The sequence below is a fragment of the Balaenoptera acutorostrata genome, chromosome 11 (assembly GCF_949987535.1).
Source record: "Balaenoptera acutorostrata chromosome 11, mBalAcu1.1, whole genome shotgun sequence".
NCBI lineage: Eukaryota > Metazoa > Chordata > Mammalia > Artiodactyla > Balaenopteridae > Balaenoptera > Balaenoptera acutorostrata.
In genome coordinates this window covers 35,026,151-35,098,239 of record NC_080074.1, presented here as the reverse complement: position 1 = coordinate 35,098,239, position 72,089 = coordinate 35,026,151, and the positions used below count along the sequence as shown (strand labels likewise).

Here is a 72,089-nt window from a genome sequence, read left to right as displayed (position 1 = left end):
AAGCTGTCTTGTAATATCACACAATATGTTTTTTAAATTATAATTATTTGCTGAAGGAATTACACTAAACAATGAAAAATATACAAGCTGCCTTTTAAATATAGGGTTCCACTGTGGATGAGTACAAAAAGCCTTGAAGATTCATCAGCAGCTTCAAAATAACAAAGACAACAGAACAGTATTAGGGAAAAAAATGTGCCATTCGGTAAATTTGTAGTCAATAGTAAAATTCTTTAGAATGCAGAAACACTGTTGCGAATGAGGATTTGGTCTACAGAAAAGTTATGTTGTAATGCAATTCACTTTAATTTTGAAATGATTTTAGAAGTATATGAAATTATCTTTAAATATTTCAATGCTTTGTACAGAAAGTGCCACCTTTCTTACATATTATTTGCCGTCTTTGATAAAAAGTTTATATTAAGAATAAAGGCATTAAATAATACATCTATCTACTATTAAGATACTTCCGTCAAAAATATTAACCAATAATGGAGCTATGTTATTGAATTATATTTTAAAATATATACTTATTTCTACTTATTACCTTGAATAATGCTTGCAAGGAACTTGATTTAGCTTTCGCTATTGGAACAAAACATTTGTGTCAGCCATTTGTGGAAATTCGCTTACTCTTTAATTAATCTCTAGTTTTTTATCTTCAATAAATATACCTGAATTTTAAATATGTCCCAATAGCTCTTCATTTCTCAATGCTCTCTGCCGCCCCGCCCATCAAGCCCCAGCATTCTCCCTTGATAATGTGCTCTCATAAATAGGTACTTGTTATCCAGGAAATAGTTTATTCATCAAAGAATTTTTACTTGCTAGGGCAAGGTGAGGGTTTGCTGTTACTGTTGTTTTTGTTAAAATAGACCAAAGTAGACATTCCATTCTGTTATTTGTTTTAAAAAATGTATATATATTTCCAATATGGAGCTAGCAAATAGAGGACAAGCTTTGAGGATGCTTTCTTAGTTTTTTAGGCCACTATTTTATCATTAGGAAGTTCTTGCTTTTATGTAGCAGTAGCATTCCTGTTGCTTGAAAGAGTTTTGCAGTTCTTGCAGTTTCAAAGAGGATACTGACTGACTTACTGGGGGTAGTTTAACACAGGCTAGATCTGGCTGGCACATAGAAGCCAACCTCACTTGGTATCTCTCTTGTTTGTCTCTCTGCTGAGATTGTCTTCATGAGGGCCAGCTGTGAAGTTCTCTAAACTGCACTCTCTTCTATCTCTTAATTCCATCACAGACTTCTGCCTATAGTCATAGGCATCAGCCTTTCTGTGCCTGGATTACCATTTCCTAAAACAATAGCTTTTAATTTTTTTTCCTGCCTTTTGTAACATTTTCTGTATGGACTGAAAGTAAAATATGCTCCCTTTATAGAGGCTCATTAACTCCTTTGAATTTGTTTTCCTAATCATAGTTTTAAGATTAAAAATCAAAAAAGCAATACTCTGTTTTAAAAAAGCTTTTAAATATAAGATGGACTTTTACAATCAATTTTCACCATCATGTTGCATTAAATTTGAAATTACAGACCAATTTCCACAAACGGTCTAATGTTTTCAAACCTTTCTATTTGGACATATATTTTAAAAATATTTTAAAATTTAGTTGGAGAAGCATTAATCCAGAAAAGAATTTTTTGATATATTTCCCTCTAAACTTATTTAAAGCACAAAAGCATCACAACGAAGAAGAGTCACGTGGTTTGAACCTTTGCCTCGAACCAGGACTGAGGGAGCTCTGGAATGCTTCACTTTGCTGCTTCTCAAATCGTTTCCCCACTGATACAGCCCTGTGCACTTGCTTAATCCTCAGGAGATTTGAAGCAGATGATCATAATTCTTTAATAGTATTCTTGATACGGCATCTTGGGGTCTTGCCGAGTAAAACATTCCTAATCTGCTATCCCATTCTTACAACTACTATGTGCTTTTAACCCTCTAACAATTTTTGTACTTTTTTCTGGATAAATTCTAACTTGTTGAATGTAAGTAATTATTTCTTCCATCTTATAGCACCTGCTTACAAAGCATTCTCCCAGGTCTAACCACCACTGCAATATAATCAGAAAGTTAATCTTCACAACAACCCTGTAATGCATGATCATTTCCCTCATTTATAAAACTAAGGCTCAGAAAGGCTGTGACCTGTCCAGTCACAAAGCTGTGTTTTATGCAGCCAGACTAGAAACCATGAATATCTTTAGATTCTGCATCTAATATTCTTTCCATATTGCCAAGGTTTTTTTTTTTTTTTCTGAAAAAGTTCTTAATTCAATAGGACTATTTCTAAAACTAATTTTAACATATTCACTGTTTATGAAATATAAACAATTATAAAAATTTAAACTATGAAAACATAAATGTAAATATCTAGAAACTAAGACATATCATTTCATAGTCTTGAAATTCCAGGGACATTTGGATTGTAGATAGAAGGAAATTGTTATATCTATTTAATTTTTTTAAGTCCGTTTCTTTCATTTAACCTAAATACAATTTATCCTAAACTTTGATTATATTATTTTGCAAACAAAAAGGAAACTCAATATACTTTTTTTAAACTGAAAGATCATACAGTTCTAAAATGCATGTGATTGACAAATATATTTCTTTTAAATATAATTTTACTTGGATCAAGTTAAGTGAAAGTGAACATTTAATGTCACTATCTAGGTTGTTCAATTAAGGGAATACTTGCATCACTGATAACAAATACAAGACCTTCTAAGAAAGAACGTATATCATTCCGTGACAATCCTGTACAACTCAGTGGTGGATGGGGAAGTGGCAAAAAGAAGGTGAAAACTTCAAACTAATCCTTCAAGCTTCAGCATTCAAAGCATGTGGCACATGGTTTCTTTTCAAGAGATCTGTGGATAAACTGGTCATATTACCAATCGGATACAAGGTTTTACGTGTATTTAATTTGTATTATTATCCATATTTCACGATTCTGTTTTCTGATGGATTTCCCTTATTTCCCATCTGTAAAATACAGTTTTGCTGTTGTTCCTGTGTTCATGTGGAATGGCTTCCAGAAATTAATTCTTGAAATATTGTAATGGAATTTGCATATCCAATTTCTTTTTTTATTTAAAATGTTTATTACACATGTACTAGAGATGGTTTTTGTAACCAATAATAAATTGTAATACCATAAATATTATCATAAGAGAATATAACTGTATTTTATGGGACCATTTATAGTACTAATGGATCATTAATATATTAATAAATTTTATTTGACTATATTATTATAGTTGGATATTTCAAAGATAAATTGACATGTAAATTAATTCAGAATAGAAAATGAAAATAGCCTTTTTCTTTTACTTTGTCATCTTAAATAGATTAGAGTTATGTTAAGAAAATATACATCCCATTTAAATTTCAGTGACATAAATTTAAATATTTATCAATTTAATGATTGGATATTTTATTTGTAATGTTTCATTCTTATCATTTATAAAGGGTAGATGCTCATTCTGGTTCACTAATATTATTCTTCTGACTCAAAAATACTCTATAATTTTAATTTTTAATGTGCCTTAAAATAATTATCATTAAAAAATCTTTTCAACTTTTCAAACCCCAGTCTTATAATTTTGTAATGTTAATATATTTTCTAAAATTACAGATGAGTTTTATTAAATTCTTACTATTGTGTAGTCAGTATTCTGTGATAGCTTAGTAAATATAATGTGCAAAATGCTGCATTTACCTTTCATGCTCCTTAGGATCTTTAACTCTCCTGAGTCTGGGGCTTTTTTCACAAAGCTAAGTTCTCCAGTGACTTTCCAGTTTGTTGCTGTGTAATAGGATCCAGTGAACTTCAATTTTGTTTTGTTTTGCTTTTCCTACTCTTTATTGAAATATTTCATTTTAAAATGATTAGCAGATTTAGAGATGCATTTATTTAGTTTGTGTCCCCCATCTACTTTTGGAGCTCTGTAGCATCTCAAACCTGTAAATCTCTTTTAACTTGATTGAGATGGAAATGTTAATGAGCCTTGAGCTGTCAATCAATAAAGAAAACATGGATTCATATGTTGTGGCCTAGAAATTGAGGCTTTGGAAAGTAAGGTCCATGTGTAGTTGCTTTATGAACATGCTATTATGTCATCTTTTTACTAATGGCATCCACAAACCAGCATAATGTAATGAGGGAAAATATTTTATCTCAGTTTATTGTGAACCCTGCAAGAGAAAACCACATTAAAGCTGATATTGATGGGGTTTTATGGTTCATATGTGCAAATCAATGAAGTGGAAAGGCTGGTATGAGAAGTGAGATGCTTATGATTAAACTGTTTTAGAGCCTAAAATAATTTAATCTCTAGTTTCCTTATTCTGTGATCTGTGTAATTGTTTCATAATATTAATTTTGAGGAAGATGATGGGTGTTGATGCTCCTTAAATTTGTAGGTTATGATTGATTTATATGTCAATAAAATAGTTTCCTAATTATGGAGTTATATTGGAAGTTCTTTGTAGTGTTGTTTATCGTGTCCAGCCCTAAAATGGTCATTTGAAAAATCTTTCAAAGTTCAAACTTATCATTTTTGATGCTAGTTTATTTATGTTTATGAAAATAGAAAAGGGAAATTTTAAAACTGAATAAATTTTAAATTTTAATTAAAATTTTTTTAATTTTAAAAATTGAATAAAACCTGAAAAGAAATCAAAACAAGAGATACTCTTTCTCCTGTTTCCTTGATGAGACATTAAGGCAAATATTTGTCTTTAAGATTTGTGAAGGTAGAAATATGAGCTTACATTGTCACTTGGTTGAATTTTGGATTGGCAGTGATGGACCTAGGCAATGCTACTATTCAAATGCACATCTCAACATGGCATTTTGCTCTTTCCTACACCCTATGTTCTATGACCAGACCCTTCCCAACTCAATTCTCACCTTCCTACCTGGCCACCTCCCCCAGTGCTATCACAAACAATCATCACCAATCACTTCTTATAAGAATGGCAGAGTGAATCACTGATCACAAAAAGGCCAATACGATGTTTGGTGATTCCAGAATGTCTTGATAGGAGAGTTAACTATATTGGTTTATGGAGCTATCACCCTCCCAAGGTCCAGTCTGCCCAACATCTTTGTGCACATAGTGCATTATAGGAGATCTTACTAGGTGCTGTGGGAAGCATTCCAAATCCTAATTTCTTATTGTGCTCATAACAGTAGTTAGTGCTACAGCCCTCACATATTTCCTACCAAATGCAGTTTCCATCATCTTTAGAGGCCAGAAAATTAGTCACCATCAGGATTTATGATTTTCATGACTGTACTGGGGTCAAGTGAATTATCTACTGAATATGCTTTAATTTAGGGGAAGAAAACCCCTAAGCTTTCTATAGCATATTGGTTGTCAAAGCTAATTTCTAACTAATCTCTAATAGGAGATGTAATTTTACTGTCTATTTCAGTGTAGGATGCAATCCATTATCTACCATGATATTTTTACCTACCTAGATAGAGCTGTTTTTTTGTCATTAATGTTTGTGACATTCAGAGAAAGCCTCTTTCCAGCACATAAACAACTATAATCCAGATCTGTGCTCTCCAAAATATTAGCCATTAAGCCACACGTAACTACAGAGTACTTCTGATATGGTTAGTCTGAATTGAGACCTAAGTATAAAATGCACAGCAGATTTCAGACATTTAGTATGAAAAAAGAATGCACAGTTGCCCAATAATTTTGTATTGACTATGTTTAAGCAATAGTATTTTGGCTTAAATAAAGTAATATCATCTGTTTTAAAAAATGTTTTAATATGAGTACTAGAAAATGTTAAGTTACATATATATCTAACATTGTATTTCTATTAGGTAGTGCTGACCTGGAGGCTATTCTGTGAGATAACTTAAGTAGGGTGTATTGATGCAGAAAATAATTGATAAAATAATAGATAAAAGATAGTGCCTACAAAACAGGCACAAGAAAATCCTAGTTTATAAGAAAAGGATCTTTGATTCTGCTAAACATAGTGAATATTATTAAATAAAAAGGAAAAATAACCCTCCACTGTGGTTGCAGACTTTAGGATGGCATAAGTGCATTTAACTCTGCATAAATTTAACTCTCATGTAGTGTGTGTGTGTGTCTATTTTTATTTGATTTTAATAAGAGACCATCTTATAAAGTCAGGTTGAAGTCTTTTATGTAACTGGTGATAAGAAATAGAATTCACGGGGCTTCCCTGGTGGCGCAGTGGTTAAGAATCCGCCTGCCAATGCAGGGGACACGGGTTCGAGCCCTGGTCTGGGAAGATCCCACATGCCGCGGAGCAACTAGGCCCGTGAGCCACAACTACTGAGCCTGCGCGTCTGGAGCCTGTGCTCCGCAACGGGAGAGGCCGCGACAGTGAGGGGCCCGCGCTCGCCACAACTGGAGAAAGCCCTCGCACAGAAACGAAGACCCAGCACAGCCAAAAATAAATAAATAAATAAATAAATAAATAAAAAAAAGAAAGAAATAGAATTCACACCCACCTTGTAGTCTATGTTGTATCAGGCTTTCCATATATATAGCTGTTAATTTTTCAAATGGCAGGATTTGAACTGTGACATAGATGGGATCTCTTAATGGGAGCCATATTATATTTGGCATTCTGTTGTATAATAAATCCAGTTTTAATCCAAGATCTAAAACATAAAGGCCAATAACAGTTGTATAAAGGAATATAATGCATTTGAAAGTAACAAATGTAGTGTGTTTATAACATATGCTTCATTTAATACAGCCTGACCACCAATCTTCCTTACCTCCAAATATCATGCAGTTGATGTCCTGTTTCTAGGATCCAGAATTTTACCCAAGTCAAAAATTGAAGTGAAAGGTTTCATGGGACTTTTCATTTATAACTTATCTCCCTGCCAGCACTGAAGGGCAAGAGCCCTCTGTAGTAGATCTGGAATGGCCACCAGTAGGAAGGACTGGTGAGGACTCTAAAGGACTCTTTAGAGCTCAGTGAGGAAGGATGCAGGAAGTAGCAGGAAGGAGTGCCACAGTTGGCAATGTCTGCTTTAGCACTGGGAGGTTAGAGTGAGGGCTTCTCTGGTGTTGCTTTTGCACAATAGCTAACCAAGGTGCTACAGAAAGACAAATCCTTTCTATGAAGCTTTAGAGAAAAGTGAACCAACTGAATTAACATTACAAAGGTTTGTCTTTACTATGAGTGTAACCTTCGTAGCATCCCTACATTTTAGGAGGTCTTGTTATAACCACTTTTACAACACAAGAGCAAAGGTGAGAAACCACTGCAAGTCCATGCTTTGCTTATAAAGGCCTGACTGCATCTACCAGTGGTTACCAGGTGAGTAAATGTAAAACTTTTTTTAAAAATAAATATATCATTGGAATTTCTAAAAAGTTATTTTCTCCTGCAAAAGCTTTAAGAGAAACTTTCAAACTTGTTTTATAATTTTCATAGAATTGGTCTAGATCAGCATTGTACAATACAGATATAATGTGAGCCACATATGTAATTTTAATGTTTCTAGTGGCCACATTACAAATGTAAAAAGAAATTGATAAAATTAATATATTTTATTCAACCCATATCCAATACCTTTTTTTAATCAAATGGAATTATAAGAACATTATGTTACAGGAGAAAACTTCAACTTTACCAGCCTCTAAAATTACCTATCTTGGAGAAAAAATAAAAATGTATAAAAATAAGATGATTTCTGATTAGATATCTATTAATGTATTACAATTAGTAATATTCAGCTATACACATTCCAAGTCAAATATATGCTAACTTTACTGTTTTGCTCTTTAATATGGATTTGAGGTTTCCTCCCACAGTTATTCAAGATTTCTCTCTCAAAGTTCATGTAGCAACAGAAAATTACAAGAAGACACAGTAAGGGTGGGTCTGTTTTTCATCTCTCTCTGGATCATTCAGATTTGGTCTAACCATGGACTTTCTATTAACTTCAAAATGAAACCAATGCTTAGAATAACTCAATATAATACAAAGAGCAAAGTAGGAAATCAGCACATCAGTTTTGTTCTGCTCAGCACATATTTTGATATGACACATATGGAAGAAAGTGAAAAGAACATGATTTTTTTGTAATCTAACTGTCCTGTGTTCTAATCCTCTGATATGTTACCTTGGACAAGCAGCAAACTCTGAGTCTGTTTGTTTACCAGTAAATTAAAAATACGACTCATAGGGTGCAGTGAGATCAAGTGACAAAGTAGATGAGAAGCCCCTGGCTCCGTCCCTGGGGTATCGTAAGCACTCAATAAATGGTGACTTGACACAGAAAATCTTTCCAGACCAATCTTCCAAAGTTAAACCAAAAATTGGATCAATTCCGCATACTTTATTTTAGGAAGTATTTCCATGAAATGATGAAAAAATATTTAAAATATATCTTGAAAACTGACTTCTTGAGATTTGCCTTGAAATGGAAGTAGAATTCAGTGCTTCAAATACATACATATTGAGCCTCCTCCATATGTATGAGTGCAGAATACTTTGGAAATGTAAAAGTCATACACTTCTAATAGCATGTTAACTTATTTTTTCACATGGACAAGTAAAAACATATATTTCTATAAAACGGGCTGAAATGTCAGCACCGCAGCTCTGTAGACAATGCTCTATACCCCAAAATAGACTCATAAAATGTTTCCACTTCCAGGTCCCAAAGGGGATGCCAAGTAATTGGCTAGATTGGCTCACATTCTCCTGTCCTCCCAATTCTCCACTCCCCATGCCTTCTCTTCAAAGGAAAGACAGAAAAAAAAGGGGATCCATCCCTTGATTTCTTTCTTAATCTTTATTCAATTTTAAAATTGAGAACAAAAACTTGCATATTTTATTATCTTCATAAATATAAGCTGATTTTAAAAGATGAGTATACCAGTAAACAGCTCTATAAGGAACTTTTATTTTAGTATCCTAAAGGGGATAAAAAATGTTTTGGGCATGGGAAGGTTAGTTTCAAAGGAGAATGAACAGGGAAAGGGTGTTTTCATATTCTGTTTATTTAACTGATCTTCAAGGATGAATTGATATTGAGGCAAGCAAGCATTTCAGGCAAAGGATACAGTCTGAATAAATACCTGGAGACAGCAGCATGTCCAGGGAATGGAGAGTAGACAATCCAGGGACTGAATTACTGGACAGAACTGAGAGAGCCCGGTGAGAGAGACAGGGAATTAGTGGGAAATAGGATTGAAAAGTAACATTGGATAAAGTACCTTGAGACCTGCCCAGCCTATAGATTTTAGGTTATATGTGTGGTCTCTAGGTGGAAAACTGCTACGTGATGGTTTTCAAAAATATTAATAGGAAGATGTTGGTATTTTCAGATAATGTTATTACTAATAATTACTGGCTTATTTCAAAATAAAAATAGATATTATTAGGCAAAACATTAATTTGATTCAAATACGAAATAACAGTATAGTTGCCTATCCCAAAGTCCCTGATTAACGGGTACACTGAGTTTTCTTTTATTCATGTTAAGTGGGAGAAAATTGAATGACTTACAGAGGCGTTGGCCTTTCAGTCTTTTGAGACTTGATTTCACATATGCTGATGCTTCTTAAATCTGAGTGAAGCTGCCTCCAAGTAGCTTCACTGGCAGAATTCTTTGTAAATGCTTTCCTCACAAGGATATTGCTACAGACGGTGACATCCTGAACAAGCTGTTCTACCCCAGGGAATGAGCTCCATGAGGGCTTCAGGAGCACTATGCTGAGTCCTCTAAGTCCAGCAATGGCTGGAAAAAGCTAGAATTTCTAATATTATTTACTTGGAGTATATTAGAATCAAAGAATTGGAAGACCTCTGTCCTAGTCTGCTTGGGCTGCTCTAACAGACTACCATAAACTGGGCAGCTTAAATAACAAATATTTATTTCTCACAGCTCTGGAGACTTGAATTCTGAGATCAGGTTCTTGGTGAGGGCCCTCTTCCTGGTTTACAGATGTCCATTTTCTAGCCGTAACCTCACATGGCAGGGAGAGAGATCTCGTGTCTGTTCATCCCTTTATAAGAGCATTAGTCTCATCATGAGGGCTCCACTCTCATGACCAAATATAACCCTATTTATCCCCCAAAGGCCCCACCTCCAAATAGATCATATTGGGGATTAAGGTTTTGACATAATGAATTTTGGGAGAACACAAACGTTCAGTCCATAGCAGCCTCCTAGAGACCATATAGTTTAATTGATAAGAATTGTGTTTCTAATAAATAACTTCAATAGAGTCTTTTTTTTCAATACATGGCTTACAGTGAGAATATTTTAACAAGGGGAGCTGAGACCTTAACAGGTAACTCTATTTGTTTTAGGTTATACAAATTGATGGTTAATCACAGAGCTGGGAGTAGGACCCCAGTCTTCCGAGTCACAAAAATCTTGGAAAATTTGTTAGAGGTAATGCCTCTGTCTACAGCCTAACTGAATAGTAGCTTTGGGCAAGCACACTTACCTTGCATTAGCACACACACCTCAGGACATAGCGTCTTCCTGGAGATTTGTTTCCCATATGTGATCCTTTCTCCGTCTCTTTCTAACTCTTAAATAACCATAATTATATATTTCATTTTTTAAAAATTTAAATAGTTGAATTTTATGTTTTTTAAAATCACTTTTCACTTCTTAGCACCATTAATTTATTTTTACTACGTCCATAATTTGTATTAAATGCTTCCCTATTCTGAATTTTAAAAATCATGATAATAGTAAACATTTAGTACCTATAGTATGGCCAGGCACTGTCCCTAAATCCTTTAGATACATTAACTCCTTTTATATTTCCTCCCATCCTTTGAGATAGGTACTACTCCTAGCCCCATGCTACAGAAGATGATGCTGAATCTTAGAATGGTTACATACTTTTCTCAGCATCACAAAGCCAGCAGGTGGTAGAATTGGACCCAAATCCTGTGAATGTGAGTCTAGTTTGTACTTTTCAACATTTTTGGTGTTATAGATAAATAGATATGCCTACATATGCATTGTCCTAGAAGTTGTATGTAACCAGTCAGCCAAATGCCATCAATAGGTAATCAAAAATATTATCTAGATAAGAAAAATATAGGCAGACCAGAATGATACCATGGTTATTTGACAGAAAACACCTGCTTTCTAAGTGTAGTCTTTAATTTCAGCTCATAATTAAGGCAAAATATGCTACAAAGTTATTTTTTCCTTAGAGAAAATTAATCCTAATTTGGAAATTAGTACAGTAATTTTTTTGTGAAGGAACTTCAGAGATGTAATGCTACTGTAAGCATTAATAGCAACATTTGGAAGCTTTGGTTTAGAAGAGACTTAGACAAGACAGATTTCTCTAACATCTCTTGTCCAGCAGTGTGCAACTTTGACCATCAGCCCACTTTAGTCAGAGAGAACTGTCATTGTTTAAAAAAAATTTGCTTTTTACATAAAAAGCTGTTTTCCAACCAAACGTGATCCACTTAGTTCCACACTGGGGCTAAACTGAAAAAATTTAATCACTCTTTTGTATGTCTTAGCTAAAAAATCACTAACTCCTTTAGCCATTCTTTCCATGACATGGTTTCCAGATCCTTTTTGACTCACCCCCAGTACACTAGAAAAGCTCAAAATTGTTAATTTCTCTCAGTAAAAAGTTTCCAGAGCAATTCTCAGTTCTCTAGATCTCTGCATAATACAGTGCGTAATGAGGACCTGATCTTTCTTGATGTGTGACTGCTTCACTTTTGCTAATGCAATATAAGCTAAGTTTGTTGCAGCTATCTTAGCAACTAAGTCATGCTGTGGACTCAAAATATCTGCAAATCTTTATTCTATGGACTCTTATAATAAAGCTTTGTTTCCCTTCTCCTATATTTCTTTTTTTAACCTTAATTTGCAGCTTTATGTTGGTCTTCACTGGTTTAATTCCATCATTCATTCTACCTTCTCCAAAAATATTTGCCTCCCAATTTCTTGTATTCTAAGGCTTTAACTAGCCCTCTAAGGAATGCATACTTCGTAAAATTTTGTAAGTGCAAACTATATTTTAGTTTTTGGTGAAAATATTGAATCGAATTAAGGTCCACTTTGAATAGATAGTACTTGAAGGAATTTCTAAAAAATGATTTACAGGATTCCTCAGTGTTCACTTCTAGAGCCAAAAAGTTGCAAGAGATACTTTAAAGAAGCTCTTATATCCATCCTATATGGTTTGCCTCAACTGTGATCCAGCAGTTAAAGATGCCCAGAGAAGCTCATATAGTTCAAGTAAAACACTGCCCATAGATCTATTTTATTTCATGAAAAATAAAAATTACATTAATAAAGTCTATTTATTTTGCCAAGATTTATATTTCTTTTTAAACTCTAAGACAATATTCAAAGTTGTATTAACATTACAAAGAATGCAAGATTAAAGAGCATTCTTACTAAAAACAGAACTCAGTTACTTAGATTTTGTTTAATTCAATTCAATTATTGAGCAATTCTTAATGCAGCAAAAGAATGACTGCAATTCCCTCTCTGCAAAAGTAGGACATGTGAATCAAATACAGGGTAAGAGAAATAATTTCATTAATGTTAATCAGAAATGAACTTTATTGGAAATATGTGGCTTCCCTATAAGTAACTGTATCAAAGAGATTTCCCCCCAAACAAGTTCCTTTAAAATTAAAGTCCTCCTTAAGAACTGAGCTTACTATATATATATATATATATATATATATATATATATATATATATATATGCATGCAACACATATATATATATTGCACAAGTGGTTGAAATCTCACAAGAATGAAATATAAATGAATTGTTTAAAGCCAACTTTTTTTCTTTCTTTCTCTTGGGGAACTTGAGAAAATACTCGCTGAAGGATGAAGGATTTGGTAGAATGGCAGTAAATATTTTAATTGCTTGTTATATTTGAACTTTATTAATAAATTGTGTGCTTATGACATTTTGTTATCTCCGAGAGCAAACTGTGAACGCAGGAAAGTGTTTAACAGATCTGACTTTATAACAAAGGTCCATGGGGCATCTGCCTCTGGGAGCTGAGAAATGACGTAATCCGCTAAGGAGCGGAGGATTCCTTTCTAGCCGACGGCCTCCAATGCGTCGGGCACCACCCTGCTAAATGTAGTGCGTCAGTTTTGTTTAACAAAAAGGACATTAAAAAAAAATGCAGTAAAGGTTGAGAAATTTTTACTGCAAAACAAGATCCTAAGAAGAGACCGGATCATTGCCTTGCATTTACGTATGTATCCGCTAGGAACCTCTTGCAATCAGGGTGAAAGCTGGCTCTCCCCAACGGAAGAGGCGCTCATTCCCGGTGGAAGGCAGGTACTAGAGTGAGGTGTGCGCTACTTCACACACTCACGCGCACACGCTACTGTTAAAGAGAGTCACACGTCTTCTGCTTCATCCCCTAAATCTGCAGCAATTTGTGATATGGAATAATTCTGGTTGCCAACTTGTGAAACAAAAAGTGCCCTGTCCTTACCAGGGGACTGTTGGATGATCTATTTGCCAATATCAATATTTGGATGGAAAGCTTAAAATATGCTGTTTTCCCAAGAGTTAGACATTAAAGGAGGGAGAGCACCACTGATGAAATATTAGCAGCAAATCGGTTAACCACTAACTTCTTTCTGCAGTCGTCGAGGCTCTTTTAAGTTTTCAGGAGAAACGAAACTTCATTCTCTTTGCTCAGAACAGAGACTCCTCCACATCTGCTCTCTTAACCACAGCGTCGTCCCCGGCCGGTAGGTGACTTCGCCTACAGCCTTGAGGTCAAATCAGGCGGCGTCTGGAGACGCAGCCGTCAGCCCAGAGGCCCGCCAGGGCGGTCCTCTGCGGCTCCCCCGGGCCGGTAGCCGGGAGGGTGGTCCTACCCCAGAGGTGCGCGCCAGGTGGCGAAGCACCGGTGCAAGGGGGCGCTCCGACCGGCCTCGGAAGTTCGCTCGGCTCGTAGCCTTTCTCAGGTTCCCGACTGGAGAGCGCCGGCGTGAGGTCGACCGCGGCCGCGGTGGGACACGCGCGCAGACTCTGGAATGCGGGTTCGCGCGGCCGAGGCGCCGCTCGCAGCCCCGGTCCAGCCTGCGCCCCAACGAGGGGTATCCCAGGAGCTCGGCTCTCCTTCTGCGAGCCACAGAGACTTTTTTATTCCGCATCTCTACTTAACGGCACTTTGCAGGTTAAAGTTTACTTTATCAAAAGCCACAGCGGAAATCCATGTTGTTGGGGTCAGGCAGGACAGGTTGGAAAGGAGAAGTTGAGTGAATATTAATCTTGACCTTCCTCTAAAGTTCTTTAATGATTTTTCGAATGAAGGAGTTGGCGCCCTCCCCCATCCCCCCACCCCTCTCCCCTCCCCGACTAATCCTTGATGTAATGACCGTGTTTGTGTTTTTCTTTCTGTTGAATTCATAGAGCACCGCGGCAAAGAGGTTAAACTAGATTACGAATGGTTTTCAGCTGCTTAACGATGAGGTGCGTTCTAAGCGCACCACCTCGGCACCCAAACCCTGGTTTCTTGTCCAGAGGTAAAGGGTATTCGTGGGCGAGGGAAGGGCACAGTAGGTGGGGGTCTAACAGGAGGAGAATCTGCTCCTCTCGGTTTGGATCTGCCTTGATTATGTCTATTGGCCCTACCCTGATCGGGTTTGTTTAATGACCATGGGCTTTATACTTACATTGTATATAATTCCAGTCCAAGGGAGAAACATCCGTCCTGTCGTTTTGCTTCCATCTGTATTGAGATGTTAAGTCTTTTCCTGAGACGCGAAAACTCAACGCGTAAAAGTGTTTGCACAGCATTTTTTTGAAAGTAAGTTCTGTCTTTAAGAGATAGCTAATAAATCAGCAGGAAAAATGTATCAAAAACATATTGGATAGAAGCTTAAACAATTCATATCTCAAATAAAACGGTGGAAGACATGTTATAGGTAAGCGATTAATAATTTGCTAGTGAAATTTGGGTTTATGAATTGAATACAGTTTATCTTAATTATGCACTATACGAAAGTATAGGTGTCATAAAAGAGATCTAACTTTAACTTTTTATTTTATTATATTTAGAACTTCCTGGAGCAATGACGACAGCCATAAAGAGAAATAAAGGTAATTAGATTATTGCAGTTGAATTACGATTTTTTTAATATTTGTAATAAAATACATTTCTCTACTAAATGTAAACAGTGGCATGTTAGATAAGTCACAGTATTTGCAAGTGGGGAAAATAGTCATTTTAGACTTTCACATTTAAATTAGATCCTTTAGGAGAGCAGAAATTAAGTCCATTTCTCTCTTTAAGAAAAGGGCAACTCTGTAAGAAACTATTACTGAAACAAGTTGAAATTCAAAAACAAGCATAGGTCTTCGAAAAAGCATGTGAATTTCTAAAAATACCAGAACACTTACTATGATTGAAATCACAGGTAAATTTAATCCATTATATTTGAGAGCTTTGTTAACAGCACACTTGAAAGACTGATGGGACTGATTAAAATTCAGGCCATTGTTTTTTAAATTAAAATATAGAAGCTTCAAAAATATGACAAAGTTATATATATATTAGTCTATAGGTGTGTTTTCTGGAGTAGATGATGGAACAGATATTTTAAAGGAAAGCTTAAATGTTTCTTTGTGTATATATATGTACATATATATTTTTTATTTTGATGAAAACCTCTTGAGCTGCTTCAATGCAAACTATATTTCTGTATCTGTTATGTCTGTAGAGCTGTGGGAAGGGTGAAGATGAAGCCAGGGAAGGAAAGCAGCAGCGGAGCACACATAAAACATGAGGCCACCTGGCTTCTTGCCATCATACATGACATTCAATTATTTTAGTACTTTTTCATGAGAGTTTTCTCTCCACCCAGCTTCCCCTCCCCTCTCCAGACTCTTGCTTTTCTACATTTGTCATAGTTCATCTAATTCAGCACGCATTTTTCCTAGCTTTACTTACTAGTATGCCTCAAACTCTTGCCAAAAAAAGAAAGGGCTAAGATGAAAATTCTTGCAATCCTATCTTGACATTCCCACTATTATTATATAAGTGTGACATTTCTTTCAAGAAGTTGAGAAAGGAACCAGAGTGGTATACACATTGCTTCAACTGTTGCTTTGATGTATGTACTCAAAATATTTTTCATTTCCCAAAATATAGTCTCATGGGGGAGGGGGGCATCAAAAGCAACTTTCAGACCATGAGAATTTTTTTTTAAATGTAAACTAAGTCAAACTGACAGCCAATCCCTTATCTGAACTTGACTTACCTGAATTACCTTTGTATGTGTGGGGGGGTGGGGTGGGGAGGAGGAGTCAGTCATTTCAGTGGACTTTTAAACTAGTTTTAATTTAATTACTTTAATTCTAGGCTCTAAAGGGAACTAAGTAAAGAAAACTTTAAACACATCCCAAATCACTGTGTTTGGGGAGCTGGCACCTCACAGCAACAGCAGGAACAACCACAAACTGGTTGCAGGAATGTTAAATGTAACTTCAAATCAGAACATCAGAGTCACTTCACAAAATAGCCTTTCCGCTGTGTTAGCATCCCTGGTGCCAGAGAAATGAGAAAACAGTGTTGCAAAGAGGCTGAGACTTGAACCTGCAGTAGGTCATGTTAACCCTCATCCTTTTGCTTCCTGGACTCCGCACATTCCTTCCTGACTCTGCCTCAATCCCATCAAGGAGATGTGAAGAAGCATCAGTAGCTGCACCCAGGGAGCTGAAAGTGCCAGCATCCTAGAATGTCCTAAATTTTGTTAGGATTTAAAAGAAACTGATGGCTCCCCATCTCTGTCCCTCTCCTACCCCCACTCTCACCCCACTCCCACCACCTCCTGCAAGTGCTTTTTGCCAGGTAGATTTCTTCACTAACATGAAAGATGGCGAGCTGAATCCTGGATTTAGAACCCAGGTTCCAGGTATGGAAAGTGATGAACAGTTCTCTCAAAGGAGAAATAGAAAGGTGGAGGAAAGAAGGGAATGGTAGCCTGGGGGTGATGGACTGAGTGTGCTGAGATAAAATCCCAATTAGAACCTGGTTTAATAGACTGGCTCTCTCTGGCCAGCCATGGTTCCTCGAGGCACTGGACCCCGGGGCCCTAGCCATGCTGACCTGTTGGAAGTGGGGAGGCTGGGATGAGGAATGTGGATTTAGAAGCAGGTTTTTAAAGCCTGCTGAAGAGGAAAGAGCTATGTAGGCTCTGGATAGAGTAGCTGAAAGTATTTATCAAAGTGCTGTGGTCAACTTCCAAGAAGGTTATCCTCAAAGCACCAGGCAGAAAATGCCCAGGTAAATCTCAGAGAGGGCAAGACACCCTCCAATCCAATCAGCCTCGTTTCTTCTCACTTCTTGTGCCTTCCAGAAATCATTTAATTATTGTTGTTTTAATTAGTATTATTTTAAATTTATTATTTAAGGCTCCAATGGTTAGAGCTGTGACATTACCATAAACTCCATCTCAACCTCTCAGAATCCATTTAATGCAGCTCTTGGCAACCAGAGACCCAGCTTCTTGCCAAAAACTGCAGATTAAGCATTCGTTATGGGAGTTTGCCATTAGCTGTTCCCTATGTTTTGGGCACATGTGGTTACATGTCCCCAAACATACAGGACTCTGTGTAATAGATTTGCATTTCCAAGAGGCTCCAGGGATATTAAGTGGGGTTGGTGACACCTTGCACCCACCCCTCCAACCACTCATCAAAAGTGGGGTTGAGGTGTGGGGTGGAAACGGGTTTACTAGGCAGCTGTGGACCCTGGCTCTTCTGTAGTTTCCTCTGCGAGCTGGACCTTTATTGGTTTACAAGCACTCTAGAGCTTGCATCATATGTCTTTCATTTAAGAGACACCGAATGTTTTTCAGGGAATTCAGGGCTCTTAAGACGCATATTTATAAACAAGCTGACAGAGCTCTACGAGGTAACTAAGTTCATAGCTAGGAGTTGTTTGTATATTTCCTCAAGTCAGCAAGGCGTTGTTCTTGCTGCTGTGAATTTTTGAAAAACCTATTAAACGACCATTTCTCTTATCTTCCCTGTGTCTATTAGAGAAAGGCAGGCTGTCAGAACATCTGAAGGTAAGGTACAGAAGGGGTTAGGAGCGAATCAAAAATTATCAACCCGGATAAGAGTGAGTGGATAACTGGACTTCCGACATTCCTGTAGGGACGGCCCAGGAACAGCTAGAAAGTGCTCAGGAAGCGCATAGCTTGCTCCTTCGCCTTAAGCATGGATAGGATGTACCAGGGCAACCTCTCGCCAGCTTTTCCTGGGCCTTCCTCCCGCGTACCACCCCCACCCCAGCACCCCACACCCCCCATCCGAGGATGCCAGGCTTGGAGTTCGCGCGCCTTGGTGCAGTCTGGAATTCTCCCTGAAAGCTTTTCTTTGCGCCCCTTTTGAGATTTAACGATTAGTGTTTGGTGCCGGCTGCACGGCTCCGGAGGTAGTAATAATACAGCTGAAGTTGTATCATTCAGGAATAGTGTCAACTGGCGAGAACCTGAGTGCGCGCTCAAGGCCGTGCAGAGCGCGGCGCCACGTGAACCGAGCTTGTGCCCCTGGCTCGGGAGAAGCGTCTTGGGAGAACGGAGGCTGCTGCTCGGGGGCGCCTGCTCGGGTCCCACTCGGCCGGATCTGGGTTTAGGACCGGCCCCGCTTCTAGGGCAGTGCTGAAGCGCCGCTCTGAGGTGCGCAGCGCTCCATGATTCTTCCCCGGCTGCGGCCCATGCTGGCCTCGAAGAGGGTCTCTCCCAGTGAGTCCTAGGTCAGCCAAGACCCCGAAGAAAGTGCAAATTCCCGAGCCCATCCGGAGGCTCGCCAGAACTGGGCTTGGCCTCGCCGCCCCGGAGTCGGGGCTGCCCCGCGTGCCCAAGGCCGCGGGGTGGCCACCCGGCTGTCCTGGGGAGACGCGACGGGCGCTGCGAGGGCCTGTGCGAGAAAGGCCGTCGGGTGGAGGCCTCCCTTGGAGGGCGCAGCCCTTAGTCCCCAACTTGTGGGCGTTTTCACCCAATTTGCCAGTTTAAGAGGCCTGTTGCTAATGGCGGCCTTTCCTTGCCCAAGGCGCTGAACGCTTTTCCCTCCGACGCGGCGGGCTCCTCCGAAACCAAAGGCAGTCCCGAAGCCTCCCAGAGGGGCTTTCAGCTCCGCAGTGCTGCCTGCCCTCAGGGAGCGGCCAGCTCCCCGGCCTCCCACCATCCCCTCGGGCTGGAACCGAGGTCCGGGCCCAGCTCCGCGCGCGCCCGTCGCTCCCCGAACGCGCTTTTCAAACTCGACCGCGACTATTTAAGAGTAAAATAATAATCTTTTGAAAACCACCCTGAAGGCCTTCCTCGTTCATAAACCCCTTTGTGTAACGAACCTCTCTCTCTGGCCTATACTAAGGGCCCTTAGGAGGTACTTTTCCTATCGGGGTTTCTTAAAATAATCTGGATCTAATGATAAAATCGTGGACCAAGGGGAGGGGTGGAAGAAGGGTGGGGAAATCAGGTTGGTATCGGTATAACGTTTTCAGTGCCTCTTGCTCAGCTTTCCTCTCCCACTGCCACCACATCCACACGCCACCGCATTCCAGAAAGAAAGAAAAGGCCACGAGTTCGTGAGCGCCGAGAGCCCCCGGACGCCGAGCTCCTCGGGATTGCAAGGAGAAGCGGCCCCTCTACCACGGCCATCCCAGTTCATAGCTGCCAACGTACCCGGCTTCTTGGGCTTCGGATTAATGTGGATCTTCCACAGAAACGGTTTACGGATGAAGTAAAAGCCCTTTAGAGCAGTACTTCCTTTCAAGTTGGTAAGACGCCTCTAAATCTTTCTGGTAGTGAGTGGCCGGCGTGGGGGTGGGGTGGGGACCGGGTGCCGGGCGGGCGGCCCGGGAGGGCGCGGAGAGCGGGGAGTGGAGGGTTAACTGCTTTGCGATCTCACCGAGCTCTTCCGAAATGCCAGTCCACTGTCGCGGCGGCAATGTTTCTGGGTGTCGTGGCCTCATCCCTGCTGGCATTTGTCTGAAATGGAGCTGTCTGTCTAACCTAGGCCTGGACGCGCCCTGCCCGGGTAAGTGGGGGAAGATGGGGGTGGGGTGGGGGCGGAGGGGAGTCCGGGGTGGAGTTAGTCGCCTGCCTATTTTCATATTCATTAGAACTGGGAGGTTGCCCGAGGAGCCCAGCTGAGTTTCAAGATATAAAAGCAACTTCGGGTGCCCCCTTTCCAGCCGGGACGTCTTAAAGGGCTCGGAGCCGGGCAGCTCCCCGCGCCGCAGCGCCTGCTTCCCCTTCGCTCCTCTCTGGCCCTCCCTCCTCCCGCCCCCTCGCTCCCTCCCCCAGCGCGCTCCAGCCTCCGAGCTCCAGTAGCTCCGAGACAGCTTTCCAGGATTATGGAGTTTCTGAGCGAGAAGTTTGCCCTCAAGAGCCCACCGAGTAAAAACAGTAACTTTTACATGGGCGCAGGAGGCGCGTTGGAGCACGTTATGGAGACGCTGGACAATGAGTCCTTTTACAGCAAAGCGTCGGCGGGCAAATGCGTGCAGGCCTTCGGGCCCCTGCCCCGCGCCGAGCATCACGTGCGCCTGGAGAGGACCTCGCCCTGTCAGGACGGCAGCGGTGAGTCCCCTGCTGCAGCCGGAGTCGCGGAAGCCCACCCGCAAATCCGGAGTGCGGGGAGTGGTCGGGGCAGGGAGGGAGGGAGGGAAGGAAGAAGGAAGGAAAAAAGGAAGGAAGGAAGGGAGGAAGGAAGGAAGGGAGGGAGGGAGGGGGAGCGAGAGAGCTGGAGGGCGGAGGAAGGCAGTGGAACGGTGCTTATTTTAGGAAGCGGAGTTTTGGCTGCTACAGACTTTGGGGGGAGCCGAGGAAGGAACCCGCACCCGGTTGCCTCCGCGCGGTTCTCCTTTCGCTGTCCTCCACGGGTCCTGGAGTCCCTCTGTCAGGACCCCGGCGTAAACTGATAGGGCGCTAAATAGAGCGTAATTGAGTCAAGACAGCGCGCTTCCTCTGCGAGCCCGCCGCGCTGCCCAGGCAGGAGGAGCTGAAATCCATCACAGCTCGTTAGAGGACGTCACTACCGTCACGAATAAGAAAACTTAGGTGAAAAATGTTTTTTTACTTTTCAAGACGCAACGATATTTTTCTTTGTGAAGTTAGAGGGTTACTAGATTAGTTTGTGGGGATCTGTAATTTCTACTTCTTTGGGTTTGCGATACAACAACATACATTTTTGTTAAACGCCAAACCACTTTAAATAGCTTCGGGCAAAGAATCTTCAATATAATCACTCACTCCCGAATTCTGCATTGTCTATTTTTCTGACTCCACGTAGAAGTCACCTAAGAAGACTTTCGGAATGCTTCTGGATGAAATCTTTAACTTTGGATGGCCAAGTATCTCAAAGTCAAAATGTTATCAAAACAAACCATCTATCTTTTCTATCTTGTAACCCAATACAAACCTATTTTTTTAGATCGCGACAGCTAAAGCAAGTTTACAATTCCAAGAGGACTTTTTCTTATCATTGTATATATTCCACAGTTAAGCTGTAAGGAGCGGGTTGTTTTAAAATAACAAACGAATTAAGTGTGAAATATTTACAGCAAGCCCGCCGCCCCCTATTCTAATGGTAGTTCAAAATCTGGCAAGGCACCGGCTCATAGAAGCTCCTTTTCTAAATACCTAGTACGCAATAAGCTTAAAAAACGACCTCGTATATTTTACTTATTTTGTTCAACGTTGCAAGTTACTTTTGACCTGCAAGGTTAAATAAAAAATAAAGGCGCAAACAATAGAGAAAATCAGTTAAATCTCAGTCATTTATTTAGGAAGACGCAAAAAATTTTTATTTTAATACACTGAAGTTTTGGCTTTCCGGCTGTATTTCACATTGCAATATTTTTATTTTGGAATTTACAGAGATATACATAAAGTTATTTCTATGGACAGGATTTTTAAAAAATGGTTCTGAAATGTCCTCTGTTGACAGCTGGATACGACTCAATCATAATTTTTATTTAAATTGTCGGGATTCCAAAAATAAGAAGAGAAATAGGTGATTTTTGATACTTTATCAAGTTTTTAAAGAACATCAGACTATTAGGATGGATTTTAATAGGAAAGTATTAAGTAAGATAAATGTAGGCAACAAGGAGTCCGCTAAATTTAGGAAAGTTCCTGTCTTTCTCCTGAGATGCCCTTACCCTCACGCCTGCTTCCCCTCCCCCATCCCTAATTGCCGCAGTTCCCCATTTAACTCTGCCCGCGGAGACAAAACCGTATTGTTTGTTCATGTCCAGGCTCTTCTTTCTGTTTAGTTTTACATCACATCTTTTTTTGCCTAAATACTCTTCCGTATTTAAGTTACCTAGGTACTAGAGTTCAGTACATTTGTTTAATGATTAAAGCAGTTGTAAAAATACATCATGAGAGAATTTTAAAATAGACAGAAACGAAAAAAGTGTAACAATTCATTGGAATCATTGTTGTGGCAGGGCTGACTTAAGAAAAATGCTTCCCGTTGCATTATGTGCCTCCGTTACATTTGTGTGTGTGTGTGACATCATATGATGCATTTTCGTTTTATATCATACTGCAAGCATGCACTCAAATCTGGAGGAAATCACTAAAATTAAAGCACCCCTAAACAGAATGCCAGGTGACATCCTTTGTAATCTTTTAATAGATGTTTTAATTTCTGTGCTTTACTAGAGGGAAGAGTAAAGCTTTCTGTCTTAAAACATGTTTCATGAGTTAGGCATAAATTTGACAAATTTAGAAAGAACTGCAAATGAGTTTTTAAGCTAAAGAAGTCTACCTAAGTCTTATTACTTTCTGTAGGAAACACACACAGAAACTGATGGAAAATTCATTTTTTAACTTAGTAGGTTGCTTTTTGAAATAAAAAATTTAAATGCAGACATGATATACAGTTGAAATATTGGAAATATAGTAGGAAACAATACCATCTTATATCTATAGTCCATAGGTTTTGTGTGGAGGAGAAACATAACTTTTGAAAAGAGTTTGGATTTTGGTTTACAGATAGTATTTAAAATTGAAATATCTTTTTTGAGCCATGTAAGTAGCTTACTTTTGTCTGCTGTGAATAAATAAGACATATTAAATTTGGCTCACCTTTCAAAAATTACGCTCACTTAGATTTTTTTTAAATTACGGCGTCTTTTAATTTGACTAATTTGATTATAAATTATGTGCATAAACATTACGTTAATCCTGGAAAATAGAACTGTGTGTTTTGACAAATTATATGAGTTCCATGTACACATTTTTAGATGATTCTAAACCTGCCCAAAGTGAATTAATAATGTGATGATCAAATTAATACTGGCACAATAAATCATAATGGACCGCTTCCCTGATGCTCTAAATTACTTCAACTTAAGTCCTTCATCCATATGTTTTGCAATCCTGAGAACTGTTGTTTTCCCCCTTTGGGTACAGTGAACTATGGGATCACTAAAGTAGAAGGACAGCAGCCTCTTCACACCGAACTAAATAGAGCTATGGACAACTGTAACAGTCTCCGGATGTCTCCCGTGAAAGGGATGCCAGAGAAGGGAGAACTGGATGAACTTGGGGATAAATGTGACAGCAACGTATCCAGCAGTAAGAAACGGAGACACCGAACCACCTTTACCAGCTTGCAGCTGGAGGAGCTGGAAAAGGTCTTTCAGAAAACCCATTACCCGGATGTATACGTCAGAGAACAGCTTGCTCTGAGGACTGAGCTGACTGAGGCCAGGGTCCAGGTAGGAGCCAGATGAAGGCTTGGGTGTGTGTGTGTTTGGAGGGTGGAGTACTTGGAGGGGGGATAGTGTTTGATCCATAGTTGTGTTTTACTACAAAGGAAGAAACTGATTCTCCTACTGAAGATACAGAACAGTGTAGTATGTAAGTGTAGCATGTAAGTCTACTAAAGTTACTTTCTACTTGCAAAGGATTTGACAACTCACACACAAGTATAAAAGAAAAGAACACTTGAATTATTACATAGGCATAAAAACTAATGATTATTTTAAAAGAACAGAATATGATAACAAATCTCTGATTTCAAAAAGTGATTTTTAAAGGACAAAAAACCAGTCATAGCTATCCAATCTAGTAATCCATGTATTTTATTTTTCTATTTTATCAGCCGTTGAAGTTCTTTTTGGGTTATATACCCTATATTGGTAACTTATTTGTATAGTGGTCCATAAGTCTATAATTTTACTGAGGTTGGGGTTATAATAAAACAAGGAAAAATGAAACAATCTCACAAACTCCCAGTTGTTATGTATACCATAAACTATTTTCACTATACATAATTAAAGAAAGATCATATAGCTCATCTACAGTTTTCTAGCCCCAGGAATTGCCAGTACATGCCATTCCGTTATAATTTTTCAAATCTAGATAACTTATATGATTTTTGCAGAGGCAATAGGAATAATAATCTTAAAGTAATTTTTAAATATATAAATTCAGTTAAATTATATCTATATGTTGTATTCAAATTATCAAATTGGATGATTCAATATACTAAATTTCTTAATAATTTGAAAAAAAATTTTTAAATATTGGGTAAAATTCTACCTCCTAAGTGTATTTTATTTTTACTAGCCTTGATATTCTAAACTATATTAGTCCCTAAGTAACAATAATTCAGAAGAATAACCTTTTTCTTTGTGTGTGTTTTTACTACTCCAAATAAAATAATTTGAATTTTGCAATTCCCATAAACTACTAGAATAGAGAAATAAATAAAAATTTTATTCTGAGTGGAGTAATAGTATTCCTTCTGAAGATTGAGCCATTGTAAGGCCCTTATACATCAGTAAAGACAGCATCTGGTGGTGCAGGAATACCAAGCAGCAGATTTTTGCTTTAGTTTGTGGAGACAAATGGTTACTTTATCTTAGTTCAGGAAGTAAATGTATAGAAAGTCAACACTAAGGAAGAATTTTAGAACTGTCAAGTGTTAACACAAACCCCCCACATGTGTGTTTCTTGGTCTTGTGTTCATATATGTAAATTAGTTATACTTGTAACCATAGAAAAATGTATTTACACACACACAGTGATCAGCTGTGCACAAAGCATGTTTTCCCCTTATCATTTCACCAAGTTCTGATTAATTTTTGTCTAAGAACATGCACAGAGAGCCAGCCTGAACCTAATTTACTCAGATGGTTCTCTCTTCTGCTTTTCACATCAGAGTGGTAATTGGCACCCATTTTAAGGAGATTGTCAAGTCTTTTTCTCAGTAAAAAAGCCCTCATTACTAAATTCCCTCAGTATGCTCCTGCTGCGGAGAGAGCAAGAAAGTGTGTTCTGTTTTGTTTTGTTGTTGATGTTGTCTTAAGCCCTGAATATAGTGGATAATACACACTTCCCAGCAGTGTTCTAAGAAACCATCTGAACAGGTAGCTGTCTTTGTCTTCTTTTAATTGCTGAAAACTCTTCAAAGTGCCATCTTAAATTTGCAATACATGCTTACGCACCAAACTGAGTATTAGTATGTCTCCATAAGTGTGAAGGTAAAGATATGAAAGGTTAGAATTGAATATGAAAAAGAGTAAAAATTTCAAATAAATTCTAATGAAAGGCTTTTTACAATTTGCATTTTCATACTTCATTTCCAGCTTCTTTCCTAAATATTTTATATTCTGAATATAGTTCTGTAAAGACTAAAGAGCTTCCTGAAAGCTGCTTATGTAAATTTTACATATTGAATATCAAATTATACATATTGAATATAATTTTCTATATAGAGAACTGTATTAAAGAGAGCTTTAATACCTTAAAATATTAAAATGATGATTCTGCAAAGCTACAAGTGTGAATTAGTTAATATTTAACCCTCTGAGGAAGATAGGTGTTATAATGGATATTTCATCTATGCAATTAATTAGAGAGATTTGGAAGGCGGTTTAGTGACCCTGTAGAGGCCGTACTAACTCACAGGCTTTCTTGACACTTGATTATATCTGCCCTGTTTCTTTTTTAATTTATATTACCCGTAAGTCTTTTAAATTGGATAAATGATTTTGAAGATTTTATGAGCATTTTCTATAAGAGAAAATAAATAAGTGGTGTCATTTACATAATAAACAATTTGTATATTTTAAAACCATAGTTCAGCTTCAGATGATACCATTTTACCCTAAGTCTTTATCATAATCAATATAATATATAATCCTAATGGTTTTTGTTTCTAAATAATCATGATATTTCTGCTGATGCCATATGTTTTAGATATAATCTTTATGTTTACATTTTTCTAAGTTTTTCTAAGTCTGGGTACAACCCAGAAGAGCCAATTGTTTTGACAGACCCAGATATTAATTTGGTTATAGATTGGCTGGGTTAATGTTATATACATAGCCCCAAACTAAAAAGTTATGAATGTCTTCCAGGCTTGCAGCATTCTCTGAGAGAGGGATTATTATCTGTGATAATTTGGAGATATAAGGAATCTTCACGGTCATATAATCTAATTCTTTTTTATTTTCTGTAAATGAAAAAACAGAGGCTCAGACATATTAAATAAATTTTTGAAAATGTCTTGTCTCTTTGTATTAAATTATATTGCCTCATGGACATGGCACTTGTCAGGGTAAAATAGAAAGTAAAGTTTGTGGATCCTTTTCTAATATAAAAAAATTCCCTTTTTAGTAATTATGTTGACCTGGTTTACCTTTCTAATTTGAAGTCTTTGAACATCATATTTGCATTATCAACTATTCCTTACCTAAAATTCTACTTTTTAAAAAAATTAGGTTTGGTTTCAAAATCGAAGGGCCAAGTGGAGAAAAAGAGAACGTTATGGCCAAATCCAGCAAGCTAAAAGCCATTTTGCTGCCACCTATGACATATCAGTTTTGCCAAGGACTGACAGCTATCCACAGGTATGGTAAACTGCACAGAACACTGAGAGGCATAGGTGTGGTTTGTATATTCTTAAAAGGGCTAGTATAAGCTTTATTATATCTAATAGCCAAGAATGAAAATTTTAATCTCCAAAAGAATTTTTCCATGTTTGTTAGATTTTTATTTTACTAAAATATTTATTTATTTATTTTAATTTATTTTTCTAGAGCCATTCATGTAAAAATATTTCAGGGTCTCTTCTTTGGTATACATTGAAACAACTTAAGAAGCATCATTCAGTAGTATGTCTTTTAATTACTCACTCCCTTTGTTAACTTTTAAAATACATAAAGCATTGCTTGGCATGCTATCTCTGTGGCTGTTGTTTCATGAACCATACCATAACCTGGTGTCACATGTGACCTGTGACACCTTCAGTTTCACTGAAAACCATCCTTTTTTCAGTTTTAAGTTCCACTTAAAACTATGTTGTCTTTTCAGCTTTGAGTTTGCTCATTGTTTCAAGGAAACATTTAGCCCTTTGTGACATAAAACATATATAGAATTAGTACTGGACATAATTTTTCCAATGTATCATGTTAGGAAAGACTTCTTTTATAATGGGAGCTCTCATCTCATTTCAAAGAATATTTAGAAATTCATTTTCCTCTAATTTTTCCTTTTAATTTAGAGAGGGGTTTTTTTCATACTTTGTAATTCACGTAAATAAATTTTGTCTTTCTAATTGGGTATTACTTTTTCCTAGTACTGAATTATAATATTCAAAATTGTATTTGATACATGATAAAGGATGTGTGTATTATAAGGAACTTTTAAACCATCTGTTATTTCATTCCTTATTGTTTAATGATGTACATTGTAAGAGACTACTTTGAAAACAAATATGTAACATATATGCTGGTAGAATACCTTGATAGTCCAGTAAACAGATCATCTCAGCCCCAAACTTAAGGGTATTTGTTTTCTTTAACTGTAAATTCATACCCTGTGAGCATGAATTCAGTCCTTTAATTTCATGCTATCTTTGTGTTCTTGGGCATTTCATGATTTTTTAAAAACCTATTTTGAGACCTTCATTCCTCCAGATAAATCCACCAAATTTATTAATGTAACATTATATGCAAACAAGAGCCTTAGAGATCACCTAGTTCAATTCCTTCATTTTAGAAGTCAGGAAACCAGACCCAGATGAGGTAAAAAAAAAAAAAAAGGTCTGTGATCACACAAGTGGTTCCTTACAGGGTAGTCTATAAAAGACTGTTACAGCTAAGCCTTGCCACTGCAGTTTGCTAGAAGACCAACATTATGGGTACCTTTTGAATAAATGCCCATACCTACCTTAAGAAGAATCTTGTTTCTTTCACTTTAAAAATTTTATCTGAAAGTAGCTCCTTTATATTTTCTCCTATTTTAAAAGCATGTATATACTCCTGGTTACTTAACATCACAGGGCTAATGAAATTTTATTCACCAAATATTTTGAGTGTCCTAGTTGAGTTCTAAACAGAGTGCTGTGAGGATGTTTGTCCTCTAGGCTGTAAGCGCCATGAGATCAGGCACTGCTATTTTCCTAGCTGTTAACACGACTATAGCCCTTACTGTCAGGCACTGTTCTAACTAGGCTACATATGTTAACTCATTTAATCCTTACAACAACCTTATGCAGTAAGTATTATTGATTATTCCCATTTTTCTTATGAGGAAACTGAGGCACAGAGAGGTGAGGTATTTACTCACTTTCATTAGTGGTAGTGAACCCAGATTTGAGCAGAGCCAATCTAGCTCTCAAGGGCAAGATCCTAACTCCCACAATAGACTGTCTCTCCCAGTGAATATGTTTGAATGATTGAATGATTAACTAATACCAAAGGAGCATAAGGCTTAAGTTGCATTATTCAAATTGCAGTTTAGTTCAGGGGAGCAGAGGATGTTCTCACAACCAGTGAAATCACAATTAAAAAAATAACGGAGATGGCATATAGTGCATATAATTTTGAACTACTTGACTGTTGGTGACTTTAGAAATAATAAAGTCACAAATTATGAACTCTTTTCAAATGGACTTTAAACAGTCTTACTGATATGTCCCACAACACTTGACTGTGATGTATCTTTTTTTCACCTTATTATTTCAATATTCATTCCTTTCCTTGCTACCATTTCTATTTGCCACTTTTCTGCTCCTTGCTTTCGGTTGCCTTATCTCTAAGCCCCCTTTCTTCTTAGTATACCATAAAATGTGTAGAATAGTGCCTGGACCAATCAAGCTCTATATAAAAGCTTAATATAACAATATAACTAGTCACGCTTTTTTCCTAAAATTATCTTGCTACTATGTTATTGTGCCTCATAGCTTGTGACATTAACGATTAGCAGAATGAGGTCACCTAGTAGCTCAGGCAGGAAAGGAAATGGTAAAATCAAATTATACATTTGATAGTCTTTTTCACGCCAACAAAGGATAAATTTTAAAAAATTCCCCTCACAGATAACAGAATTTTGCACTAATTCTTCTTGTGGCTTCTCCATTACTTATATACATTGGTTACACCACCTCATAATTTAAGTATGGGAATGCAGAGATCATATGTTGAACTTATTTTGACAGTGCAATTCATTAACAATGATAAAAATCAATACTGGTGAGTCCACACCACTTTTCTGTATTGGTAAGTCATTTAATGTTTGGTTACCAAAAATTCTGAAATCAAGCATCTCCCACTCCCCACTGTAGGTATTGGATAAAGTCAGGGGAAAATTCCATTTTGACTTAAAAATATATGGTTGACATTTTTTAGTTTGTTTGAAAAAAAATAATTATGCAAAAATCATGTCTCTCAAGACTCAGCCTAAGGAAACTTTTTTTTTTTTTTATCATGTGGCTTAAAAATAGAAGTTTATAATGGGAAAAATAGGAACTGAAATAGAGCCTAACCAACTCAATGCAGTAAGACACTGAATTTGGTTACTGTTACTAATTACAGAAAAAAAATTATTAATTACAAAATGTTGGAACTAGAAAATGTTGGCGGCAGGACAGAAATAAAGAATTAGCAATTTGGCAAGGAAACAAAAGCATACACAGAAATACATCAAAACCAGAAATTGTTTACAAAATGATCTCCTTAAGCCTGCTCATAATAATAAGCCTGTGTATCATAATCTTACCTAGCATAAAGGTATCTGTATATAACATAATGTTTATTTGTGAATAGTAATTAATATTTTCTAAAATGTTCTAAATACTTTGTTTCCACTGGTCTTCATTACACTATAGTAACAACAGCTGTAACAGTAAAAATAGTAACTACCAGTTGAGGGCTTATTTTAAGCCAGGCTTCCTTCTTATAGCCATTAACTCATTGAATTTGAGCCCAAGTTTCTTGAGTTCAGGAGTCCCAGGCTTTTTATGCAACATTATGTTGGATTCTCCCTAATCCAACACTAAGTGTTGAAATAGTACAATTTTGACCCTAAAACATCACATTACTTTGGTAAGGAAAAATGCTTTCATTTTTAAAATTTGTAAAATAATAAAACATTTTAAAAATATAGATACTTCTTAGACTGTTTAAGATATTCTTTCATGAAGCCTCCTCTCAATTTTCCCTCAATCAGCACATCACTTTCTCATTGACATTGTGATGGATTGTGTAAAATGTCTCCCACACATTTAGGATGTAAAGTATTTAAAAGATGATTCAGTTCTTATTCACGTTTGTATCACCACAGTATTAAGCAAATTATGTATACACTGAATAGATGTGAAAAAAAGTACTGGTTCACTTCAGTATTCAGGATTATATTATAAAACAAAAGCTAGTCTACTTTTAATAAAACAGATGGTTTCTGAATCTCTGATATTAACCAGCTCTGTGGTCTTAAGCAATTAACTTTTCCTCTTTGAAAAGAATAGGCTAGAAAGATTTTGTAGACCCCTTTCAGCTTAATTTGTTTTTCTTGCAGAGTTATTTGCATTTTATCAAACAAATATGCCAGGTATTGTTTTAGGCACAGAGGTTATACAAATGATCCAGACAAAATCTCCTGCTTTGTGGACAGATTACAAACTAGATATTACAAATTCTGCAAACACTTCTTGATGCAAACTAGACCCAGCAAACCAAACCAATTAGAGACCTACATAATTTTGTCCTTGAGTTTAAGAAGCAAGCACGTATCTATCAACATAAGATTCTAACTTGTTTCTAATTTATCAAAACCAAAGCATTTTAAAAATAATTTTAGTGAATAAAATATTTTCTGTTAAGTTATAAACATTTTCTAGAAGATTAAAGCAACCTTCATTCTTAAAAGAAGAGCTAATTTCATGCCATTAGGTTTAGTTTGGATTAAAAGTACATTAACTTTATCATTTACTAGCTGAGTAACTTTGTGTAAGTCTCAGGACTTCCTTGATCTTCAGAGTCTTTATTTGTAAAATTGAGTGCTAGAGTTGGTGGTCTTAGTAGTGTAGATGGTGATGATGATGATGGTGATGATGATGATGATGATGATACTTTTTCTGTTATGGAGAGGATTAAAGTGACTTCTAAACAGTCTGTGCAGCTAAATCCTGGGATTTGGGATGGGCCATGGACTAATGTATGACTGTGGGCTGCACAATTAGGGAGTTGTGGATTCAAATCCTGGCTCTGCCACTTTATAGATTTTTAGACCTTTGGCAAATGAATTAACCTCTAGGAATGTTTCTCTTCATTTATAAAATGGTGATACAAGTTCATATGTTATTCGTGAGGATTAAACAAAATAGTTTCTGCAGAGTTCTTAGGATATTGCCTAGTACATAATGAGTGCTCCATAAATAGTCATGGTTCTATGATAGTCATTAGTCATTATTAATTTTTTTCTGCAGTAGAGAGGTAGCTAAGTGGTTTGAATTTTCCCTTATGTTGTAGCATTTAAGCTCATCCAATCTGTGAGTATATTTACTATTTTGGGATCTAGAGAAAGATCAAATTCAGTTAAATATGCTTTCTTCTTTAAATTAGGATGAACAAATATGGTAGCTTTAGGAAAATTTGAGTATATTCTTAATCCACCAAAATTATTTTCTCATGAAGAAAATATTTTCATCAAAAATTTTGAAAAAAGGGTTGAAGGTTTTTCCCACCAAAATTTTCAATGAGGTTTTACTTAGTATATATTGAGAATCATAATTAAATCTATATATTCCAAATGCACTAAAGGACCCATGCAGTATTTTTGCTTTCTGTTGTTTAATTGATGACTTTATAAGTATATGCCATTTGGAGTTTGAACATGCCAAGAGTTGGATTCAAGTTATAGATAATTTGTAGTAACTGGAGTAATTTTAAAAAGCAGATGAAAGTTGTATAATATTTCTAGTTTAACAAATCTATTTCAAACATTGTTATTATACAACTTTTAAAAGGAAATGTTAAAGTTTCTGTAAAATAGTGATTTGAAGATATTGTTCACCCTACTTTCTTCTCTCACAAGTATCTGTCCTAATCTTAAAGTTTACCTTTGCTTAAGCTAAATAAGGAATATGAAACTTGTTTCCTTTACCACCGTGGTTTAGTGATTTAAAGGTATCTGGAGCAGGTTTTTTTTTTTTTTTTTTTTTTTTTCTGGAGCAGTTTTTACCTTTAGAAAAAGTATCACATTTTTATCACTATTATTTCTATTTTTTCCCCAGATATTTGAAGTAAACAAAGATCCCAAGATCTTTAAAAAATGTTAATAATATAGCTATACTTGATGCATCATGTAATGAATAGTCTCATATCTGTCAAACAACCAATAAGATGGTCATATATTGTGATACAATTAAACTTCCCTCATGATGAATGGAGGGACAAATAACAGCATCAGGTCAGCAGGTCATAGTGATATTGTACAATTTCTCACTGATTGTAAGCACAAATATTTAATATTATAGAAGGACATAATTTTTTCAAATTAATATAATTTTTACAATGGATAAAGTTGCTAATTTAATTAAATATATGCATATATATTTTATATAAACACATATAAAGACTATTTCACATATATGTGTATGTTAAAACTAAGTTATGTGTAGTAGGAGGTAGATTTTGTTAGTATCAGGTAAAGGTGCAGCTAGACACAGACAGTGAATAATTCTTTTATTTTGTTGAAAGTACAGATACTTTAAAGAGGTAAAGAATATCCTCCAAAAGAAGTAAAGTGCATTCATGTTGTTGACTATGAAAATAGATTTATTTTTTTTAATGTAATATTCAAATTTAATGTGATTTAAAGACTTTACATAGTCGTAATAACTTAGCTGGGTTTTTTTTTTTTTTTTTTTGCTTTTAATAAGTGACCACTGTTAAAGCATTGTATTTAACGGAATTGGTCATACATATTTTATATTTTAAGAGGAAAGAGTAAATCAATAAATTGAGTAGGTTACCAAAATAAGTAATAAATATGAAAATAAGTTATTGAGAAGTGCCAATGTTCCTCATACATATAAAAACTACCTTATAGGAGAATAGAGAAGAACCAGGGGGGAAATTAAGCATCAAAGTCTGAGAAGTCTATGAGAACAGACTTGTGGAGTAAAACCTACAGTTCAAACCATTGTTGTTAGTGTGAACCTCAGGATATATTTTAATCCAGAATTTTATGTCTGCCATATTTATTAAGCCACGTGTGTCTATGGGTTTTCTTTTTTATTCTAAATTATGGAGCATTAAATAGAAAAAAAATGTTTGTGCAAACGCACAGTTGAATTAAAAAATCACAAAAAGAAAATTCAAATTATAGTTAACACAAATACAAGATGAATATAATTGATAACTTTACTCGGGATTTTAAGAATAAATTCAAAGCTCGTACATGATACCATGTGGGACTCTCTAAGATTAAAAATATACTGTGTAAATACTTCAAGTGTTTGCATATTTGATTTACATGTTAAGTTAATAATTCACAAAGAAAACTTAATTTATATTATAATTTTTGTTTCTTATAATTGTAAATTTTTTAAATAGATGAATTGTCATTAAAAATGAATCAGCAATAGTTACCATGCATGTATTAAAATACATGAAAAAGAAGGTGACAAATAATTGGAAAATACTTCATATGATACTTGTTGCTGGACAATTATTAAAAAAATAGCAAATGCTAAGTGCTATGATTTTATTCTCTCCTTAAGTGAGTTGATTTGAAAGGTTTCATTTTAAGGCATGTAGGGTGAGATTTCCTATGAATCTTTTTAAAAAAATGATCACAATTAATACAAAATTTGAGAACACATTCAACACTAAAGGAAATGAGAAATGTTCTTAATGCTTCCTCTGTCTTTGACTTGGAGCATATTTCAAATATTATTTGAATAATACAAAATTTAAACACCTTTATATGGTATCATTCTTAAAATTTTCAGACATTAACATGTCTTATGAGACTTAGTGCTTTTAATTTTTGCACTAATGAGATATATACTTTTATTTTTTCTGTATAGCAGTTTTCTTCTCATTAGTTCATTAATCTCATATGACTATTACATCTAATAGTGATTTTTTTTTTAACAGAAAAGGCACTCTTTCTTGTTTCAAATTCCTGTATACATTTCTAAGATGAAATTTAATTTAAGAACTCAAGGTAGCAATGAGTACTTAACATGTGATCCTTTTCTGATGAATAAATAATTTCTAATCCCTTCAACTTAATAGTACTATGTGTTGAAAACATATATTTTGGGAATTTTTGAAATGTAAATTGATTCGCCCCAAATCTTAGTATTTATATATTATCTTAAATTTTTTTCGTTACAATTCCACCTAATAAGAGGGCACTGATGAAAACATACCCTCATTTCTATCTCAGGTAGTACCTAAACTTGCTCAGATTGATCTTTTCACTGCGTAATTAATTCAAGTTGGGATTCTTTTTTTTTCCAGATGCACAAGGTCTCAGTGTGTGTTATTCACTGGTAGCAAATTCACTATTTAGAAAAACACTTATACCCCTTCTCCCTGCCAGCAGCTTACTGATGTAGTTACTAGAAAAGTTAATGGGACCCTAAGTTTAGACAACAGCTAAAAATATCTGCAAGTTACTAAGCATATGATTCTTATTAATATTTTATCCCTCTAAATTTTAAAGGAACAGATATGCTAATAAAGAATGTAATGGTCTCTTAAAAAATTGAACTGCTTTTGTAAACAGTGATGTTTTCATTTTTAAAAGAGACCATATAAAAAATCAGGTAAATTAAATTATATAGTGATAATGTAATAAATCTATATAGTAAGTATTGAATAATATTCAGAGTAGTCAATAAATGTAAACATTCTGTCAAACAGGAAAAACCAAAGTCCACTTTCAGATTTTAATGCAAAGAAGCTATTGCTATAACATCATCACAAATACCTCTTTGTGAATCCCTGATCTCTGTCTTTTTAAAGCAACCTTTTAACTCCCACAGGGAAGTGTTGGGGCTGTGATGTGAGGGTAGTGTGAGGATAGGATAATATGTGTATCATGGTGTGTATGTGTGTCTATGTATGTGTGTACATGTAGATATTGGTGGCTGGTAGAAGCAGTGTATATGTAGAGGAGTAAAGTTAAATAAACTTATTTTAGTAGAAAAATATTTAGTTGGTTTTGGAGATGCTCTAAAATTAAGGAACAGTTATTACTCATCTATTCTCACATTTTTCAGTATTCTATTAAATCCAGATTAAATTCCATTGGCTAGTATCTCAATAAATACCACTAACAGTAGGATATAGAGTATATAAATCAGGAAACTATTTGCTTTTTTTTACACATCATGCTACTTTACAACTAAGGGAAAGTAATAAACTTACATTAAAAGGTTTTTTAAAAGTATGAAAAATTCTCCACTACAGTGAGATCAGCAAATATATTAGAAATATACACCAGATTTAGCATACTAAAATTTTCTTTACAGTTTTGGTTATATAAAGAATATGTCTGTATCAAGTTTCCATGGTGAAGGTAGATGAGATTTATAATTTCCTATCCATGATTTACCCTATTCCATTCATGACATATATAGATCCACAGTGAAGAACTCTTAATATATATGTGTATACTTATATATCACCCCTCTCCTTCCTAGCCATTGCTTTTAATTCCTTGAAAGGAAAGTGAATGTTAAATGAATTTGATTTCAGTTTGGAGAGAGACGAAAAAATCAACTTTCCTCCAAAATTCAAAGTTACGGAATAATTAAGTTTTTACTTGATTAGAAAAACATTAAGGGGCAAACGTTCAAAGTGGAGAGTTCTAAGTCAGCTGAACTTCCATTCATGCTAATGGGAGGTTGTTGGCTAAGTTCCCTGGACAGTGCTTTGAACATACCATCAGAACTTTAAAAAATGCTGTGAACCGCATTAAAACATGGCATATTTTTAGATTATCCACTCCTTTTAAACACAACAAAGAAGAAAAAATGTAAAGGCAAGCAGTCTTTTTTTTTTTCTCGTTTTTCTTTTCTTTTTTTTTTAAGCACTCATGAAAAAAGGATGTGGACATTATTCAGTAATGCTGTTCCTGGTTGTAAAGCCCTTGAATATTATACAGTTAGAAACCTACAAAAAAATTATTTGGTGTCAGTGAACTAGTCCAAAACTAGTCTAAAAAAAGAAAAGTAGTGATCTTATTTAGAAAAAAGTGCATTCTTTCATTCCAAAATTTAACAGCAAATACAGTATTTTTAATAAGTCAGAGAGTAAGATTTTTGTATGACTTCTCTGTTGACAAATATATACGCAGTTTTAGACAATATGTGTCGATTCTAGTACATCGTTTTAAAATGATCACTTACAAGAATAGGATTGGTGGAGGGATGGAGGAGACACAGAATGAGCCCACTTGGACAGCAGTAGATTTATTAAACCACAAGCTCAAACGACTTTGTTGTTTAATCAAATATCGCCTTCAAATATTAACAGAAGTAGATGATCTAGAACAAAGATGATACCTGCTGGGTTATCCCTACGGTGATCAGACAACATCTAGATTATATTCTGTTGTCAGTGCTGGATGTTAATAAGGGTGAAGGGTGTTGACAACCTCTAGCATATCCAGAGGATCGTGACTGGAATGATACCATCTGGAAATCATGTCATATGAGGAATCCTTAGAGGAAGGAGACTTGTGATTGTATAATAATCTCCTGATGATATTTGAAGGTTTTCCCATGTAAGAAGGATGCTACTTATTCTGTATCATTTTAAGGGACAGACGTAGAAGAGATAGATAGAGAAAGATAACACTCACTTTTTTACAGAGCTCTCCAAAAGGGAATGGAATGTTTTTTTAAACAGGGTGAGCTTCTTATCACAGGAATTGAACATAATTGAAAATGTACAAGGGTTTTTTGCATTTGGAAAGAAGCTGGACTTCAATAGCGTTTCCTGATCCTAGGTGATTTTAAGAATTGCTTGTGTGTATTATCATTGCCATTATTTTAGTACAAATCCCCTCAGCCACACCCCCTGCTTAATGAATCAGAATCTCCAGGAAGATGCATCTGTGGTGGATAATAAGTGTTTAACAGAAAAAAAAAACAACCCAAAAAACTGCCTAGGGAAATATAGTCAACAGGGTCCAGCTTTGTAATTTTCATGATTTCTGTTAAGATTGTGTAGTATGGTGATTCTAGCATTCAAATCATGAAAAAAATTTTAGATATATTAGCATAAATTGTCCATAAAGCTTTGATTACATCTGCAAGATGGATCAGTCCAAATTTCATATTCTTAGAGATTTTTCCATTGTTTAATAAATGTGTATAAAGGGTTTTTCATATACTGTGTCAGGCCTGGGGATGAGAAAACAGTTGTGAGTGATCATTGGGAATTTTCTTTCAGAAAGTGGAGTCTATGAACAACCAAAAACTTAGGGTTATTAATAAGTAAATAACAATTTCAACTCATAAGACTAGTTTTTATGTCATTGTAGCATTTATTAAGATTTCTTGGGTTCAGATTTGACCTCTACCATTGGAGTTATGCCATCTTGGGTGAGATTCTTAAACTCTTTGTTCTATAGTTTTACCTTTTACGAAATGGGGATAGTAAAAGCACATACCTTTTCCGATGTCAAAATGATTAGAAGTCTTCATCATGCTTTTAACATAATGCTTGACACATGGTAATTAATTGATAACTGTTAGCTATCATGAGCGTGATCTTGATCGTCATCATCAAACGTTTTAAACATCCAGAGGGAATGCTTCAGAGGAAGCAAAACCTCAGTTCACTGGGGATATTATTTTTTATGATTTGCATCTAACTTTAATATAGAAACCAACTAGATCCCCAAAGTCTAATGAAAACATGCCAGAAATTTGAAAATCAAAGAAAGGCTGGGAAGAGAGGGGTGATAGAGATCATGGAAACAGGGCATAGCAGTAAAAACATGTGACAGCATCACTACCCATGAGAATATTTGGGTATCCCCTCAAGTCCAACTAAAGTATTGCTGTTTGTAAATTGCTCTATTAATCTGTCTGTTCAGAAGACATTTCTATATGTTGTATTTCATGAAAAGTAATGCATTTAACTTGCTTGATCATGTTCAGGTAAGAAGTTTTGATCAAAATAACAATATTTGCTCATGTCATGGAAAGTGGAGAATTTCTTTTCATTTTATACATAGATTACTGTTAATTCTTTCAGGGGAAAAATATTTTAAATTTAAATTCATAGATTTCCTTCCTTGCTTTTACTCTCCTTATTTTTTCTTTTTGACTGAGTTGTTAAATATATTTCTATGCATTTGGAATACAAGTAGATGATTTTAATAATAAATTCTAGCAACACTGTGTATAAGTTGAGGGATCCTTTAACAAACATAAAATATAAATAATCTTTCTCCACCACTATCTTGCCTTGCATTTATTTTTTCAAAAGTAAGCAAACAAGTTCACTTTCATTTCCTGAAAGCCCTTTTGTCAGACATATGACTGTGGTTTTTGCAGTGTAGCACAATGTTCGATTGAATGTCAGAGGAAAATCACCCAGATCAAGTTAGAAGAGCTAGTTTGACAGACTAATGACATTAACAGCCCCTCCTGTTGGTTTGAGATACATAACTCAGCAGTCACTGGCACCAATCATCATATTTTGGCTGAAGTGGGATACATATACTAGAATGAACCAAAATTAAAACAGCATAGCCCATGACGATTTAAGGATTGATAATGTATGCAAATCGTGATGGACAGCTAGCTAGATAGCTAGATAGATGTCTATAGAGATTTCTCACAGATTTGACATATTTAAAGCAGCTTAGAAAATATTTATATAAAGAACTATTTTAAAAACAATACTAAAATGAGCATCTTGCCAACCACTGAAGCACCACTTAAGGGATAATATTTGTTGTTCAGTTTAAAACTGGTTGTGGTCCTTTCTAAGTGACAGAGTAACATCTCTACAGTGTAATCTAGAAGATTCATCAACATATTTTTGGCTATTAATTGAAAATAAGTTGTCTTTAAAAGTATGGCTTCAGCTTGGGTGTTGTAAGACTATACCAGAGGCTATATGTAGCAGACTGAAATTTCTATGTAAAAATAAATATGAGAAAACAGTTCTTGTATATGTGTTGAAATAATTGATGATTGCATTCTAATTATGATTTTAAAAAAGAAAAGAAAGTCAGATGGGATAAACATATATACTGTTGTTGTGTTCTAGTCTAAATCTATTGTAATAATACTGTAAAAGGCATATAATTTTTAAATTTCATTTTCTAAGGCTGCATCTCTCTGCCATGCTATACCAAGCAACATTTTCCTTCTTTTTTCCCAGCTCCTGCCGTTTATCAGGATTTTCTCTGTGCTTCTCAGTCATGCATGTGATCACTTTTTTTTTGCCCTTGTTTAAATAGCTAGTCTAAGATACCTCCTATTTAAAATTCATAGTATACAAATTCTACTTAATGTTTCTTTTACATGCTAGTAACTTTAGAGAAATTTGTATTTGCTGATAATATTGCACTGAAATGTTTCCTGTAGAGATTTAATAAGATGAGATGTGAATTTCTTGGGCACAAATGATAACCCAGTTTTCAATCTTATATAAGATGTTATCTAGTACTTTATTTATATTCATATGATATTTTTGCTAATACTTGCATATTTTTCTCAACTGTGCTTTCATTATTGGGTAATAGTCAAGTTTTAGAATTCTAAATCTGTTCTACATGTCATACTTCTGCTGCAACCTCACTATATCATATATAAATCATAGAATAAAATGTTTAAAATATGTGTATAATTGTCCTTTTCACAGAGCTATGTATTCAAGACTATAGGAAATGAAAAACAATGAAACAGTGAACATTTTCCAAAATGAGTTTGATCAAAAGTATCTCTAAAGAACAAACAGCCTCGTATCAGCATTGTTTTCCGGCACAAACTACCACACCAAGAGTCCAGATGTGGAATTTAAAAAAACAAATGCAATTGTGTAATTTTGTTTAGAAACATGAAAACTATATTTAAACTTAAAACCATATTTTTAACCACTTTTCTAAGCACATGAATTGGTCAGGAATCATGACTAAATCTTCCAGATTTCATTTTAAAAATCATGACTATAAAAAGAATACTCAAGAGATTGACATGTTTTGAGAGTATTTTATGTGGTCAAATATGTGGGTTTTGGTGATCCATTCCAGTATAACAAACTAGAAGAATCTTTCAAATAATTATTTTTCAGTAATTGCTTGATGTACTCAGAATGAAATTACAGACCACCCAATAGGAGCAAACAATCAACAGCTAACAAAACTTCGTCAATACAGTTTCACAAAAGTAAGGGAACAAAAGTGAGAACGCGTAAATGTAATATTTGTTGTTTTATATATTCCAGATTCAGAACAATTTGTGGGCAGGAAATGCGAGTGGTGGTTCTGTGGTCACTTCATGCATGTTACCACGTGACACTTCCTCCTGTATGACACCTTACTCTCACTCGCCTCGGACAGATTCCAGTTACACAGGGTTTTCAAACCACCAGAACCAGTTCAGCCACGTGCCCCTCAACAATTTTTTCACTGACTCTCTTCTTACCGGGGCTACCAATGGACATGCATTTGAAACAAAGCCAGAGTTTGAAAGGAGGTCCTCCAGTATCGCAGTTCTTCGAATGAAAGCCAAGGAGCACACTGCCAATATTTCATGGGCCATGTAACATACAGTACTCTTTTCTTTTTCTCTTAATGGCAAAGTAAAACATTCTTATTTCTCATATTTAAAGGATACCACAATAAGCTGCTGTGTGTGGAATTGCTAAAGGTCAAGATATACAGTGAGACCAGCTTAAATGAATAGTTGTTATTATTTAACATTAAAATCTAAGAATGAACCTCTGAAAAGACTAAATAGGTTTACCATGCATCCGTCTCCACAAACTCTGTTTTAGTAGTAAGATTTTTTTTCTATTGTACGAGTCAATGAAATATGATCATGCAGCTTCTGAAAAGAATAAATGTATTAAACAAATTCCTCTGTTATAGATTGATTTATGTTAGTTCTGTATAACAAGAAATCCCTTGTAAAATAATACCTGAAAAAGGAGGAAATGCACTGGGGAAAATGTCAAGATACCAAAGCTGTCAGGTAAATATTGAAGCAGGGTGTTTGGGGGAGTTAACGGCCATTTCTCCCTCTCCGGCTCCAAGACACAATGGGCATATCCTCTGTTGCTGGGAATTTATCTACAGGCCTTGAAGATTTTTTTACCTCTACATGTTTTGGTGAATTTCCACTCCGTGAAAAAAGGACTCTTCGGAAATGACCAGCATTTGCATGAAATATTCGGGCATCGTTTCCTGAAACCATGTGGCTAAAGGTGATAACTGAAATATCCTGGTGTGATTTAAAATACAGTCACAAGAACAGTTTGTATAAGTGCCATCTTTTTAATGAAAAAGCCAGCATGGACTCAGCAATTAATTATCACACACAAGAGAAAATGAAAGTTACAAAACCCGCTGTTGCTTTTAAACTAAAATTGTCAATTAAACTGTACACACAAACATCTAATAAATACACTCAAAGAAATATTTTCAGTTAAAGGAGCAGCAGTTGGAATCTGTATTTATTTCATGAGTATGTGCAAGTGCACGTGTGTGTGTTTGTTTTTTGACATAGAAGCTCTAAGCAGTTTTTGCTACTGTGGTTTTGCACAGGGAATTAAAATGTCAGAAGGCTCTCTAAAATTTCTGGTGGAAAAGAAGAGAAGAAAAATACATTGCATCTGGAAAATTGCTAACCCCTTTGATTTACTTCTCCTCCCTTTCCCCTGTCACATTCCAGGCTTTTTCAGATGAGTGAAATGTCAACCTCCTTGAAAGACTCTTAAGTTCATAAAGGCAAAGTAAATTAATTGAAATGAAGATGGCTTCCATGGCTTGGATCAGAGCACGATCTACGCTTAGTACTCACTTAGAATCTTCCTTGTGGTTCCTACAACCTTTAGGGATATGCTTGGAAGCCCTAAAGGCTGAAGGGCAAGAATAAATGAATTTTTAAAATTAAATTTCAGAAAAAGTACTTAAATCCAGTAAGTGTCTGTTTCTAGTGGGAAAATATTTACAGCAGTTAGACATCTTCTGTAATAAAATTTTAAATCAAGCAGATGATGGAGATGAGTGATGTCCTAAACAAACATTCTTTGACTTCATAATAACTCTGTTCTTTATTACTTTTGTGTTCTCTCTTTTTCGTTTGGTTCCCAAGACAAACTTGTTCAACTTTGGCCCTGAGAATTATGCTTACATGCAGGAGCTTTTGTCAAAGGATTGTTTAGGCAGCTGTTAAATATCCTTCATGTTTTAGAAGAGCATGACTTCTTTTAATACACACATATATGTGGTCAGTAGGAATTTGTGAACTAAAACTTAGAACTAAAATGTGAGATTTTTTTTTCCAAAAATTTCCCCAATCAGTGGTGTCCATGTTCATTTTCTTCTGCTTTCATAATTGAAATTTTACTGTCCCTTGCCTAATAACTTATATTTTTTAAATGAGAGACAAAACTCATTTTTGAATTAAGTTTGAATTTCACTTCCTTTTTTTTTCCTTCTCTAAATTTTTTCCTCATTAATTCTAATAATTAGTTGGAGCTTCTGTAACTCAGTTCTTTTCAAGGTAAATAACATCTTTTTAATTGAAGTTCTATGTCTTCAATGCTTTGTATAAATTTAATTCAATCAGCACTTTTTTTTTTTTTTTGACACCTACAGTGTGTGAAGTACTATTTGGGATAATAAAAAAACTAATGGAACCATGGTTCTTGCCCTTGATGAGTTCACAGTCTTCCTGGACAGACACATGCCTAAAGTTTGCACCCTCAACCGTGCTTCACATTTTATGAAGGTAGTAAGAATTGCACGAATTTTCTTGTGTTAACATTCTGACCTTTGTTTTTATTGGCTGAAAATTTTATTACACATTTAAGTGACTAAAATATAACAAAAATGAACTTCTGATGTAGTAGGATAAGATAAAGCTAAAACAAAAAGTGCATAGATGCACTTTCTGAATTTTCTCTTGCTCTTTCTGAACTTAGGTTAACAAAGTATTATAAACTAGAATTCATAACACTCACAAAAATGTTGAATGTACATACTCAAAGGAGAAACTAAGGAGCATTTCATTTACTTTAATTTTGGTTCATTATTGACAGTACTGAAACTGGGTATTTTGGTTCATTAAGTAGTTGATCCACTTGGACATTTGTTCCTGTAACAATTTCATCCTCTATTTGCCCCTTCCACACTTCTCTTGCACAGATGGTTTAATAGATGATTCTTATACTCTTTTTCTTCCTGAGTGAGTTGGTTAAGGTTTGGACCTTATGATAAGAAAGAAATTTAATGGAGTATTAGCTAAAGTATGCAGTTTCTTTCATAAACACAAAATTAAATTTCAGAAAATGGTTTGTGGAATTCTGAAAATATTTATTTATGGACATTAAATACTGATTATTTTCTTCTTATGTAAGTTTTTATGAAAGCAGAGAAATAAAGCCACTGTAATCTTTGCCCTCAGTCCTGACAACATATCTTAAAAGAATAACAGAGTTACTTAACCTATATAACCTTGAGGAAACTCATGAAATTGTGCGTATAAATTACTGGAGTGTATTAGTTTCATCGTTCCCATTGGCTGTTGATTTTTTTACCTCCAAGGAAGGGGTGAGGGGCAGACCAATGCACTTAACACAGTTTTTACAAAGATGATATGCTATTGTTTCCTTTTAGTATCTTTACTTTTTCATCTCAAATTCTGGATGCTTATTTGACTTCCATGGTACAATTCATACATCACCTCCCTGTGTTTTATATAATGCTGTTTGATATATAATGTTGTAGTTTTAGTTTATCAGCAACTAAACAATGCCTTGGCGAGAAATAAGAAATGAAAAGATCAGCTACAGTGTTTGCATAAGCTGTTTGAAATTTTCAAGTAATTTTCTAAACTTAACCAGTGACCCTAACTTTTGTCTTTCAACATTTAAATCAAATAGTATTGTAAATGATGAGTGATCATGTTAGATATATATTTTTCATTAAAAAAAATGACCACTTTTGCTGCCAAATATTTTAGAAGAAATATGGAAATCATCTTATTTTTAAAATTCTCCTTGGATTGACTTCTCTTTTCTCTTTTCAGAATATAAAGATGTATGTTTATTATTAAAACATAATTGCTAACTTTAAGCCATTTCTACTTTAAGAAATTAGTCATCTAAAATTCAAACAGACATTATTTCCTTATAGCTATTCATATTTTGCATTGAAGAGAGTATGACTTTTTGTGAGGGAATCTATTTAATAGAATGATATGTATTGAATAGTACTTTTGTTCTTAGCATATATTGCATATATTTTATACAAGCCAGGCAATAATGTCACTAATGATGCAAATGAAAACAAGATCATAAGTGAAATACCTGACAGTAGTAGAGTCAGCATTTATGGCACAGAACCTCAAAAACAGATTAAATGCGATATTGGTTTCACAGCGTACAGTAAATGCTAAAACGGGATTTTGTTTTATTTTAATAACTCTACTTTTTAAATAAACATACTGCCGTCATTTATCCTGGAAATATGTTGCAAAAATGGTGAGCAAGGCTTCAGGGCAGGATCTAGCTAATTCTTCAGTTTTACTGCATAAAATAGTAGAGGATTAACAGAAGTTTTTTTCTTCTTAGTCTGAGAGTTGTATACCACTATGCATTTTTCTAAGTTCAAGGGACAAATAAATGACTTGAGGATTTCATCATGACACTATTTTATAGCGTGTCTGACTTTAGAAAAAGAGACACTGCATACTGAAGGTTTTCATGCATCTTCACATAATATATACTTGTAATATTTTTTAATCTATTTACCTTGACATACACTTTAAAGACTTAAGACAATAATTCAGAACAATTACCAGCATTGTCAAAACATAAATTTTCAGTAGAAGGCAAAAGGAGCCCCCTACAGGTTACTTACACAGTCCAGTTAGGGAAGATGAAAAGATTCAAATGCTCAAAATCTCTCCATATAGCTAGAGCAGAGTTCATAATGTAGGGAGAGTGGGTATAGGAGGGTGTATCTCTGGATAGAACTCAGAGGATACAAAAACTGAGATAGAAAAATAATTAGATCTTTGTTTCCACTAACACCTAGAATGAAACATAGCATTTTATTTATGAATGGACAACAAATCTGAGTAGTTTTAGCAGTACCTGTGCTTTTGTCACCAATAGAAAGAACAGATATTTGCATATTACATTTATTAGAGTTATTAAAGATATCTTGAAATAATTCCAGTTTATCACTTGATTAGGACAGTTTTCAAACGGCTTCAATAGTTTCAAACTACTTCAAAGTTAGGGTAAGTTTTAGCTCTGTTGCTGGATCTTGTTATCTGTCGATAAAGATTCACAGATACTACTACATCCTAAAATTAGTTTTGTAAATATCTGAACACCTGTATTTTAATATAATTAGTTTCCCTCTTAAGCCTATGTATTTTATTTATTTAAAGACATCTACTAAGGAGTTCACAAGATCACTAAACTACCAGGGGGGTCTATGGCACAAAAGGGATTAAGAAACCCTTTTGATGCACCAGAGTCATTTCTCCAGATTAAATAATTTTTCACCCTAGAGGATGGTCCTATGTTGTGGAAGGAGTATAATAGAGTGCCTAATAATTTATCAGATTATTTATCTCTTACTAGCAGAATGGAGGATTGAAAGAGAATAGGACTTTTTAAGGCAGGCAGCCCCAGATCATTCATTGTTGAATGAATGAATGAGGCATTTTAGTGAGGATCACTGAGGAACCAGGACAGAGTAGATGGGCGCTAGGCATTGGGAAGAGGCAAGTGGTTTGGGCCGCATCATGGAAAGAGTTTGGCCTTAGGAATCCTAGCTCCACCACCTTTTAGCTTTAAAGTTTTAGGAAGGTTATTCAATTTCTCTGAGCCTTAGTTTTCTGGATAATTGAAAAAGTTGTATAAAGCTTTGGATTAACAAGGCACTTTCACATTTATTTTCCCTGACTTTCACAATTTTGTGACAGTTGGTATTATTATCATCTCCATTTCAGAGATAAGGAAATTTATGGTCAGAGAGTATAAGGAGCTTCTAAGTGCAACACCGCTCCTGCCTTCTTATTCTACATGCTTTCTTTAAAGCTATGAAAAAAAATAATTGAAATATGCATTTGAAAATACTTTATCGTAGTCTGTAAAGTACTTAATTGAAATACTTTTTTTACAGATTCTAATTTTTCCTCCTGTTGAGTTGATGTTAGATTTTTTCTTCCTTTTCTTCATTTTTTAATATTTAAATTCAGTTTTACTCAATTTATCAAACATTTATTGAGAACTCCCTTTGTGCTAAGACCTTAAAGAAACTACATGCTGGTTGGGGAGATGAAAGAGTACAATAAATAATTAAAATATGGCATGGAAGTGGCTCAAGCAAAATACTATTGGAAAACAGGTAACCAAGCAATTAATTCAGCCATTATAAATAGTCATAGAAAGCTGAAGAGAAGAGGTGGCATTTGAGCCAGACATTGAAAGATGAATAGGAACTTATAAGAGTATAGCATTTTATCTCTTTTTCTCTGAAAGATAACTCAAATGTGTCTTGAAAGACTATGTCCATGCTAATTAAAATATTTCCAAACCTTTTTATATACATCACACAACAACTTTTCTCTCATTTTAGATATTTCTTTTCCTTATTATTATTACTTTATTAACTGGATTGAAGCTCTCAGGTTCAGTGGAGAAATAGTTTGTTTTATTCAATAATGTTTTTCAAGTTTTTTACTCTCATTCAGTGAATATGTGCTGAGCTCATAGTATTACAATGTGCTATACTAGCCATGGAGGTTATGAATAAATGCAACCATGACTTTTGTCTTCAAGGAATAGTCAGTTTAGTTGGTTGGATAACGTTTGCTGAAACTTACCTAATATGAAAATACAGCAAACATATTTTAATATGATCTTATATAAATGTATAACAGAAAACAAGGAAAAATTGTAAGTGCAGCTTCAAAGTACGCATGCAGAAAGTTGATAGAAAAGTTCAATAAGAAGAAGGTTTCACCCTGGTGTACCCCTTGATCTCTGACCAAGAAAAAGACAGAAGATTCTGAGGTCATTACAGGAAAAATACTCCCTACTCCACGAAAGGGAAAAGAAAAAGAAGCAGCAGCTTGGTGTTGCTTTTGTGTCTTTAACTCTTTGTCTGCCTCAGTATGGTCAAAGTTTGTCTCATTTTATACAAAACTCTTGCCTAAATTTTATAAACAGAGGTTTAATGGACGAATTGCTCTCTCTTATCTAGATCTCTCCATTCCCAGCTGTGAAATTGATTGATGTTTTTAAAGCCCTAAGAAGCCTCCCCTTGTAGATATGTTTTCTGGTTCAAAGGAAAGAAAAAAAAAAAGGCAGGAGAAATTATTCAGGGAAATATCTTTGAAAAAAATTTTAATGACCTAGGAAGAGAGCTATAAGCTAGATGTTATGAAGGGGGAAAACCCTGAAATCAGTCAATGTATTGAGTGAAAATACAGGGCTAGAGAGAACTTACTAGGTTTATATAATTATATGGCTCAGATTAACATTTGTAGCTGTGTGACATTTTTTTTAGATTTAAATTTCTTCATGTAATATTTCCATTGGCTTTGGCTGGGATCACTAAGTGTCTGGCAGAACAGAATCAAGATTCTGATCCCAGATGTGTCACTGATGATCAGTGCCACCTCACCTCTCAGTTCTCAGAGTTCAGTCCAATTCAGCAAATATTTATTGAGTGCTTATGGCTGCCGACTTTTCGAAGTCAGAGAAAAATAATGAGATGTTAGTAAAATGTGACATGTCTCGGGCAAGGCACAGTTGCATATAGAAAGCCATTATCATCATTGGCATTTTAAACCAGAAGTTCAATTTAATTGCATCAATAACACCAGTAGTATACATTGCTTCAATCTACAATAATTTCCACACTGGATTCTGATTTTTATCTGCAAGAATCACTGGATACAAACCACAGTCCCCAAGGCTTGACTTAGAAGTAAAATAACACCATCCCTGGTCTAGCATCAGTTATACATGTCCCTAATAGCTCAGCTGAGGGACAGCATTAGCCATTATATAAACTAATTGGGTTAATTCTGCTCTGGAATTTAGGCAAATAATGTAACCGAGATAAACAGAGGGTCACTTATGCGTCTACTTGTACACATTTATCTACACTTCTTATTTATACTACTAAATGCTTAAAACAACACTAGGCTATAAATTTGTCTTTTCTTTCTGATTCTCTTGGCAGAGTTTCTTACATGCTTAACTTTTAAAGAGTGGAGTTCGGTCTTCTCTCAAATAAATAAGAGAGAAGTGGAAGGAAAAAACTGCAGCTACAAAGTAGTTCTAACCCATTAAACGCAGATGGCTCACAGGGGGTTTAATCATCGGGAGCGAACACACATCATGCTGAAATATAGAGCTGTTTTCTATCACTTGTTACCATTTGAATGTCTGTCTCAGGAAAGTGAATTCCATATATCTTCCTGGCCATCAGTTGCCCTTTGAATACTCCTCTCTCTGATGTAGCTAGATTTCTCTTCAGAACTTACTGAGATGAATGAGCTCTGGCCACACGTAGAAGTGAAAGAAAACATTTCTTTCTCTGCCAGAACAGATGAGATTCATCATTAGGAGAATGGATTTGACCTTGTAAAGTGGACCAAAGCAATTTACAAACAAACCCCTTTGGGGAAGATTGCCTTTATCCTCGTCCACTGACAGAAGCTTTTTTTTTTTTCTTCTTCTTCTTTTTTGGATGTGCTCATAGCTGTGTCTCAAAGTCTGTTGAATCTGATCACCTGAAAAGAATCTAAAACGTGGAATAAGAAATCATCTCTAATTTAAGCCTTCCCATGCAAAGAGAATTTCATGGACACTTAAAAGAAATCATATGGATTTATCCTTGGCTATCATAAGTCAATTATCAATCATCAGTCAAATTGATCAGAGACCATTAAAGAAATCCATGAAACCAGTTTGATGGCAGCATATACAACAAAACTAGAGTTCAGCATTTAGAGCCTGTTATAAAAATGGTGAAAAACTCAATTTGGGGACAATTTATAATACCTAAGAAAAAGATTGATTGCACTTTGTATCTCTCCTCAACTCACTGTATCAGCTTGTTTAATCTACTTATCTCTTAATTCGTGATCTTTCTTCTATAGTTTCTTTCCCCCACTCCTTATCTATCCCTTCTTCTTTTATCTATTCTCCCCTTTCCTGGAGCCCATACCTAGCCAAAACCCATTCTTCAAGTCTAATGTCTTAGGTGACATTCAGGGAAAGAGCAGCTACCAATCCCTGGGATAACACAGCAACTGTAAGAAAGCAACTTTCTTACTTTCCCTCCGGTGCATGTTTGGCTGATGCTGTTAAGGTGAATGACATAATCTTGAGTAGACCCCGCTGATAAACCACATGGAAGCTGCCCATCTACCATGGTGGACCTGCAATACTTTGGTCTTGCTATTCACTTGTCTTCCTGAATGAGTATATAACCCATTCAGCAATTAGACACTTAGATATGGATTAAAAGTTATTGCTTTATCCCACAAATAATATAATCAGTGGAAGACATTTGTAGAAAGCCATTCCTTCTAAAAATTCCGTGCATTTATTGTATTTATCTTATTTTTCATTTGGCAAACTCTACCTTTTGAAAAACAAAAAGCAGGTTAGGTGAAGGATATCAGGCTAGCAAAAGATCAGAGATCTCCATGCATTTTTAAAAGTTCAGAAACTTGAAAAAATTTATTATTGAGGAAAATATTAAATCCACTTATTATTATTATATTTTTACCAGTAGATGGCACTGCACAGGTGTAAGAGACGCCTACGAGAGAGGGTCATCAACCAAGCGGCTGGTGTGAAATGCCCTCCACTAGAATTCTCTCTCATTGTTAAAGTATTGTATCCAGGAATCCCAACAATTGTATGTGAGGCAAGAACAGAAATTCATTAACAGTCATCTTGTTTACCAAACACTCAAACAGTGCTTATTACATGACAGATGAGCAAGTCTTCTTATTTCCGCTTTCTGATAAGAAAACTGAAGCACAGAGAGGTTCAGATTCTTTAATGTCACACAGCTACTTAAGTGGTAGGACTAGGATTTGGCCCAGGCATTTGATCTAGTCTGTGCTCTCTCTCCTTTGCTCCCTCTCAATTCACTAACATGAATCACTCATTTTTCTAATCAACAGTTTGTAAGGAGCTGACTTGAAAATCTAAGGTATTGAAACTGACAGATTCCAATTAAAGAAACAGAGAAGTTTTCGGATCATGGGGGTAATGTTGAAGAAAGCAAAGGGGTCTTCAAGGGGGAGGGAATGTATGGGTCTGTTATGGAGGAAAATAGGGCAAGGTAACAGTAATAAGAAACACCAACAAAGAGGAACAGATGCTATATGTACATAAAATTCACCAATTCACAACTTTGTTTAGAGTCAGGATGCTGCATATTTTTAAGATAAATACATTCTTAATATTGTTCAACTGTATTTTACATTCTAGCTGATGTAGAAAATACTTTAAAAACTTTAATAAGTGGATGACAAACTTGTTCGGTGCGTTGCAGCATCAACTCCAGTAATTCTCGCTTCCCCCTTCCTTCGGGCATCTACATCTCTAGTGATACCTCAGAGCTTCAGATTACCCAGAACTGTGTCATCGTGGAAGCCTGAAATGCCACCTTCCCATTCTCTGGCAGTACCCTACACCGTTCACAGATTTTAACTTACTTTCTTCAATGTGCCTGTTATCTGACTCCATCAAATCCTTCAGTCCCTCGGCCTCTGCATGTTTTCTCTGACACTCCCTTCCATATCTCCATTTTTCCTATCCAGCTTAAACTTCACAGCCCACTCTTTCACTACTCTTTGGCCAATACCTTCAAATGCCTGCTGTTTTCCTTTTATCACACCTGCCTCCACCTGGGCTAATCAACATCGCTTAAAAAAAAAAAATCAGAAATATGTGCAGATTAGCTCCACTAAAAGAATGTATATTAGCTCCACTAAAAATGTGGGCCTTCGGTCCCAAAGGGACCCTCCACACGCCTGAGCCAGTCACTCTTTCTTTCCATTTTCAACCATAAACATTTTGAAGCTTGTCCACTGTTCAAATCTTTTACCTTAATGGTCCCCCACCTCGCTGCATCTTCTCCATGAGGGGAAAAAAAAAAAAATCCTGTGGGAACTCTGTCAATTGCTTGCCACTACATCGACAAATATACCTGTATCCATAAGTGTTTTCCTTCTTCTGGCTTATTTTAGGGGAAGAGAGATTCTCTGGCTAATTCTAATCCTTGCTCTGTGTCGCATCCTTTTCCATCTTTTCAAGAGTTTTTACAGTATGTCCTGTCTGTTTAAGCTGCTTCTTTCTGCCATTTACCTAACCTCATGTGTTAAATATAATAATAATAATAATAAAAGTGGGAAAAAAATCTTCACACCCCTTCACTACTTCCAGGTTTGCCCCGAAACTTCCTGTGAAGGTGTATCTGCCCTCGTCTCTTTCACTTGCCATTTACTATTCAAACCTCCACAGCTGGGTTTTGATTTCTACCAGTCCATGGAGAGTACTGTGTTTTGTTCTATTTTTTTCATCTTCCAGTTCTTTTTTAATGCATTTACATTCTATACACATAACTTTAAAAAATGGGACCATACCCTGTTTAGTATCTTGTAACCTACTTTCTTCACTTAGCACCTCCTATCTCTTTGAAAACAGGATTTTTAAGGGCTGCTAAGTATTCTGCTATATTGACACCATATGTTTAATTGTTCATTTAATTAACACAATATGTTAATTTAAGTGATCCTTAAATTGTTAATATTTGTTTGTAATATCTTTTTAGCTAAATGTTTTTGGACAACCTTAATTCTTTTTTTTTTTTAATTGAAGTATAGTTGATTTGCAATATTGTGTTAGTTTCAGGTGTACAGCATAGTGTGGAAAGTACTTTTTCAAGATCACCAACCTAAATCCAGTGGTCACTTTGTTGATCAGTTCTGTTCTGGGTTGAATTGTGCCCTCGCCCCAAAAGTCCTAACCCTCAGTGCCTGTGAATATGACCTTATTTAGAAATAAGGTCTTTACAGATGTAATCCAGTTAGGATAAGGTCATACTGGGTTAGGATGGATCCTAATCCAATGACTGTTGTCCTTGTAAGAAGAGAAAAATGATATTCCCTTCCTGTCTGAATACAGACAGACAGACAGACAGACAGGAAGATAATATAATGTGATGATGAAGGCAGAGACTGGAGGGGCACATCTATGAGCCAAGGAACACCAAGGATTGCTGACAGTCACCAAAAACTAGAAGAGTGTGTGGGGCAGATTCTCTCTCAGGGCCTCCAGAACTGCAGTGTCTAATAATACCTTGATTTCAGATCAGTAGATCCCAGTGGTTTTAAGCCACCCATTTTGTGGTACTTTGTTACAGCAGCCTGAGGAAACTCATACACATTCTCAGAGTCATCTGGCACGTCTGATTCTGACTCCCCTTTCCGCTCAAGCGAGACTTGCATGTTGGCTTCTGTGGCACTCCGCTCATCTATTCATCCTCTTGCTCTCCCTATTCTCCCCAGTCTCCTCTTCCTCTGTGTCTAAATGGCGGTGATCCTGGGTGCTCTCCTCTGTCCTCTTCTTTCCTCACTCTCAATATTCTTTGCAGGTATTTTTACTGCAATAACTGCACCCTTGACCAAACTCCTGATCTTGCTTCTGAGGAGAGATGTCTGTATAGGTATATGTATATGTATATATATACGTATATATTCATATATATATATGAATTTATTTTTTAGAGAGCAGTTTTAGGTTCACAGAAAAATTGAAAAGAAAGTACAGAGAGTTCCTGTATACCCCCTCCTATTATTAACGTCTTGCAGTAGTGTGGTACATGTGTTAGAATGGATGAGCCCATTTAGACATACTGTTATTAACTAAAGTTCTTAGTTTACATAGGGTTCACTCTTTGTGTTGTACATTCTATGAGTTCTGAAAAATGTATCCACCATTACAGTAGTATACAGAATAGTTTTGCTGCCCTAAAAATCCTTTGTATTCTGCCTATTCATCCCTCCCTCCACCTTAACCCCTGGCAATCACTGATCTTTTTACTTTCTCCATAGTTTTGCCTTTTCCAGAATATCATATAGGAAATCACACAGTATATAACCTTTTCAGATTGGCTTCTTTCACTTAGTTAAGTACATCTGAGTTTCCTTCATGTCTTTTTGCGGTTTGATGGCTCATTTCTTTTTGTCACTGACTAATATTCCATTGTATGGATAAATGTACCACAGTGTGTTTATCCATTAATCTATTAAAGGGCATCTTGATTACTTCTAAATTTTGGAATTATGAGTAAAGTTGTTATAAGCCTTCATGTGGAGATTTTTGTGTGGTCATACATATTCACATTATTTGGGTAAATATCAAGGAGCCTGATTGCTGGATTGTATGGTAAGAGTATGTTTAGTTTTGTAAGAAATCACCAAACTGTCTTCCAAGATGACTGTACTACTTGCATTCCCACCAGGAATGAGTGAGAATTCCACATTTTCACAGCATTTGGTATTGTCAGAATTCTGGATTTGGCCATTATAATAGGTATATTATGGTATCTCACTTTTGTTTTAATTTGCAATTCACTGATGACATTTGATGTTGAGCATCTTTTCGTATGCTTATTTGCCATCTGTATATCTTCTCTGATGAGGTGTCTATTCAGACCTTTTGCCCATTTAAAAAATCAGTTTGTTTTTAATTGTTCAGTTTTAAGAGTTTTGTGTATTTCAGATACAAGTTCTTTATCAGATATGTTTTTTTGTGAAGCTTTCTTCCCCTCATTCTACGGCGTATCTTTTCATCCTTTTGATGGTGTGTTTCACAGAGCAGAAATGTTTAATTTTAATGAAGTCCAACTTGTCAATTTTTTCTTTCATGAATCATGTGTTTGGGGTTGTGTCTAAAATGTCATCACCAAACCAAAGGTTGCCTAGATTTTCTCTTGTATTATCTCCTAGGAGTTTTACAGTTTTGTCTTTCACCTTTGGATCTTTGGTCCATTTTCCGTTAATTTTCATAAAGAGTGTAAGGTCTATGTGTAGATTCACTTTTTTGCATGTAGCTGTCCACTTGTTCCAGCACCATTGTTGAAAAGACTGTCCTTTCTCTCTTGAATCACCTTTGCTCCATTGTCAAAGATCAATTGAATATATTTGTGCGACTCTATTTCTGGGCTGCTTCTGATTTTCATCCTCTCTAATTCTAACTTCCTAAAGGGAACCCTAAATGGCATTCTTTACTCCTCTCTCTTTCCTCTCATAGCCAGTCATGGCTGGTTAGCCACCAAGTCCTGTGCAAAGCACTTCACATGTATTATTTAATGTAATACTACAATAATCCTATGTTATTATTAGGCTTATATTAATAGTAAAAACCTGAGCTCAGAGGGGACTCTATATAAATAGACTGAAACACCTTTATTCTTAACCCCTATGGTATATTACCACACACAGCTCACAGGCAGCAAAGCAGTTTGACTTCAGAATATGAACTCCCAACCATGACACTAATTTCTAAATATATTTTGAAGTCATTAATATCTCTTCTCATTGTCACCATATTAATTCAAGCACCATCATCTTTCAGTAAGTTTACTAACAGCACTCTCTTAATGGCTTTCGTGCATCCAGTCTGGCCCTATTCCAGACTGCTACTTCTAAAGCACAAATCTGATAACGCTAAACATAAAACCATCTCATGGCTCCCCATCCCCTCTAAAGAAAGCAGACACTCCAAAATATGTTTATAACTCCCCTGCTCCATCCAAATCCTTAAGTCTGCCGTACTGACCTGTACTTCTCTGCAGGCACTGTGCCCATACTTAAATCTGCATCTTTGTACATATGGGTGCATTTACTAATGTTGGTCTTTTCTGTTTCTCCATTTGACTCTTTCTTCAGATTGCAACTTAAATATCATGTCCTAGTCAGAGTTGTCAGATTTAGCAAATAAAAACACAGGATACCCAGTTACAAATATTGCATGGAACATACTTATATTAAGGAATTATTCATTGTTTATCAGAAATTCAAATGTAACTGGACATCCTCTATTTTTTCTGACAACCCTATATCCTAGGGAAACCTTCTCTGAAACTGCATCCCTAGGATTGGGCTAAGTGCCCTCTGATCTGCTCCCATGGCCTCCTATGCTCATTGCATCACAATATCCACTTCTATCTATTATTCATGTAATACATCCATCTCACTGACCGTCTTTAAGGACAGAGAGTGTCTTTTCCAACAGCACGTCTCCAGCGTCTAGACATCCAATGCTTCGTGCACAACAAATGTTTATTAAATATTTTTATGACTGGATTCAACACCTTCAATTCTAACACTTTGCCATTGTAGGTTGCTATTAGTTGAGCTATTAAGATCTATTTTATACTTATTTTTGATGTGTTTAGTAGAAATTGCTTTTTGTATTTAACTTTGACAGTCTCGATTTAGAATTTTGTGGAACTATATAAATTATCTTCAGTTAACTCCTGGCCAGCCTCAGCTCCTCTAACCGCAAAGACAGAGGTATGCAAAGTTCAGTGGTAGGCTGTTAAGTGTGTAACTTATCTAGATAGTAGCAAGATTGGACTTTCTTTCCTTTCCAGTGGCTGGAAGTGACAGCTCAGATGCCAAATACTGTTCACTTACCCAATCTAAGAGAAAAAAGTTTTTTCTATATTAGTCATTAATATTTTTTGTCCATAATATGTCTTAAGGAACACTAATTCCTCAGATTGATAATAGGTGTTGTTCATATGAAAACACATTATAAGTTTATCAGGTAGGCAAAACAAGTTTGAACAGATTTCTGTCCTCTAGGAATTTTCAGAACTTTAACATGTTCATGTACATAGTGAATCTCTAGGAGGTGATGTATAATATATAGAGTTGTTCTAGTCTAATTAATCACAGAATTTTTTTGTTAGTTAACACCTGATTTAGGAAAGACGAATGTAGATTTTGATACTCTCCTCAGGGTAAGTGAGTATATTGACTAGATTTTTATTGTTAAAAACAGGTTTTTTGGAATGCCTGACTCAAAGATGTGATCACAAAATTTATCAAATAGACCTAGCTTTATTGGGTCCTGTTCATCTGTTTTGAAGTAGAGTGCCAAAAAGTTTTCAAAATAAATGTCTTTGGGATTTAGTGTATATAAAATAAAGTTTGTATTTGACACAGAAATTGGTAAGCCCATAAGGAGGTATGTAAAATCCTAAAGCAGTTATATATAATTTGGATGGCCGAATATTTAGTATTATTGGATTTAAAACAGGAACTTCAAAGGTAAAATATAATTCTCACTAATGAAAAGCACATGTGATATGGCTGAAACCCCCATAGGCAACAGTCAGTCAGGGCAGGCCTGGTGTGTGATCAGAGTACCGGGCTGGCCCCATGAGCTGCAGTTTGAGGGTCCTGAGCCACAGATCTGCCTTCCAAATCATACTTCCCTCCAGCATTTGAATGAGGTTGAGTGTCACCAGAGAGTTAACATATAACGTGTTGCACCTGAAAGGTGGTACATCCCCTATTAACCTAGAGGTGAGGATGCATTTGTTTCTATTACTGTCAAATGCTGTAGCGCTAATATTTTATAATTTCCATTTATTCAACCACACATGTCAAGTACTGTGCCAGTTGCTTTTCATGATGATAGTGACAATAGCTCGTCTTTTTGAGCACTTTGCGCACTACACACAGTGCGAAGTTTTCTACTTGCATTGATTCATTTAATGATTTCAACAACCCCTTGAAGTCAATCTCACCATTTATATCCACTTTACAGATGATGACAACTTAAGAGACTTACTCAAGAGGCGTAGTATGTAGCTGAAAAGTGCTTTGAAATGATCTCTATCTGACCTGTGAGCCTGCAATCTTACCCACTATGCCATGATAATGCCACAGTTTGGATAGATCTCAGAACACTGATGTAAGTATTCTTATTACCTCTTAACGTGGAAGAAACCGAGGCTGAGAAAATATATGTACTTTGCTCAGGGTCTTGAGGGAATAGGTACATGGGTTTCATTGTGGGAAAATAAAGCTATAAATTGTGTGACACTACCAAAATAGGAGCATCAAACGTGAGGTCCTGGGCAATAAGAACAAACATACAGTTCTGGACTATGTGAAGAGGAGGTGAGGAAAAGGAGGACCAAAAATGAAGTAGGATGAACTCCAAAGAGCAAATTGGTCTTCCTACTAATTCTGTTTCAGACTTTAAGGAAAACTCTGGCTATTTAAAGTGGATTGGTGTTTCCTATCTAATTTATAAACTGTATAAAATAGGTTTGAATGTAATATGATGTTTTTGACTGCTCAAAGCATTAGGAAATAGACCACTTGAGGTCAGGGTAACACCAAGAAGGATTTCCCAGCACTAAAATGAACCACATTGCAAACTCTTTCTAAGTGCTTAGCAATGTCCTGAAACGGCTCCATTTATGTGAGGCTTGAGAAACGAAAGGGGCCTCTTGTGAACTTTTCAACCACAGAGAGGTGTGTGCTTTAAGAAAATATACTCAGAGTGATAGAACAAGTGTTAAATATGAGTTGGTGAGTCTCCTTACTTAAAAACAATTGTGAATAAAAGACATTCTTCCTGTTGAAAGTCAAAATAGTTCAATCTTCAAAAATTGTTTCTGAAAGCCATAATAATTAAATATTATACGCTTAATGTTCTTTATATTCCATAATTGGTTTTTAATTTTTTTCTATATATTTTTTCATATATGTGATAGCCCATTAAAGATCTCATGATTCTTACATCTTATTGAATGACTGGGTAATAGAGATTGATGTTAATAAAAATGGACATTTAGTGGTATCAGACACTCTGCAAAGAGGCTTTGGAATATAGAAACTAAGAATTTGTCATGGTGGTTGTTTGATTTCAAACAACATCCCCTTTCAGGCAAACTTCCCCTGGAGAAAATGTTGGTTTTAGCTCTTATAGCCCAAATGGGAGTGAGATTATTAAAAATGGTTGATATATTACAAAGGTTAGTATAGCCAACTAGTATCCCACTAAGCACCTCATCAACAATTTTCAGAATCATTCTGTGAGGCAGCTACTATTATTATTCCCAATTCATAGATGAAGAAACCGAGGTTTAGAGAGTAAGTAATTTATCCAAAGTAAAACAGCTAGTCAGTGGTAGAGCCAGGATGCAAACTCTGGCAACTAGACTGCACAACCAACACTTGTAACCATTATAGTATATATGGTCTTCCATGGAAAGAGCATTGTTGGGGAACCAGTTCTGACACAGCTCTGACTTTAATTTGTGTGTCTTGGATTCCTACCATCTGTAAAATGAGGCCAATCTAGCTGACTCCTGAGATTCACTGAAGGTCTGATGTTCTATGATTCTAATTGTTATAGCAAAACTTTAGAGAAGTGACTACTTGTGCAATGTCCAAAATGGATTATATTATACATGGAAAATCTAGAGAGAATGAATAGTGATTTATGAAAGAAGAAGTTAAAATCATACATATTAATAACTTATGAAGTACAGTGAACTCATTTAGTGTTCCCTGTACACATGAAAAAATTACTTTTACAGATGCCTTTGGCAACTGCATACCTAGCCTGTGGAACTTAAATCTGGAAAACATTCATTTTGGGGGGTTTTGTTTTATGTATTTGAATTCATACAGCTAATATAGAGTGCCCTTTTTCTTAGATATATTCATAATTAATGGTAAATTAGAAAAATTTTGCCAAGGAGCCTTTAACCATCTATTTCCAAAATATGTTTGTCTGACTTTCTTGGGTATGACCAAAGAACTTCAGTCTTTGTTTGGATTCTCAAGTGAACTTTTCCTCTTTGTAACTCCATCTTCCATTTTTATTAACCAGTCAAGCATGTTTTACTTTACACTGTGATAAGGGGATCAGAAACAGCTTCCCCACATGTAAGGCGATCTTAATCAACTGCAAGGAATACATGAGTGGCATAGTGTGGAAGCTTCCTGCCTCAAGGAGGACGAGATCTCCTTTGGATTATTACTTTTGATTCCATTGACAGAGGGAGAAAATTAGGTAACCTTGCAAACGAGGTACTTTTGACTGTGAGCCATTTTGAAAGGACATAAGGTGAATTGTCACCCCCCCCTTGACCTTCCACTAACCTTTCACTTTTAATATATGTTTTGAAGTGCCAGCCATGTTGATTTCCATGCCTGTTTGGTTACAAGTTTCAGAGAAACCTACTGCCCCCAAGTCTTTAATCATTTTTTGAACTTTGAATATAAGCATTTAAGATGCTCTTAGGGCCCATAGAAGACTGGCTAACTGGCCCTGACTGCACACGCTCCCCCCCAAGTTGCATTACAGAGCCCCTCATTCAGACACCTTACTACGAGGTCTCATTACCCAGGATGCAGAATGAGCCGTGTAATCTCACTGTGCATATAGTGGTGAAGTGGTGATTGAATCCTGGAATCTACTGGACATCCTGAATTCCTGTTTTTCGCACAACCACAGGAAGGCCCACTTGTTTCTGGGGCATTTTCCAGCTTATGCTGTGAATCAAGCTATTGTGTGCCGATATTTCTTCTTTCAATGCCATGAGATATGAAAGAGTAAATGTACAGTTAATGTGAGAGGAGACTGACATAGCAAACATGAAAGCAAAGTATCAAGGGTTCATTTCTGGCAAAGGCTCTGTCACTGCGGAGTAATCAAAAAGTGTAAAAGTGCAATTAATCATAAGCGCACATAGAATATGGCCCTCAAAAGAAGAGAAGAACAGTGTTAGACGAACTGGATTCTCTCACTTTGGCTTCTGTAAAACAACTTTAACTCTTTCTTCTATTGTCTTTGCTACCAATGCTGCCGCCTCTGAAAAACCTACCACATTTTTTTTTTTTTTAAAAGAAATAAGGTCACATGAATGGAATGAAAATCAAACCTCGCTAATGTCCAGGGCAGGGGCTGGCAGCCTTCCAGAAATGCTTTTCCAAAATACTGGTTTCAGGTTTTCATTGTTGAGGGGGAAGGGAGAGAGGGAATTTTGGGACGTTGAGAACCTCTGGGGATTATCACTGGCTCAGACACCTCATTACACAGCTTTCGAGGGCAAGCAACAGGAGAGCGCTGGAGGCCAGGGAGATCCTGGAGAAGAACTTCTTGAAAGTTGGAGTGTACAAAGAAAAAAAAAAAGGAAGGAAAGAAAAGAAGGTCTTTCATTTTGTGATATTAATGGTGTGAGCTGCCACCAAAAATGATCTTCTGTGCAAAAATATTTCTAAGGAGATAATCAGTATATCATGTTAATTAAATAAGGTGATAGGATTTACTGATGGGCAGCAATACATTACACCATGAACAGCACATAGGAGGTGCTCAACAAAATTTTGTTGAATTAATTTAAGATCCTGTATGGACAATCTGAACATATACTTTGTGTCAAGCCGTGTGCTAAGTATCATGGAGGATACAGGAATGCATCCTTAGACATAAATCCTGCCCTCCGGGGTTTATAGTTTAACTATGATCATAAACAAGTTTAAATGTTAGTCTTATGTGATGCAGTTGCATTAAATTGACCTTGAGTGAATGAAAAAAATGCCACTTTAAAAGTATTTTAATATTGGACTTTCAATTGGCAGGGATAAACTTTAGCGCTTTAAAGAACTCATGTAGCTCCTAAGAAACTAAAGTGTCATTATTAAGTATCCCAGTACCTTGTAGAAGAATCCTCTCAAATAAAGATCCTATTCCCTTTACTATATAGCGGCTATTTAAAAATAGATCTCAATGTGAAGTGTGTGCTTATGTACGTGAATGTGTGTGTTTGTGTGTGTGATTGTTCATGTGCAGGTTAAAAACAAATGAAAGGAAAGTAAGAGAGAAAGAAAGATGCTCTAAGGCCATGCTGAACCTATCTTTCATGAGTTAATGACTAACATTAGTTTGAAGAAAAAGCCGTTCCTAAATATTCCACTTAAAACAAGATAAAAAGCAAAAATTTTCCACATTGGAATAAAAATGTAATCTATTCCCTGTGTCTACCTGGCTTACTGCATTTCTGCCTCTAGTCGTATCTGTCATGATCCAGAGCCCATCTCTAAACTGCAATCGAGTGTAAAACTCACATCTTATCAAGTCACTTCTCTGCTTCAGACTCTTCAGTGTCTTCAAGTGCTTTAGGTTAAAGTCACAATCCTGTAACATGGTGGACAAGGGGTTCTGTGATCCAGTGTCTGCTAACATCTCTAGCCCATGGCCAATTGTTGTTCAATTCCTGGATGCACTATATGCTCTTTTTGATCTTTAGGGTTTGGGTTTTTTAACAACTAGATGTAAATGTATTAAAAAGGCTGATTTAAGCATCTGCAATGGTGACTTCAACCTTGACTCCTGACTCAATAGTGATGGAAGTAATCTGCTTGACAATCTCAGAAGGACTGTGTAAGTCAATGAATCGCTTGTAGATCTTGATCTGAAAAAGATCCCAAGTCTTAGAACCTTCACCACAAGGAGGTTTCTTTGTAGTTATTCTCAGAGTCTTGGTGGGCATCCAAACTGGTCCTTTCCCTTTGAGATTCTTTTCTATTAACTTTGCCTGGAAAAAATGTTCTCTTTCTTTTTTATCTAGTTACCTTCCCACCTTTTGAGTTCTAACTTAAAAGTCATTTATATCAGGAGGTCTTTCCTGACCATTTGCTGACATTGGCCTAAGTGGTTCTGTTCAAAGTCGCCCTGCACCTCCTATTTCCCTGGTTATGGCAATTATCGTACTTTGTTATAGCTGTTTCTGTGTCTAACTCCTCATTGCACTGTCACTTTCCATGAATATAAGGATGATGTCCTTTTTGTTCACAGAATCTGGAACATAGCAGAAATGCAATATTTATAGAATTCATTAGTTCATTCAAGAAATATTTATTCACTGATGCTAGACACTGTTGTAGGTGCTTGGTATATAGCAGTGAATAAAACAAACAATTCTTTGTCCCCATGGAGATTATATTCTAAAGGAATGAGTGAAAACATGGTATGTTACAAATAAGTGCTCAGTTAAAAAAACAAAGAGGAAAGAGGAGGTAGGGAGACACTAGAGTGGAAGAGGAATATGTATAATTGACATAGTCAGGGGGCATGTCCTGGAGAAGGTGACTCGAAGGAGCTGCAGGAGGGGCCAAGGGGACATAGGGAGGAAGGGCACTGACGCAGAGGAGATAACTGCAGGGTCCCAAGGCAGGATTCTCCCCATTGTGTGAGGGAGAACATGATACAAGGGACCAGTCACTAAGGTACCTGTGGGCTACTGTAAGAACTTGATATTTTTTTTACTTTTTATTTTGTAATAATAGATTGATAGAGAGTTGCAAAGATAGTACATAGAATTCTTCTACACCCTTGACCAGCTTTCTGTAATGTTAACATCTGTCGTACCATCGTACATTTACCAAAATGAATCCATTACCATTGGTACCATATTATTAACTAAACTCAGATTCAGTAGTTTTTCTACAGACGCTCCCCCCCTTTTTTTGGCTCCAGTTCCCCTCCAGGATACTCCATGGCAGTTAATCATCACGTTTCTTTTGTCTTCTCTTGTCTGTAACAGTCTTTCAGTTTTCCTTTGTTTTTTTATGTTCTTAAAGTTTTTGAAGGGTACTAGTCAAGTATTTTGTAGAGGATACCTCAATTTGGGTTCACCTATTTTTTTACTTATGATTAGGGTGGGGTTATGAGATTTTGGAAAGAATACCTTCAGAAGTGAAATGCCATTCTCATCATATTATATCAGGGGTACATGATATCAACATGGATCACCACTGGTGACCTTAGTCTTGATCACTTGCTTAAGGTAGTGTTTGACACTACCTATTTTCTCCACTGCAAATTTACTATTTTTTTCCCATTCCATACTCTGTTTGGGAGGGGAATTAAACTCCACCTCCTGGAGGGAAGAGGATCAAAGGATTTGTGGACATATGTTAAAACCACCACACACAGAAATTAATAAGTATTTGGGGGAGGTACTTTGAGGCTACACAAATATCCTGTTTTTCCTTAAAGTTTCACCTGCTAATTACAGTGTTCGTTCATGGATCTTGCCTGCAGTCATTATTACTGTGGTGTTCTAATGGTGACTTTCTGTTTTCTTCATTTCTTCTACATTTATTGTTTGGAATTCTTCCATAAAGAGGTTTAACCGTATATGTATATTTAAACTATATTTATCTTTTCATGGTAAATGATAATTCCATTTCTAGTTTTTTAAGGGAAAATGAGATTTGCACATTTTAAAGGGACCTAAAAGGTAACAAAGCAATTTGTATTCCACATCTGAAATGCTCAGGTGGGAGTTACGTGTGATGACATCAGCTCTACCAGGTCTGAAGCAAGAAGAGAACAGTGCTTCCTATGAACTAGCATGTATCTATTGAATACCATCAAAAGTGACATAAATATCGTCTTTTGAAGAGTGCTCCAAAAGCTGGAAAGCTTTATATTTTACCTGATTGCAGAGTAGATTAGCTTATGAAGTAGCAAATAGTCCTTGAAAATAATGACATGTGTTCTAATTTAATGATTATTATATCAAATGCATGTTTACATCAAAATACCAAAAAAAAAGTTTCTGCAGCTCAGTTATGGACATAGGTAGAATGCTTTAGGTAGGGCACTGTGCTGAACAAAGAGGAGTAATAAAGAAATTTTATGGGACTGAAATAGGCTTGGCAAATACTATTCACTAGCCTGTTAACATGACAGTTATCTTTCATTGTTTATCATCATAAGACAAAAGGAAACAAACACGATGAAATAGCTTCCTTCAAATTCTTTTATTAAATATCTTTGCCTGGTTCCTTTTTATTCAAGATATATATGTGCATTTTCAGTGGATAATTGTAACAGGAATTTTAGAATGCTTAAAACATAGAACCTGTGTCCCTACAGGCTTACTAGACAAGGATAAATAAACCAAAAAATTTTCTGGATACACACAATCAAAGAAAACATTTTAGTGTGAGCCCTGTTGTCTGTGGGCATAAGTTTGCCTGTCCTTTCCCCCTCCTCTCCCCCCACACACAGCACTTAACAGATGTTTCACCTTCATCTTTCTTCAATAATTCCTGTTTCTGTGTTGATCGTTCCCCTTTATTTTTTCTCCCTCCCTCTTCTTCCTTCTTTCCCTCCTTCCTCCCTCCCTCCCTCCCTCCCTCCCTCCGTCCCTCCCTTCCTTCCTTCCTTCCATGTTGCCAAATCTTGCTTTTCTTTTAGCCTTTGACCCTCTATCTCTCTACCCCTAACTCTGTATAATTCCTCTCTGTATTTCCTTAGCACTAATAATTCTATTTTTCCTTTTACCTTTCTATTCTCTTTTTCAGAGTCATTACAGGGTAAAGAGAACAATCTGCTCCTTAAAAGCATTAACATAGTCGTTTCTATCACTTATGTGTCTCTCTTGTGCAATGTATACAGATATGCACACTGGTCCTTTACGCACACAAACACAGGGTACTGTTTTGTCTGTACCTGTCACGTCAGTCATAGAGTACAGCCTTCTCTTTTTCTCCTGACCTGACTGATTAAGTCAGTCAAAACATCAAACTGGTTTATATGACTAGACAGCATCACTCTGTGTCTTGTTTGTTATGACATGTCATGTTTCCCTGACATTTTTGTAAATTTCAAGTTATGACATTTTCTTTGAAATCAGCTGCTACTGTTTCTTAAAAAACGTATCTGTGGAGTCTCCAGCTTTTCAGCCCCCCAGTTGGAACTCATCACTCTCTCCTGAATGCTCCCACTACACTTTGATCATACCTCCATTACTTCATGTGTTATAGTTAGCCAAAGAGGCAATTGTTTCTTTTGCTAGATTATACATTCTACAGAGAGTATTTTTTTTATACTTTTAGTGTTTCATAGAGTTCTTTTTATTTAGTAGGTGCCTAGGGACATATTCTATAAATAGGTGAATGCTTGCATTCTAATTTTCAAAATTAAAATTTTGAGTTAAGAGTAACCAAAAAAAAAAAAAAAAAGATCATAAACAAACAGCAGCAAGATACATGATACCTGATTTCAAAGGAGAATGTCACGTCACCACTATATTAACAATTAGTTCTTATGTTAGATGATACTTAGCAAAAATTGAGGATAGTTCATCTTTGCCTATTCCCCTCCCTGACTTTATAGATCTATGGAAAAAAATTAAATATAGAAGAATTCTTGTGCTTATTTATGGAAAGGTTTTTTGTTTGTTTGTTTGTTTTGCTTTCTTCATTGAATTAAATGCAATGTACATTTTTCATAGGCCGACAAGCTTTGAAGATTTTACTTAGGTTTAAGTTTATGTAACTTTTAATTGGTTACATGTGCTCTGTGGATGTCTATGTATATGAATGTGTACACAATATACCTACAAATATATATGTAAAAAATGATACAAATCCTCCTTATCTGTTTATAAGCTTCTGCTTTACAACTTCTAAAATGTACTAAATCCATCTAAGTACTATAGTACATTGACAAGTTAAAAACCATCTAAAAGTGTATTGATGTCTCTGTCTCTCTATCATAGATACACATTTGCAGGCAGAGTAAAGAACAGAACAAAAAGGAAGAAGAGAAAAAGAGGAAAGAAATATGTATGTGAGTGGATGCATTTATGGGGTAGCATATTTATGTTTGTGCCTTTGGTGGGGGATCTATGAACACTGGAGTATATGAACAATTACATCCATATCTTTGTATCTCATTCTCTACATATCCAAATCTATATCAACTGGAGGTTAAAAATATTTTGCTTATGTATATATTCTAATTTTTATGCATATTTTGTTACTCAAAGTAACAATTATTAAAAATTAGAATGCTAATAATAATGAGTAGCAATTACATAGATAATGCAAAGTTTAAGTTTTTGTATTACAAGTGTGGGTATTTAACTAAAATGTAAATACAAGGAGTTTTTTCCATTTCTAGGGAATTTTTAAAATTATAATGCTTTTGCTCTCTAAAATGCAGAGTAAAATATCAAATTGGGATAGCTATTTGATTAATTTGACCAACTCAGGTTTTTATTCTTAGGATAGATTGTACAATATGCCTGTGTAACTTAAAGTGAAGAAATAGCTAGAAAACTTAAAAATTTTTGTTATATGAAACATGTATTCAGTGTAATTATTATTTTTCAGTAACCTGATTTCATATTACATGTGAAAACAACAACCTTGTATGTGATTTGCAAAGCATAAAGAAACAAACATTTTCCCCCAAACAGGATACAAAACGTTAAAGGTAACGTAGATTATTTGGTAAAACAGCTTATTCAAGAAGCAATCCTCATCTTTCTTTATTATTCTAATTCTGAATCTTTCCTCTTGTCAGTAGTTCCATATTGTATTTGCTTATAAAGAACATTGATTAAATCTCTAGTGTAATCTGGCTAAGTTAAAAAGTTGTGATTCCTCAATACATATAATCACACAGCAAAATATTTGTTTCTGTGCCTATGGAAGCATAAATGATTTATTAATAATATAAATATGGACATTTCAGTTTCAGTAAATTAACTAGAAGTTGTCAGCCTTGAGTGTAGTATAAGGAAAGCTTTTGTTGAACAGCACATAGTAGAATGTCTATTTAAGCTGGAATATTTAGCTATTAGCCTGAAACAGATTCATTGCCATAATTTTTATTCTGATAGCATTTAAAGCATGTGAAATAGTAGATGTCATGGAAATAAATAATTGCATACTTGTTTTCTGGGATTTTATTTTAAGACTTGAGAAGGAAATCTTAGTCTTAGCTTCATATAGATGAATGTATTTCTTTTAGCCTTTTTCAAAACAAAGACTAATTTTTAAAAAGTTTAGGCAAATAAGTAAGTCTTTGATAATAATTGGGCAATAAACAAGGTTACTAACCAGTCTTTTTTACTGAATTCAATAATCTTCAAAACTTGTATGTCGGAATAGGGCTGGATTTAATTATAAGAAAAAAAATTGTCCACAAGCCATGTCCTGTAATATTTATGAATTAACCATCTGTCAGCTTTTCTGAGTCTAATTTTTTCAGTCTAATTGTTCACTGTAGACTCACTGTTTCTTCTTCATGACGATTTACATACATAAATACACACACACACACACACAAACACACATGTATTTATTTTATTGTAGGGGCTGAAGACGGAGGGGAAATTCAAATCCTTATTTCAACTTGTTAGTATTTCTGGTAAGAAAAAGGGCACTGAGGAAGAGAAGGAAACTATACATTCACTAAAATTCAGGCTTAGGGATTTAAAAAAAATTATCTTCTTTAAAAATTGACCTGATAACTCCCCTACCCCCGCTCCAATTTAGGATTTAAGGCCATAATGAACACACAGATATGTGCAGTTTTTATCTGTGTGAATGACACCTGTATCGTTCTAGCACTTTGATTCTCAGAACTGTCTCATGGTCTTCATTGAGCTTCTCCATTCTATACTCTCTTCCTCCACCATCCATCCTCCTTTTTCTTTTAGAAAGGGAGATCGGAAAACAATGATTTAAATAAAATGGGAGAGGTACAGAATATAAAAGGGAAAAGTGACCAGAAAGGACTAGAGAGAGACAGAATTGCCTTAGGACACTGAATGATAAGACAGATGTGTAGGGCAAGATGTGCTACATATTTTTGTTTCATTTCCTCTGTCATCTTTTCCCCTCTTTAAGATCACTTGAGTATATATAGGTATGAAGTATAGGAAGAAACACAGATTGTTTCAAAGCACACATCTAGTTCAGAAATGTATCCATGAGGAATGAATTCAATATTCATAACATTATTTTTAAAAATCTATATTGAAGAATGTGACACAGCTTTTATAAAATCATCTAATCAATTATAATTTTCAGATGATTAATTTTTTGTTTCTTTTAGAGTCCCAATTGTGAATATAGAGTGATGTGTTTTAATTGCTGTGGTTAGTACATTGATAGTATTTAGTTTACGGCTTTCCACTATACCGTATAAATATACAACAATCTCTAAAGGCAATGTGTTCTAAAAATGTCTTCATAATTCAGTTAACTGGAACTTAATAGACCTTTTTTTTTTCTCCTCCAATAGTAAACAATGTTAAAAACGGTGGTTAAGATCTCAGGATAGTTCACAAAGACACATTTAGACGTTTAGCCTGACTCTGCAGCCCAGCTTGTTCTTGCACGCATGTAAGAAACATTCCCCAAGAAAAAAAGATGTGCCTGACTTCCCAATCCCCAGCAGAGGTGAGGCAGTTAAATTCTACCTGCTTCTATAAGGTGTCTTCCTTTCCTTTCTCCCTTCTTCTCTCTCCACACTTCATCTTTAACCCTCCTCCCCCTTCCAAGATCACAACTGTCGGACAACGACCAGCACACGAAGAGGGCCTTCTCAGCCATAGAGGGGAGTCAGTTTATATGTGTCCACTTGCCTTAGGCAGTGAGCACCCGACCAGGGTACCAGGGTGGAAGAGAGCTGAATGATTGCCTTGTTCTACAAATGACAGATTTTATTTCATGATGGGGATTTTCATTTTTCTTTGGATTTTCTCAGACAGCTCATTGTCATTGTGTGTGTTATACCAAATCAAAAAGTATTTTGATTGTTCTGGCTACACAGATCAGTACATTTTATCACACGTTTCTAACAACTTTGAACATGCTGCTGAACTTCTGAGGAATATACATACTGCATCTACTTATGGTTTTGCACATTGACGGAGGACTGGATGATAAACAACCATTTTCAGATTTTTCTAAAGGCAACATTCTAGAACTACAAATATTTTCATCTTCTCCTTATGTATTTTGTAATTCTTATATGAGAATGATGCTCTGTTTCATGTCTTTAAATTTCATTCAGTTGCATCCTCAATTTAGGCTCAGATTCATTCTGGGTGCGTTTAATATTACATCTCTAGGTCTGGTCAAGGTTTCCCCTTAAACCTAAAGGAAATAGTTGAAAGGAAAAAAACAGGATATAATATCATAGGAAGACTCAGACTTGGTCTGGCTATGTTTAGATTTCTTCCAAATTTTGGCTCGGTTTTAAGCTTTATTGGCAGACTCATTCAGAACTGTGGCTTTATCCTTTTTTTTTTTTTTTTTTTTCATTTGGCTAATATGATTTGTTAAAACATTCTCTGTTTATTTCTTCTTGCTTAACATTTTTCCACACAGCAGGCATAATGAATTTTTGTTTATGATGGGCTGTGCTGCCTGAATTATGGTATGGAATCTGGATTTGGTTTCTTTGGAAAGGTATTTCATTGCTCTTTGAGGGGATTTTTGTTGCTTCTGGTGTTCTCTTAGGCATGAGTGTTTCTGAAGTTGGTTGCGTAGATTTCTAAGGAAAACTAGGCAGTATCTGCTGATAAGTAGCACCAAAATTTGTTAGAAATAGATTTCTTGGTATAGGTGTTGTCGTACTCTCTACCAAACTATCTTTGAATTGTGCAATGCATGATTTTTAAAATATAATACACACCTTTAAAAAAATCAAAGTATAATTGATTTACAGTGTTGTGTTAATTTCTGCTGTACAGTAAAGTGATTCAGTTATGTGTATATATATATATGTATATATATATATATATATATATATATATATATATATTCTTTTTTATATTCTTTTCCATTATGGTTTATCAGAGGATATTGAATATAATTCCCTGTGCTATACACTAGGACCTTGTTATTTATCCACTCTATATATAATGGTTTGCATCTGCTAACCCCAGACTCCCACTCCACCCCTACCCCTTGGCAACCACAAGCCTGTTCTCTATGTCTGTGAGTCTGTTTCTCTTTCGTAGATAAGTTCATTTGTGTCATATTTTAGATTCCATATATAAGTGATATCATATGATATTTGTCTTTCTGACTTACTTCACTTAGTATGATAATCTCTAGGTCCATCCGTGTTGCTGCAAATGGCATTATTTCATTCTTCTTTGCGGCTGAGTAGTATTCCACTGTGTGTGTGTGTGTGTGTGTGTGTGTGTGTGTGTGTGTGTATGCACCACATCTTCTTTTCCCATTCATCTGTTGATGAATACATGAATACAATAGCCATGTCTTGGGTATTGTAAATAGTGCTGCTGTGAACATAAGGGTGCATGTATCTTTTTGAATTATAGTTTTGTCCAGATACATGCCCAGGAGTGGAATTGCTGGGTCACATGGTAACCCTACTTTTAGTTTTTTTGTTTTTTTTCTTAAAGTTTTTTCCTTTGTGATGAGAACTTTTTTTTTTTTTAATTTTTATTTATTTATTTATTTATTTATGGCTGTGTTGGGTCTTCATTTCTGTGCGAGGGCTTTCTCTAGTTGTGGCAAGTGGGGGCCACTCTTCATCGCGGTGCGCGGGCCTCTCACTATCGCAGGCTCTCCTGTTGCGGAGCACAGGCTGCAGACGCGCAGGCTCAGTAATTGTGGCTCACGGGCCCAGCCGCTCCGCGGCATGTGGGATCTTCCCAGACCAGGGCTCGAACCCGTGTCCCCTGCATTGGCAGGCAGATTCTCAACCACTGCACCACCAGGGAAGCTCTACTTTTAGTTTTTTAAGGAACCTCCATACTGTTTTCCATAGTGGCTGCACCAATTTACCTTCCCACCAACAGTGTATGAGGATTCCCTTTTCTCTCCAACCTCTCCAGCATTTATTTGTAGACTTTTTAATGATGGCCATTCTGACCTGCGTGAAGTGGTACGTCATTGTAGTTTTTTTTTTTTTAAACATTTTTTTTTAAATTTAATTAATTAATTTATTTTTGGCTGTGTTGGGTCTTCGTTTCTGTGCGAGGGCTTTCTCTAGTTGTGGCAAGCGGGGCCACTCTTCATCACGGTGTGGGGGCCTCTCACTATCGCGGCCTCTCTTGTTGCGGAGCACAGGCTCCAGATGCGCAGGCTCAGTAATTGTGGCTCACGGGCCCAGTTGCTCCGCGGCATGTGGGACCTTCCCAGACCAGGGCTGAAACCCGTGTCCCCTGCATTGGCAGGCAGACTCTCAACCACTGCGCCACCAGGGAAGCCCCGTCATTGTAGTTTTGATTTGCATTTCTCTAATAATTAGCGATGTTGAGCATCTTTCCATCAATATGCACATTTTTAACTGAAGTTCATCAAAGCTCTTTAAAGTGCCATATGCACTGGGGCTTGTTAATGCTGATTGGCTATAGGAAACACATATTGTAATATACTCTCCCCAGAAAGAGCTAAAAAGACCATATTTCTTTGTATAAGGAATATTTATATGGGCTACATTTTGAAATAAAAAGTACCTGGTTTGTAGCTGAAGAAATGATTATGCCTCTTTGAGATGCCTCACTGTAAATTTGAATTGTCTAACATAAACTTTTAAAGAAACCAAACCACAGTTTCCCAGTTTATCTGCCAACATATCATATAAATTGACTTATTAGAGTTTTCCAAGAGAGAATACTCAATAAATTCATTCATTTTTAAAATACATACTCAAATGGA

The 72,089-nt window shown here is 35.9% G+C and overlaps 1 protein-coding gene across 1 annotated transcript; it reads left to right on the top strand.

The window, feature by feature from the left end:
• Nucleotides 1-20,391: 20,391 nt before the first annotated feature.
• Nucleotides 20,392-41,091, top strand: ALX1 (ALX homeobox 1). The gene is made up of 4 exons (XM_007165928.2): nucleotides 20,392-20,617; nucleotides 23,462-23,769; nucleotides 26,782-26,910; nucleotides 40,771-41,091. The coding sequence occupies exons 1-4, from the start codon at nucleotides 20,392-20,394 to the stop codon at nucleotides 41,089-41,091; spliced, it is 984 nt and encodes a 327-aa protein (XP_007165990.1).
• The last annotated feature ends 30,998 nt before the right edge of the window (nucleotides 41,092-72,089 follow it).

Bases quoted from the DNA above. Each gene is read 5' to 3' on its own strand.
- ALX1 (XM_007165928.2), top strand. From the start codon at position 20,392: ATGGAGTTTCTGAGCGAGAAGTTTGCCCTCAAGAGCCCACCGAGTAAA. The intron at 20,618-23,461 runs GTGAGTCCCCTG...CTTTGGGTACAG, and splicing joins GCCCTGTCAGGACGGCAGCG to TGAACTATGGGATCACTAAA. The intron at 23,770-26,781 runs GTAGGAGCCAGA...TAAAAAAATTAG, and splicing joins TGACTGAGGCCAGGGTCCAG to GTTTGGTTTCAAAATCGAAG.